The sequence below is a fragment of the Rhipicephalus microplus genome, chromosome 1 (assembly GCF_043290135.1).
Source record: "Rhipicephalus microplus isolate Deutch F79 chromosome 1, USDA_Rmic, whole genome shotgun sequence".
NCBI lineage: Eukaryota > Metazoa > Arthropoda > Arachnida > Ixodida > Ixodidae > Rhipicephalus > Rhipicephalus microplus.
In genome coordinates, this window is record NC_134700.1 from 189952117 (window position 1) to 190024205 (window position 72089).

Here is a 72089-nt window from a genome sequence, read left to right on the forward strand (position 1 = left end):
TTGTTCACGATTTATAGCAGTTGTTGTTCTACAATTGGAGAGCAAGAAGCTGTGTGAGGCCGTGTCGACAAAAAGAACGCCTAGCATGAATTGCGTTTAGAAAAAGTGGTGAACGATTCAGAATACATGGTAGTCTTCTATGAGAAAGCAAAGCGCCATCCCCTAGGCCTCGCACGCTTAGCACTGAATTGTGTGTTTATAAAAAATGGCAGCATATCCACGGAGTGAATGATGGAGAGTGGGGCGAAGCATTCGTCCGTCCATTCATTCTTGCTTCCATCCGTCCATATGTCCGTCTGTGTGACCATCCATGCTTCCATCCGCCCGTCCGTGCGTGCGTCTGTTCTTGCGTCCATCCATGCATCTGTCTGTGTCTCTGTTCGTCCATCTATTCAACACTCCAAGTACCACCATCTCGCATCTTTTCATCATATATTCCCCATATAGAAGCACCGCCATCCAGCGGACATTCCAAGGACTAAACGAGAGGTGGCACACGCACACTTTCCTACGGCTTGCGCTTCGGGTCAACTTCCCACCTTTAACCACCTCGAGTTCATGGTATATACTAGTTCACTGTATTCATGGCACTGCGGCCCAACGCTCGCTAAACCTCTCTAAAACCAAGGAGGTTACGCCCTGCGAGTATAACGTAGCAACCTTTTCCTGTCAGATAGTGCTCAATGTACATGCCAATGGCTGCTAATGGGAAATGAGAGACAGGAAAATTCGGCTTTTACTTTCTTACGGCTTGCGCTTTGTATCTATTTTTCACCTTTAACCACCTCGAGTTCATTCATGGTATATACTAGTTCATTGTATTCATGGCACTGCGGCTCAACGCTCACTAAACCTTTCTAAAACTAAGAAGGTTACACCCAGCGAGTATAACATAGCAGCCCTTATTGTCAGATAGTGCTCAATGTACATGCCAATGGCTGCTAATGGGGATCGCAGCCTGCGCGTTAACTAAAAGCCGAATGCTCCTGTCTTAATTCCCCATTAGCAGCTATTGGCATGTACATTAAGCATTATTTTTTATTTTGTTCAACAACGCACAGAAGAAATCTCTCACCGGCACTACCTTGGAGGACAAAATGTTATACTTGTTACACACTTCAACGGTTACGAGGGACGAACGGGTGCCGCTATAAGGAGCTTCACCCCTAAAAAGTGGTTAACGATTTAGAGTACTAGGCACTGAATTGTGTTTAATAATGTTGTTAACGATTTAGACTACTAAGTGCCCTACTATGGGGGAACTAAAAGCCGTCCCGTGGGTCTCCGGATGCCACTCCAGAAGCAACCGGCACTGAAGCCCGAATTGAGGGGGGGGGGGGGGGAATTAGAAAAAATTGGGTTACAACTTTGACTACAGGGTACTCTACTATGGGCATCAGATGTGTTTAGAAATAGTGGGTGTAACGATTTAGAGTACTAAGTACTCTACTATGGGAGAGCGTAAAGCCGTCCCGTGATAGCAAAAATAAACAGCAAGATATCCTGGCATCAGATTAGATACTTGACATTATGGGGAACTTTTCAATTATGTGAAAGTGAAGCGAACGCTAGCATGTCATGTCCTTCGCCCTGCATTTACAAACCGGTAGGTGACGTTGGTGTGTGCAGTGGTATTTTGTAGCACTATTTTGGTAGTGCGAGGTCTTTGAATTGCTGAAAGAATTTGAGAACGTGCATGTACCTATAATTTCAGATCGACAGTGCGTTATTTTTGTCATTAAATATGCTTTTTGTAGTCTAGTAAATATTAGCAACAGCCTCTCAGCTTGGTTTGAGGAGGATGAAATCAAGAAGTGCTTCTGTGCACAATCCACAATGTAAATTTTGTTATCAGAGGGCCACATCATTTCATGGCCTGGGAGTATCATGACAATCTTAGTATATCGGTAAAATATTATCCTACAACAGTCGTGTGGCAGCGATCCAATTCAGCTCTTACCGAATACAGCTACAGGTCCTGGTTGAGCGAGCTCAGACGGCTGCAAGTGCCAGTGCTCGGCAGCACTAGGAAGTCCAACAACTAGTGACTCAACATATCAATTATTTATGTGTTATTGCCTCTCTTCTTCTTGTCTCAAAAATAGTGCAAAACAACGCAATGGGGAACAATTTTCCCCCATTAAAGGCCAGAAGCGTAAACGACTTAGTGGCTCTAGAGCTAAATTTTCTAGGTGAGTGTCAATATGCGAACATTTTCAGTAACTAATTAAAGTGTAGTCTATTTGATTAAGTACTTGAATTTGATAGCGCACATTAAAAAAGCCGAATATTTTTTTATAGTTTCCGAATGATCAGCTACGATGAAAAGTGCACGAAGGAAAAAGATCTGGGGACAGTGACGGTACCTTTTCTTGATTACATCTTCGAATTACTCAGATCCATGCAGCCCACGCACTTAGAGCCCTCTCGAAGCCATATGGATCAAAAAATGAAAACGCTTTTGAAAACTTCCACTGTCTTCGAAGGAACAACTTCAGCGGTCTTCACTATGAAATTCATGACGATGTTTACTGGTGAAAACTGTTTTTGTATTTATGTGCCAAATTTATTAAAAACCTGTTGATAAAGTAGCATCTTGAACACTGTAGTACCTGCTGCATTCTCGGGCTAGCTGTTATTAAATGCTTGGGCTGGTATGAAAATTGTCACGTTGCTGATCTAGGCCGGCATTGAGAATTGTTGCCTTGCATTCGGAATATGTTCAGATAGAATCACAATACTGTTCATGATTTGGTTTCGTCCCTGTTCGATTCCTATTTGATTTGGTACTAAAGTTCACTATTCACGTACCCCTAGAAGTTCCGTTCATGCCCATGCAGCTTGAAAAAGGTGAACCTCATGGTTCACTGTAAAAGGCCCTCATGGAGCTTATTTCGTGCAATCCTGTTTTCATTATTTTTTAAATGCTTGTCTATTCACCTTTTCTGATCGCAATTTCCCGCTGGTTACGCTAAGACTCCCTTCCACTATTGTCAGCGAGAGACGCTGACTAAGTGGACTTTAAGTGCGCAGCACTTCAAAAGCTCAGGTTTTTGCCCGTCCATGTATATGATGTGGCATGATCACATAGTAAAGCGCTCACTGCAGGTCGTAGCAAGGCTAGTGGTGCTCAAGCGTGGGCTAAAATGAAAGAAAGATATCTAAAATAACACATTTATGAAAAATAACAAAGTACTCGCATTATTACGCTTAAAATTACTAAAACGTTTCGCAACCGTAGGGCTGACTCGAATTCAGCGGCATGCGCGAGAAGGCGCCACCACGATTGCCCCTTTCCCTGAGCACCCCTGCGTGACCACTGCGGTGCGTCGCTACGTGGCTACATGTGATGGCGGAAACAACCAGGCAAAAGTCGATAAAGCGTAACGAATTCTAAATCTGCTTATGAAGGTTCTACTCCAGCAGGGCAACCTTGCATGCTTAGTTCAAGCATTTGCGTTATTGACGCTTGGCTGACTCAATCAGCGGGAACTCTACGAATGAGGTACTCGTGTGACACGCTTACTCAGGTTTCACGTAGCGGAAGGCATGATGGAAGGTTTGTATGTTTTAGATGCGAAGCTTGTAATGGTCGAGCTCAATCCGGTTTATGGCGTGACCACACTTCAGCCATGGTGGAAGGAAAGAGGAGAGGCCAAGCTCAGCCGGCGCGCTATATACGTCAAAAGTGTGGAGGAAATGACATCGTGGCGGCCATACTCACTGGGCACAATGGCGGCGTTACTACGGTTACGTGTTGCGCAGTGTAGCTGGTCTAGCAGTGGGTGGCCGCGCATGGTGGCGGCATGTGTGCCTCCGCAAGTCTCGTGCTGAGCCGTGGCGGACAATATCCATGCTCTGCGCCGCGTTATTGGTTACGCATGTGTTCTCCTGACAGTTACTGTACCCTTAGCAACATCTACAAAACCTTTCATCCACCACGGGGCCTGAACAGTGAGTAGGACGAGCGCATATCCATGTGTCGTGTGGTGGATGACGTGGATGAAGCATGAATTGAAGTGTTCAGCGAAATTGCGCTGGCCACCATACCACGGGTCGCCACGGGTCGTAGGCCCGTGTGCTCAGATTTGGGTGCACGTTAAAGAACCCCAGATGGTCAAAATTTCCGGAGCCCTCCACTACGGCGTCTCTCATAATCATATGGTGGTTTTGGGACGTTAAACCCCACAAATCAATCAATCAATCAACCATGACGAAGTGGAACGACGACGCACGCTTTGCAGGTCAGTGATAGTTGGGCAGTGCTGGTGCTTGTGGAAATGAACTAAACTGTTGTGCCCAGCAAGACGCAATGAGGACCATGTGCACATACGTAGTTTCGTGTTCGGTATGTGTACAGTAACAATTTGCGTAATAAAACACCTTCTCTGTTGCGCTTGTACACTCGCCCCCAGCATTGTAATATCAACGTTAGAGCAACCACGTTCAAGTGTCACTTGCAGTGTGCTCCAAGTCACCATGGTCACAGATGCTGACACCGGTGTTTCACGTGGAACAGGGGCACCGTGGCCGGGCGCTGGACCGGCCTCGCGTCGGAATTCAACCGTAGAAGAAGGCGCAAGGCCGATTGTGTTGTCTGTACAGTTGCTGAATTAATGACGTGAAAACACTCGCCGTTGTCAGTGCATCTAGCGTGCCTTCTCTTGTACTTCCTTCGTTGTCGGCGAGCCGTTTCTCGCTGCTAATACTCGGACGAAATGATTTCACCGAAGGTGGTCCAGAGCATTGAGTCGCGTTCCATTAGTTTCGTATTGTCACGTCACACACGCTGCGCAGCCCACGTACTTTCCGATCCGGAGAGATTGCACCTGCTGCTTTACATTCGGATGTAAACAAGAGAGGAGAATTTGCCCAGTCGATATGACCAACTTCCGGCTTAACCACGGCTTCACAACAAGTGACGTCAGGGCCTCTTCTAAGTTTTTCCTTCTTCCATGGTTACAGTGCATCTCTCTTTATCCTTTCCCGCACTTCCCCCCTCTGTCGGCTCGTAACAGCGACGCAGGAAGCGCCTGCTAGTCTACACTCGCTCTGCCTCTCTCTCCTCTATAGGCATCCCTCCCTGCGGCGCTTACATACCCGTTGCGCATGCGCTCACGCTCCCCCTGCTCTCCTAGACTCATCTCTCTCGTCTCGCAACGCCTACGCATTCAGCACCTGCTAGCGAGTTTCTTGATTGAAAACGCCGACTGCTCGCGCTGAACAACCGTTCATTGGCCACACCGTATATATAGGAACTGGGTCTAGACCTCCAAGGTAGTGCCTATGGGAGATTTCTCCTGTGCGTTTCGAACCATAAAAATTCGCAGCATGCACAGCAACTAAAAGCGGTCTGCTGGCCCCTGTGTCTCATCGGAGTCCTCTATATCTCATTGCCTGTTAGCTGCGTTTGACATGTTTCACCAGAAAACACCTGTTCATCACTGCGTGCTATGCGCGCCCTCAGGTATCTCTCCGGCGCAACGCCCCGATGAGCGCTAGCGTCAACAACCAGTGTATGTGTTAGTGCCCGTTGCTTCGAGTGTACACGTGGTTCCTTTTAGCGACAGGATGTGTTTTTTTTGCTTCTATTTGGTCACCGAGATCCCGCATTTTTACCACCTTGGCTGCAGCGGGTTGTGGCAGTGTGTACGCATGAGATACCAGGGATACTAGGTTCGGATTACCGTACCTCCGGGCACCCCTGCTTGTTTTTTTTTCTAAAGGAAAGAATGTACACTATTCTGACGCTTCGCAGTCATTGTATCACTGGCTGTTCATCTCTTGATGGTGGAATGTTCTTTCCATTTCTCTCTTTCATTTATTTCGTTCATTTCTCTTTCATAGAGTCCCGCAGCGCTTCCTCACAGGTTGCAGAAATTGGCCTCTTTCCCAACCACTACGCCACCCAGCTCTTGCCGTTGCACACAGTAGCGGGGAGCCGTGATATCTCAAGACGTCTTCCCTTGTTCCTCAATACCTTTTTCTTTCTTCACGGCAATAAACACAAGGTGCCTTCTCCCAAAGGGTTGCCTCACTCGAGAGCTGCTGTCCAATAATGGTGGCACAGGAGCCACTTGGGCCGCCCTTTCAGGCAGGCTGGGTGGGACCTGTTTCGCCACAATGCGGCCACTAAGCCCCCATATTGCGATCAAGGCCCTCTGGCGGCCCTGTGCTTGACTGTACGTAAGAGCAGTCGATGTGACATCATGGCTTCCGCTTGTTTACCTGAGAGCCGCGGAGGCCGCGGTAATGAAAAGAAGCCGAAGCAGCGTTCACGCATCTATCGATCGTTCTTTGCCTCCGCACACTGTCTCACCCTCAATTTTATTACTGCTGCCTTCCACCCAGACTGCTTTTCTTTCTTTTTTACTATTATAGGGATTACTCCAAGATGTGCTGTTCTGCACGATTCAAAATTTTCGTTCACTGCATTGAAACCCGAGATAGCGTGTATAATGACAAGACCGGCGTACTCCCGTTGTTGTCTTTTGTATGCATATAAGGCGAATTCCCAAAAGAAGAAGCACAGCTATAATAAAAATCAAGAACCGCAGTTTAGGTTCCCTAAAAAAGCATCGACAGGCGCAGAAATTTCAAATGTTCGACCAGTGGCTTCATGATGTCTGTGGAAGAGTCCAACGGTCAGAAATTCAGTGTTGTAGGTCTTAAATTGGTATTTACAAGTCCGAGGCTTTCACCAATGAGCGAGTGATCACCCAAGAATCTCTCAACGATGCAGTGAATCACTTTCGCTACTAATTGCCTTAAGCTCTGTGAAAAAACAGTTGCTTGTTTTTTTGCCATGTGTATAACTTTCACATACATAACTCCCTTTGAAGGATCACGGTGATTCTCTTATTGAAAAAGTTTTGCTTCTCTGCTTTCTAGGGGAGAAATAAGATGTCTTCTAACACGAGAGCGTTTTATGCCGGGGTACACCACGGACCCGCTAACGTGTTTCCGTCACAGATATGACGTTGCAATTATGTATTTACATATTGCAAAAAAACAAAAACAAATAAGAATTAAAAGTACCGCAGCGAGTGTTGAACCAGCGAGCTCTTACTCTGCAACGCGCGAGACTAACCAGTATACTCTGTCCACAAGTTTCCTTTAGCACTGCGAAGGTTACAGAACACTTCAGCCGATAAGAAGGGCGATGAGCCCTTTCACTAATATTCTTCCGCACCGTGTCGTCGGCTCCCCGCCATCAGGGCGTCTGCCCACCGAATCATCTGTACATGCTCATTGCAGTTATTATGGCTGGGTTATTTACTGAAAAATACAATAAAACTGCGAAACAAGCAAGTACACCGTGAACTTGAGGAACTCATTATACATGGGGAACAAGGATGGTCGCTGTTTCTCTCCGACGCTGTTCGTGGCTCTCGTATGACTGCTTCTCCGTCGACGCGTTTATTCGCGTCTCCCACAGACGCACCGTATCTCTCTTGTTTCCACCGAGAAGGATCCGGCTCAAGCAGAACGCTGTACAAGGTTGCATGCCCGATAGTTCGATATGCAACGTTCTTGGCCTGGCAGCACAGGCCGAGCACTGGCTCGGTGCGTTAGGCTTAGTGCGGCTACGCAAGCAGCATACCTCGCTAATTATTAACAAAACGTACCTGATGCTACATCATCAAAGTATGATGAAACAAATCGATGGCTGATTTTACCATTTATTTATTGCTGTCAGTTCAGTGGGCGTGCAGCAAGAGCAAGTTGGGACGGAATGGACATGGCCGCTTTTGCACGGGTGCTGCCATGTTGATTTGTAACCACACTTACGGGTTGTAATCGACACGAGTAATTAATTGCGTATGAAATGTACGAAGAAGAAGAATAAAGTTATCACGTATCGAAGTGGCGTAACACACACCAAACCACGTCAATGCTTAGCCAACCCTGTCAATTTCAGGGCACTTATGTATGTGACCACGTTTCGCTGCTCAAGTGTGTGGCTTTCTTACACCACAGCGTGCAAGGCGCAGCGTACTAACGGTGAGCCATTGTACGGTTGGTGATTCTTAGAACTCAGTTACTTCAGCGCATTTTCGCCATCAGTAGCCAGCAGGCGCGATGAGTGCGGGAGGGACACGCGTGCTCTAAACGTAATTGCCCCCTCCCCCCAGGGCAGTTGTTATACGCGCGCATGCTTTCAAGATATGTGGTCAAAGTGCTTATTTTCGAAACACCCGAATCTCGAGATTCGGGTGTTTCGTACTTCTTGTGCGTTCAACTGGCTGAAATTCTCTGAACAATGATTACCTTGTCCTCGCAGATTGCGCGCTAACCTCTACGAATGAAGTACTTCATTGGTACAACAAAAGTCACAGCGCAAGTGTAATGTCAACCAAGGCTGCGAGAAAGTCTGCCCGAAAAAGAAGGCGTGCGACGTCGTGTTGCCAACATGCAGCATCACTTACAAAAAATTACTTCGTGCGTATCGCAAGCATGCTTGGATGCGGGCAGTCAAGTAAAAAAAAATGTTATCTATCACTGCGTCAGGGCTGTTTGACATGTAGAGCTTAACATAAATATCATTTCCATAGGCATGCAGTCACAAACATTGCCAGTAATAAATAATTGCTCAGCAAAGTAAGCAAATCTTCGGTATAATTATGAATACACAAAAAACATGCTGCGTATACCTCGCATCCCACGTTGTAAGCGATGCACCCTTGACTTGTGAAACGCTTATCGCTCCGACGAAGACTGTGACATCTACGCTTAACAAATATTCGTGACTAACGATGTTTTCTCCCATCGGGCGGGTCGTTGCAATGATGCGTTTTCAAAGACTAGTCCTATCAATGGCGTGATGAGAGGCCGTAGCTCCGAACAGCCACTGTACATTTCGTTTACTGTACTTTTCTGCGATTACTTTACATCACATTTACTTACTCCCTTCAAAAGCATCCGCATGGGGGGGGGGGGGGGGGAAGGAGTGTCATGATTTTTATATATGTGTACACAGTCTGCTGAAACTACCACCGGTAGTCGCGCAACAGAAAAAAGATGAGCCCCCCCCCCCCCCCACCCAAAAAAAAAATATTCTGGCTACGCCCCTGGCTCACGTGTTAAAAAAAAAAACACGTGAACTCGGCTTGTTAGGACTCGATTGATAGATATGTGGGGATTACCGTCCCAAAACCACGATATGATTATGAGAGACACTGTAGTAAAAGGCTCCGGAAATTTCGACCACCTGGGGTTCTTTAACGTGCACCCAAATCTGAGCACACAGGCCTACAACATTTCCGCCTCCATCGGAAATGCAGCCGCCGCAGCCGGGATTCAATACCGCGACCTGCGGTTCAGCAGCCGAGTACCTTAGCCACTTGACCACTGCGGCGAGGTGGCTCGTTAGGTCTCAAAACCTGAAGTAGGGGAGCTCTTTTAAGGCAAAAGCCTTGAATTTCTCACCAAGCGCGAAATTTGAACATCGGAGTCACCGGCGTCGGGGGTGAGTGATTAAAAAGAAAATCGCATAATCACGCCAGCCATAAAACGTCTTCATGTCGCAACAGATCGCCCAATTTTGTGATATTATGACGCCACTGTAATTTCACGTACTGCGAAACACCCCATTATGACATCATCATATCGTAACGTGGCTTGGTCGAAGGTGGTCCCTTCACGAAGGTGAAGGTAGGTGAGGTGCCTCCGATCTTGAAGGCAATGCAAGGTGATTGACGTTCGGTACAGAGAGCTTTTAAATGGTGGCAGGGCATCGAGTGAGGAAAAAACGACATCAATTCGTTCGGCTTCAAGTCATCCTAATTGAAGGCATTCGGGAAATTGGGCATTTTTCTTTTCTTTAGCATCTACTACTGGAGAATTCGGCCTCCTGTCTTGTGAGAGATCTAAGCACGATCCAGTGCACGCTGTTGCATGCACCACTGCCTAACAGGAGAATAGTGGCAGTCGGTATCGAGCAGACGTCGACACCGATTCTCGAGCAGCGCAGCCGTGTTGCACCCACGGGACTATCGATTGAGGGCTTAGAGAAAGAAGCCGGAAATGAAAGCGATGGCCCCTCACTGCGCTCAACTGTGCCCCTCCTCTGAAAACAGGTGCACTCACTGAAATGTTCGGAAATTGGGTACTTGCGGCTGATCGGTCAAGATGCTGCGACGCTCGGCGCAGATGTCTAAAACCAGCTGCGGCTGGCGAGTTGTTCCGACTTTACGATACGCTTTCAAAAATATGAGAACTATGGCCTACGTTACAACCATACATTGGAGGAAGTGAGTTAATGCGATGATATTATGTATATGATTGTCAGAGAAAGAACATCGCTTAGTACATGCTATATCTACGACGTTCGTAGGACTTATTTCAATAGGATATTGGCTGGGTGTTACATGCTGAATGCGCACCAGTCAGCCACTTTTAGCACCCTTATCGTCGTCTGGCGTAGGGTATGACACGAATGGGAATGCCCACATTATTGTCTCATGCCCTGCTTCGTTTCGTGTGCTGACAGCGTACTTTTCTGTGGTCGCTCATAGGAATGGCGAGTGATGTAACAGGTAACCTAAGCGAATCTAACCTGACCTGACAGTAATAATTTCGACATAGCTCATCAAACCGACAGTGACAGTAGAGCTTTTTGCAATTTTCGAGAGCGAGAATTAAGCAAATTCTACTGGCTGCCCCATTGTTTTATTCACATCAGAGCCGCTGTCCTCCGTTATAGTGGTTGCTGCCTTGCTTTCGATCATCATAGCTGCCACTCGAGTATTGCCACTGACAATATCAGGCGTCACAGATGCGTCAGCTGCCCGCAGACCAATGATGTTGCCTCGGGCCCTGGATGAACGCGTGGTGGCATAGAGAAGGAGACATGCGTAGACTTCAGGAAAATAGAACTTCTATAGTCGGCGACAACTTTCTGTGGCAGCACGGCCAAGGCTACGTGGGCGGAGCCTATGCACATGTGCTACTGCGCCAAGTAGTCCGACCGCTTCGACGGGTGTTTCGGTTTCGGTTTCACCAGCGCAGTCCGCGTCGGCTCGCGTTTGCTCGCGTTTCGCTGCAGGAAACGCGAGTCGCATCTTTGGGAACTCGAGAGCAATTTTTAATAATATTGTGACGTGATTTACTGACGCGTGGACCCAGGTTGCTGGGTGAATGATACCTTCAATTATTCATGTAATGGTTACACAACTCATCATGCACGTACCGTTTTCGGTGACTTCAGGGTTCCACTGTTAACGTCGAGCTTAATCCGGAAGACACTGCGCTCGCTAACACCAGTGAGCTCGCTGACTTTCCGACATGCGGCTCTCATAGACAGCTGCGGGTCGCTTTTCCTTACTTGCGCGTAAACGTTGTACGCCACCTTCTTGGCCTGTACGGACAGCTTTTGATTTGACAACGCCTGGTACGGCTGCGCAGCTGGTGGACTCGCGGCACGCGGCGGTGTTTCCTCCGTAAGTGACGTTGACGAGCCGTAACCGGCGGACGCTATCTTTGACAGTGAGGAATGCGGTGAGGTAAAAAGGCGACGGAAGCCAAAAAACCCCCAAAAAACCTGAGAGAGCGTGAAACAAAATTTTTTCTACTGCGCAACGTTTTTATTCACTAATTAAAAATAAATCCGCGAAAAATGTAAGTGACGAATGGTAAAATCTTAGTTACCCAGAACAGTATACAAACGTTTTCGTTGAGGGACTACATGCTGTGGCGCAGTAAGACAAGCGTGCTTCGGCTCCGTAGCCTTGGCTTTGCTGCCACAGAAAGTTGTCGCGGGGTATAGTAACTTCGTAGACTTTGTATACAAGCTGGTTTTGTATACAAGTGTACTTACGGTAACGTAGCACACGTAACTTGGAGAAACAAAACACCAAAAGTGCAAAATGAAATTCGAAATGTAGATTGCGTCACCTATAGTGTGATCTATAGTCTTTTTATTCTTTTTTTTCCGTTTCACCTTTTCTTTGCCTGCAGCAGATTTACTGTCAGTTTTGTTCTTCCTACGTGTTCGTTCTGCTGTCTCCTATAAACATGTAGAATATTTAGGCTGCTAATAGTGTGTAATTTAAAATACATAACGCATGACCAAGAGCTGTGCATGAACGCGGCTGAATAAGATATGAAACGTGCGGCCATCTTCGTCGCAGTGCAACACATCGGCCCGTGTGCGAAGCCTACCATCTAAGGCGCTTCAAGCAGAGACGAAACGCCCCACCCGTGGGGCTTTCTGCGAAGGGGCGTCAACACTCAGGGGGTCAGCGTTGCTTGATCATCAACGGTGGGCTTTGATGATAAGGGCATGGTGGCGAAAGTTCTCCTGCTCCTTACCTCGCCATACATAAATGGTCTCGTTGAGAGAACAGTGATCAGAAAATGGACTTCCAGAACTCTCTGCAGCGACCGTATTCGTTTTACACCAGCACTATGGAGTGTTACGCTCGTTCCGATGATAAATAGCTGCTAGAAGTACATTCCATAGCATTCCAGTGTCCTGCTATCGCAGTCATTGATTCGCCCTTGCAGCGAAACACCGACTTATTTTTAGTTACGTTGTGTGTTGTAGTCATGGCTCAAAAGGTGGTCACGTGGTAGCAGCACATGGCGGCGGTTCGGCTCACGGCTGTTCTGCTTCTATTCGTTGAGAATACATAGGTTCCACACTCACAGAGCACAAGACAATACTGTGGCCTGGAGAGAGCGTCAATATGCCGCAGTTGGCTATAATACCATTTTTACCTTCTGGCTCATGACATAAAAATAAAATGTATGCTCGTAAATTGAAACCGATACTGACCATGCAAATGCTGAAGTATTAAATTAATAAGTACGTGTGAGGCTTAAGGCTCCACAAAACGTTTTGAGGTGTCGTAGCTATACAACCTCGAAAGAGAACAGCGCTTCGATAAAGGTAGCAGCACACTTCAAGTTGCAAAAGTGTGCGTCTACCTAGGACAGGTAGTAACAGCGCAGCTGAACCACGACACTAAATCGAGGAAAAAAAATTGCCCGCAGCTTCCCTCGGGGGAACACTGAGGAGGATGCGGAGCATATAATTGGTTAACAGGGTGTTAAAGTGCGACTTACTTGGGTCGATGGCTAAATTGGTTAACGTGGTTGTGAAATGGGGTGTTAAATTGCGACTTACTTGGGTCGCTGGCTAAATTGGTTAACGTGGTTGTAGGAGGGGTGTTAAATGAGTGAACACGTACGACACGTATCCCGTTTTCGAAAGTCCGGGTCCTCTTGTCGACGCTTACGTTTCAAAGCGGCCGAATCCGGTGCTGCTGCTCGAGGCTGACGTCTCTCAGCGGCTTCACGTTCTCTAAGTTGAGCATCTTCCGCTCGACGCCGACGTTTACGTTCGGCGTCGCGAGCTCTTCTCCGCGCTGCCTTGTCTTCGGACGACGACTTGGTTGCGGTTCCGCCAACACTTTGGCCGGCGCTGGTCGAAGGGACGTCGATCATTGCGACCTCGGACGTCGACGTGCCGTACAAACCAACCGACGAGCGGCAACTGAGCGAGCGAGCACCGACCTTGAGTATATATACAGCGCGACGGCGCATGCACTGTCAGCTGTCGAATGTTCGAGAAGGGGGAGAAGCGCAACGGCGCATGCGCGCGCGTCAGCTGCCGATGTTCTCGAAGCGCGACGGCGCATGCGCGCGCGTCAGCTGCCGTTGTTCTCGAAGCGTGACGGCGCATGCGCGCTACATTATACAGCTAGCGAATGTTCGTGAAGAGGAGAAGCGCACGCGGTGTGTAGAGGAGGAAGGGTGCACAGATGGTGGAGGAGTGAAGCGCGCGCGGTGTGTAGTGGAGGAAGGGATGCACAGATGGTGGAAGAAGGAGGAGAAAGCTTGCGGACGGCGCCGCACTACAAGCCTCGAGAATTAGATGCTCCGCATCTAAAAGAATGGAGTGGTGCACATTCGGCAGGCATTATCAAATCATGACTGGTGGGTTGCCGTTATCCCTCAAGAGGAAGGAATATAACAGCTGCGCCTTGCCAGTACTTACCTACCGAGCAGAAACCTGGAGCGTTACAAAGACTTCAACTGAAATTCAGGATGATGCCGCGAGCGATGGTAAGGAAACTGATACGTGTAATCTTAACAGACAAGAAGAGAGCAGAGTAGGTCAGGAAGCAAACCGGGGTTAAGGATATCATATTTGAAGTAAAAAAGAAATGGACATGGGCGGGCCACGTAGCACGTAGGCAGAATAACCGCTGGTCATTAAGGGTAACTGACTCAGGTCTCAGAGAAGGCGAGCGGGGGAGGGGGAGGCAAAGTTACATGACCAGATGAGATTAGGAAGTTTGCAGAAATAAAGTGGCAGCAACAAGCACACGACCAAGTTGACTGGTGGAACGCAAGAGAGGCCTTTGTCCTGCAGTGGACGTAGTTAGGCTGATGACGACGATTACCTTTAACAATGACTGTTTCAATCAAACATGTTCGTACTAGGACTCTTTTTCTCAGAGATGTGTTTTTCCTAGGCTACTCTCTCTTTTGTGTGGCAGTAACGATCACATTTGATGATTCGATTAAATCGATTACTTTCTCGTGGTGCTCGGGACTCAGGGTACCGTCGCTCCACTGCGGCCTTCATGACAACAAACCAGCATAGTCGCGGGGAGGCTAAGCTGTTCCTATGGGGAAAACACGCTGCGGGGACGTTTTGTACCCCTGTGCAGGCATAACAGTATAACAGGCATGCGATGCGCCGGTAGCAGGAGCATGAGATCAGATATCACCTTCTGTTATGTTCATGCTGAAACATGGTTGTTTCCCCCTGTTGTCAGTGCAAGGCCTCTATAGATGACTGCGTCAAAAAAATAACAAGCACAAGATGTTCGGAACCATGTAACTTTTTTCGAGCATGTTCCTGGCACTTCGCATAATGTCTTCGGTCGTGGCCCACTTGTATTGATTGCACCACAGTCTAAAAAATATCGAGTAAAAAATGTGTCTTTTTGTCCCACAACAATAATCGTCATCAGGCTTACGTGCACTTCGTTTCTTGAAAACTCGGCGCTGGCCACTTTCCTATCGAGAATGCAATGTAACCCTGATAATGGGCATGTCAATCGTGACCGGAATGTACCGGGCGCAGGGCGATAGCGCAAGGATGGAACGCATTATATATGACGATTATTGTTGAGGGACAAAAAGACACCCTTTTATTCGCTCTTTTTTTAGAGTGCATGGCACCCGGAGTCACCCTGTTAACATTTCGGAGTTTGCATCGGCTTCATCAAGAACATCATGGGCATGCCTCAATCAATGATTTAAATATGATTTCTATATTTATTTCACTCGTATTTACTTGTGTGCTAGTCTGTAACGTTTCTTTTCGTTTACGTAAATTTGTCAATGCTAAATGTTCTTCCAAGATCTCGTGGTCAAATTATATATTTTAGAATATCGTTTAAGGCTGAACTTTCCCTAGCCTTTCGCTAAGGCGTGTTTTATGTTCTCTACATTTGATATTAGCATGTAAATCCCCAAAGAAATCTCTAATTAAACCTAGTTGTCTTTCCCTCTTTTTTTTACCATTGCGATTGGAAACGTAGCATTACCTGATGTTGCCAACGTGCAAAAGGCACAAGACCTGTGCTGAATTCTTCGCTTTTAGTTTTGTACCTTCCATTCTCCCTTTTAATGTTGGGGAATAACTATGATCAATGTAGTAGTTTCCTACGGAAGGTTGTAATAAATTTCACTTTTTTTTCCGTTTGCGTACCAAAGCCGTTTCAACTATTACTTGTTTTTCTCACGTAGGCGCACATGCGCCTCTACCTTGGTCAGATTCTCTGACTTTATTCAGATATCTGCAGCGCTGTTTAGAGTAAGTCTATATTGCGCTTTGAGATTTTTAGGCTACTTGGATCTTTCCTCTAAATGACGTTGCAAGACTGTAAAGACGGGGCATACGTGTCCTCTTTAACGTGGCCTTTGCAGCACTAAGACGTCATTCATATCGTGCCTTCAGTGTGCTATTCAATCTTTTAATGGGCACTCCATCTGTATAAGGTCGCATGATTCGGTGTTCTTCATCATTTCATTCCCTCGAGTGAATGAGGCGTATGAAGAACACCGCGTCTTGCACGACGGCTATGCCTAATGGCGCAGGCCACCTACACTATTGTACATGACACCTCGCCCGATGACGCTCTACATTGGCTCGCCTAAGTTGCAAAGCAAACGTCTTGCCACGTGAACTGTCCGAACTAACGAACTATTCCTGTGCGGTTCCAGCTTGTCTATTTGCATTCCTGGCGAAAGTAGATTTGGCATCCCTCCGGATTCCAATGTGTTGCCTCCTGCATGGTACTTCTCGTACGTACAAGTCATACACTTCGTGTAATGCATGTACAGACTCGGTCACTGTTAAAACACTCGAATCCTTTCTTATTGCTGGCCCCTACCTGCAAGTGGATGGGAAAGCGTTGAACTTGTGATTTACTATTTATCGGAAAGGTGAGCTGTCAAACACCAGTAGCCTTATGCGAATCTAAACCCTTGTTTTTATGCAAGAAAATGAAATCTACACATACTTTGCATGCAAGTGTTCTCTTTGAAAGAGTGGCCGCATCTGTACGAAACTGACGAATTCGAATGAGAACAGTTTTCAATACGACTGCTGTGCATATTTGCTGGAAATAACCATGTCAGGCCGGGTGAAATCTGTTCTCTTAAGATTGTGTTGGCTCTCATCAGAGGAAGAACTGTGAAAATTGCGTCATATGACGCAAATTCACACAGATGGTTCAAAATAGTAGACGCAAAAACGACGTACAAAAAGACACACGCAGGACGCCTCCCTATTCATATGTACATTTTAGTTTGACTTTTATTGCGCCTATTTCGAAACATTCTCGGTGCCACTTTCACACCGTGAAGTTTGATCAACCTACCTATTGGCGTGCGCAGTTCTCCCCTCCAGAGGGCGAAGGGTGGGGGTGCCTAATCCTAATAAATAAATGTCGAAAGCATGTGCGTTTTCAACGAGAAGGACATCCATGTGCTTGCATATCTGCGCCCGCTGTCCCATGTATGTCCACCCGCTGTGCCCTTGAGATAATGTGAGTCTGGTGAAATATTCCTCAACGTGATCGGCACGTAGGAATAAAAATGTCTAAATGGCTTCGTTAGGCAAGGGTACATGGTACTAGTGCGATTCCCTAGCAAAAAAAAAAAAGGCTCCTCGAGTCGGCTGCCGTAACTGATCGCAGAGTGAATGCCCACGAAATGGTGGGGACAAAATGGCAGCGTATCCACGGAGTGAATGATGGAAAGTGGGGCGAAGAATTCGTCCGTCCGTTCGTTCTTGCTTCCGTCCGTCCATGCGTCCGTCAGTGTGACCGTACATGCGTCCATCAGCCCGTCCGTGCGTGCGTCTGTTCGTGCATCCGTCCCTGCGTTCGTCCATGCAGCCGCCCCTGCGTCCGTTCATGCGTCCATCCATGCATCTATGTGTCCGCTCGTCCATCTATTCAACACTCCAAGTACCACCATCTCGCATCTTTTCATCATATATTCCCCATATAGAAGAACCGCCATCCAGCGGACATTCCAAGGACTAAACGAGAGGTGGCACACGCACACTTACTTACGGCTTGCGCTTCGGGTCCACTTCCCACCTTTAACCACCTCGAGTTCAAGGTATACACTAGTTCACTGTATTCATGGCACTGCGGCCGAACGCTCGCTAAACCTTTCGAAAACCAAGGAGGTTACGCCCAGCGAGTATGAAGTAGCAAACTTTTTCAGTCAGATAGTGCTCAATGTACATGCCAATGGCTGCTAATGGGAAATGAGAGGCGGGGAATTCGGCTTTTACTTTCTTACGGCTTGCGCTTCGTATCTTCTTCCCATTTTTAACCTTCTCGAGTTCATTCATGATATATACAAGTTCATTGTAATCATGGCACTGCGGCTCAACGCTCGCTAAACCTTTCTAAAGCTAAGGAGGTTACACCCAGCGAGTATAACGTAGCAGCCCCTTCTTGTGAGATAGTGCTCAATGTACATGCCAATGACTGCTAATGGTGATCGCAGCCTCCGCGTTAACTAAAAGCCGAATGCTCCTGTCCCTCGTTCCCCATTAGCAGCCATTGACATGTACATTGAGCAGTATTTTTTATTGTTCAACAACGCACATAAGAAGTCTCTCACCGGCACCACCTTGGAGGTCAAAGTAATATACTTATTACATACTACGGCGGATGAACGGGTGCCGTTATAGGAAGCTTCGCCCCTAAAATGGCCCCATATCTGCATGTAATCTGCAAATGTCGTCGAAAGACGATCTTGCGTGTGGAGAGAGTGAACAAGACATTTATTTGATGTTCTGCGCAAGAAAATTGGTGAATGGTATTCTGGAGGCGCTGCTTTAGAGTGCCTCGAGTTTGCAGCGAAGGCGAACGAACGCATCAAGTCACGTCACACGTGAGACATAAGCGCCATCTGGCAGTTGTCTTAGAAAACAAAGCGCGTGGCTTTGAGACGGGTGTGCGCGCCCATCTCAGAGGTGATAAGTTGTAAAACGCAAGGTAACGGGTAGGTGCCACCACCATTTCGTTTTAGCAAAGCGTTGGAAACACTTGCCTTTCCATGCTAGCGTTGCATGGTCAGCGCTGCGTGATAAGCGCTATGGTCCTTAAAATTAGTTATGTATGCCTTTTCTAGTAAGAGAAGCACATACAGAATATATACGTGTTGTTATGGTGTCCCAGACATGCGCAATGATTGCTTTTTAATTGACAATTACACAAGCATGACCGCTCAACCTTGAGCGACATAGGTGGGTGCTGCGGATGGGGTCGGCCGTTTCAAGTAGCCGATGCCGTTAAGAGTGGACAAACAGACAAATGTACATCCAGACCGAGGTCCACGGGATGACTATTAGCTTTCCCATAGTAGAGTACCCCATACTCTAAATCGTTAAAAACTTTTTCTAAACCCAGGCAGGCAGGCAGGCAGGCAGGCAGGCAGGCAGGCAGGCAGGCAGGCAGACCAAAATTCTTGCGTCGAAGATCCCCAAGAAAGACTATCGTCTTTAAAACATTGAAGCTGATGTTTCAGACAAGCTTTAGGAACAAGCTGACCAGGATCGCATAATAACTGATTAATCTCTGACGAATATGCCAGATTCAACGACACTCCCACCATTTATCATATGCAACACCTCCTTTCATTCACGTCACCTCACTTTCTCGGAGCCCTTGCAATGTGGTAATTGCGTTGACAGTGGCTAATCTATGCCCAAGAAACTATTTTGAAGAATTATATTATGTAGAGATGAGATCCAATGAATTCATTAGCAGACCAAGTCTCCACATTTTACTGACCGTTTTTCTACATTTGCACGAACTTGTCGTACTTTTCGCTGCTCCAGCAAATATACTGTGGTGTACATGTGATCAAGTCACACGCTAACTCATGCTTTTTGCCCGTAGATTAGATTCCAAAGACTGCATGCGCTCGCCACTATGATTGCACTTAGTGTTTCTTGGTTGCAATATCTCATGCGAAATTGGCAGTTTAACCACAGAACTATGTCGTCCAAGTTGAGCACACTGCTGCACCTGGAGACATGCTTATAGCACATGGACTCTGACGCAGAACTTAATTTAAACTGTGAAGTTGTGCAAGTTGAGAGAATTTCAAAAGGCTGAAAATAGTTACCCTTGCCAAAGACATAGCGCTTTCAGTAGTGTTCGCTGTGAGCTTGTTTTATATGTACCTTACTGAATGAATGAACAGACAACTAAACCAACGAAAGCATAGGCGAAGTTATTTGCTCTACCGCAGAATGAATTTTTAATTAAAAGGAAATAAAGTGGACGACATAGCACCCATTTCATTTGACCTCAGGACACTCAAAGTACACGTCTAACTCTCTACCATTCGAAGTTGCATGAGTGTCCCCGTCAACTTGGGTGCCTTTCCATGTAATTCCTAGAAGTGTTAGCCAGCGCCACTTGATGGCAAGGTGACGTGTGGAACATTTTCACAGAGGATGGCACGCGACTTTGGCTCAAGATTGCTGATTACTACTAAAACCCCGTATGCTTACCTAGGCTGATAACTCTACCATGTGGCGAGCTTCCCGCTTCGAATGAACAAAAGGGGAATTGTTTTCATAGGTTCATTTTTTTGTTACAGGCAACAAAATAACTTGAACAATCAGCCCGAGGAAAGCATAGAAGACATTGTAGTCTTTATCTTTAGTTGAAAATATCAAATGAATAGCGGTAGCCGTCGCCGAGTAACAGTGACAACTGCTCGTTTATTTTCTACTTCATTAAGAAAGATGAGAATCACAGTACGCATAATGTTCCTTTTTGTCTGTGGTGTTCGAACCCGCAAGTTCCGCATATAACGTCCGCGTCTCTACCACTTGAAAAAAAAAAGGCCCTTTCACCCATTCCTGGGAATCTGGAACTCTAGGCAACCAAAAACTCGACATTGTCTCAAATATTGCGTTCCCCGTGATCTTGCTTTACCATTCGAGCATTGTGCATCCAGAACACCTCAACAAGAATTCTTGGCGTCCTTACGGCTTTTCGGCCTTCGCTTCATCTGGTTGATTATCGGTGAAAACCTATAGCCATGCCATCAATTCGTCTACAACGATCGTCTTCGGGTTCCTGCCTCTTCCTTGCCTTCCTAGGAATACGTCATGCAGCACAGCCCATCTATGTGGCCTGCCCGTCTGCCTTCATTCCGTTTAGGGACTCCCTTCTGTGTTGGCGCTCATCACTGCGCTGTGAGCAATGGCGGATTAAAACTGGGCGACAGACCTTGCCCCCACTGGTCATGCCAGCATTTTCCGGATCCACCCCAGGGTCCGTGAAATGGTGTGAAACATCCTCACGTCGGTGTACATCAGTGTTATTGTACGGTGATGTTCTAATGACAATCTCAAAGCTTCCAGATAATGTCGCATCTCCAAATTTTACGCTTTTTGGCTGCCATACAGAAAATATGGTGTTTCTAGCGACTTACATACTGTTAAAGACCCATATTGTTAAGTTGCACAAGCGTAATGTTTGGTGCATTGTTTTGCCATTCTTGTATTTCGCTACCATATACGACTGCAGTGGAATCAATCGACCCATTTACATCTTTTTCTTATACGTGACAGACGAATCATTTCATATTGGGCCATGTAGTGGCGTATTGATGCTCTTTTGCTTTGAACTGCATGGAAAGCAGGGCAACTTGGCTAAATCCATCTAATCAGTGTTACCGAGAGGCTCCCTTCTTGCGTCATGTGTTCGCACGTGTTCGTTGCGCATCCTATGCTCTTCCATTTCGCACATTCACTCGGTGCTCCTTTACCTTGGTCTTGGACGTGCTCGGCAGGTTCTCGTTTCTTCAATGAAGAGTGACAGCTGAAGCATCGTCACGTGTGGGTAATAGACTCCATTTCTTTGGAATCTGTTTTCTTCTTTTATCCTGCTTAGAGAGGATTTGGCAACACTGTGGAGATTTTTTTCAAGAAAGGGCAGTTGTTTGCTTTTAGTAAGACATGCTCTTCCTGTACAATAGAAAAAGAGAGTGTTTAAATACTGGTGCTCGCTGGCACGTGCCTCGGACATTATTCTAGCTGAGAAAGTCTGTGAGCACGTTAAGGCCGCCTCGGTGCTTTTTTTTTGCTACCCCTGAACGCTGCTGAAATGCAGCACAAAGGCCACGCGTGTCGTAAAGGTCTTCTTTTCCAAAGGCTGCAATGGTCCCCGCTGTTCTTGCTCTTGCAGTGAATACGTTTGATTATTTTCATTAACTGTTCTGCGAGCTCATTGGTCTACACCATGAGTAAACGTGTGTTTTATTATCGTATCTAACATATCATACGAATAAATAAATATTGATAACAAATATTTTGGCCCGAAACCATGTAGTACAGATTAAATAATTTTAGCAATTTATTTTGAAATAAAAACTAACCGGATGTTCGGCGGCGAACCGGAGGTCCCTGCTTAAGAAACAGATGAGGCAATCACCGCACATGGCTCTAACAATAGGCGGACCAGAGCTTCTGTGCTAACGGTAATAGTCGTAGCCGTTCTTTCGCCTAGTCTCTGCAGGTACCTAATTGTTTTTAGTGTTTAACAACTAATAACAAAACACGTCATAAAAAACACGCAGTATGGCTATTCATCAAACCTCCCGAGTTGTGCTGTATGGATATATTTTTCACTGAAATGGAGCAAGCTGTGACCCACAAACAAGAGGCATCGAACGACAGCGCTAGTGCCAGGCGCACGTAGAAGTGGAGGGGAATGAACGGGCGGGCCATTTGGCCCGAGGCATGACAAGACGAGCCGTGGACCCCACGCCATGAGAGGACACTTCGACACCTGTCGTGCCAAGCAAAATCCATGACTGTCAAAGATTGCAACCTACGCACAGCCACAACATGTTTGTTTAATTTATATGAAGTGCTCTTTTCTAGCGTAGCGAGCTGAGTGTAGGCCCCGGAACATTTCAACACTACCCATTATATTCATGTTCTGGTAGTTCACACCGGTAGTAGCATGATAAAAAAGAACGGATACGCATTTGCCAAAATTGATGTCGGCTCGTTAATCTAGAGGTATGATTCTCGCTTCGGGTGCGAGAGGTCCCGGGTTCAAATCCCGGACGAGCCCATTTTTTTTACCTTTGTACTTTGACGAGCTCCTGTCTACTTAGCCTTCCACGAACGTCAAACAATCTCGCAAATTATTTCGAGATTGCGCACCATTACTTCAAAAAATCTAACACTACCTGTAAGCTTTTTTCGGTGTTGTAAAACGACATGACATGACAACTTTACTGGAGTCCTGTGGGACTGATATTTAGGGAATGCTGACCTGCAGATTGATATGCTATTCTTTACCCTCTCCCCCCACTTTGATTTATTTCTCGACTTTGCTTCCCTGCCTCGCCCCTTTAAAAGAGCATACTTACGCAGCTCTATCTTTTGGTTGTCTAGTATGGTTATGGTGCTATACGTGCTGACCCGCAGGTCGCGGGATCGAATGGCGGCCGCGATGGAGACGAAAATGCTTGAGGCCCGTGTGCTTAGATTTAGGTGCACGTTAAAGAACACCAGATGGTCAAAGTTTTCGGAGCCCTCCACTGCGGTGTCTCTCAGGAATAAATCGCAGTTTTGGGACGTTAAACTCCAATATTTATTCTTATCTCTCCGCCTTTTATGCATAATGACATGCAAGGCTGTGCTGTGCTTATGCTATACCTTCCTGGTTTTCTTTCTTTTCACCCTCACTTCCCTGTCCAGTCACCAATGCTGTACAATACTCTATATGACGCCTCGTCTAGAAAGATGCCTGCTACTTTACTCGCTAAACCATTGCAGCCGTCCTGCGTTGAGTTGTGGTCCCTTGTCGAGAGATGGCGCCAACTTTTACCCTGTTATGCGCCATTTTGGCGCTCCGCTCTACGCCGCCCAACGATCAAGCGGTGTCAACACAAGCAAGAAATAAATACCGAGGGTAAACGATTACAAGTACGTCTTTGTATAGATAAATGAGGGTGATAGATGTGTAGAGGTATAGGAAAGAACATCGGCAGACAAAGCAAAGAGGAATGCTGCAATAGTGAAGTACAGAGCGTTGGGGCGATACAATAGGTACGAGGGGCTTCGAGGATTGTGCAAATGTGTAATGGTTCCGTGCTTACTTTTGGGAGTTCAGTGGTGTGCATGAGGTCAGAAGTGCAATCAGGAATAGATTTAGATCAAAAGACAGCGGGACGCTTTTGCGTTGGGCGCTCACGGAAAGACGGCAATTGAAGATGTAAAGGGCGATAAGGGATGGACAAGTTTTGAGGCGAAATTCGGGGCAAAATAAGGTTCCAAACGGGGCTACGAATATGATAGAGAATGGAAAGGCAGAGAAAGTGTTCCGTTATTTGTATAGGGAAAGCGCTGACACACAGTGGACAAAGAGAACTGGGAGGATATATTGAATATACGGCTGGCAGTGTGAGGGGTATGGCAACAAAAAGCGTTAAAGGAAAAGTCAGGGGAGTGAAGGGAATTTACTGGATGATCCCGATGATAAAAAAAACACTGAATAACTATCAAAAGGGCAAAAATGAGATGAGCAAGGAGGCAATTCTTAATAATTCACGGGGAAGCGTTTTATTGTTTGCAGCGAGATGGGGTTGCCTTATATAACACGCGGTTATAAAGCAAGATTTAGCAAAGAAGGACAATGCATAAGTAAGATAAGAAAACGACAGAGCATATTGTGGTTGAATGTGGAGATATACATCAAGGTGTACGCTTGGGTGCGAGTTTGAGTTTTACGGATGACAATGTAAAGCAGAAAGCGCCCCTTATGGGAATAAGTAACAGATTATTAGAGTATTGCTGGTAGAAAACTAGGATAAATGTACCCAAATAAGTTTTGAGAAAAATAAGAACATTCTTACGTAAAGGGCACAGAGTTGGGCAGTCAATTTGCGTTTCTTTTATAGAGTAAGATAGATTTTATGGAAGTATATAGTGCGTTAGAGCAATTTCACAATTAGGAAAACGTTGTTTTTTATTTGTCGAGCCTGGTGGCCCACTTGTCTCCACCCGTTATAAAGGGGACGCTATAGCATCCATCTATCCATCAACGCCTTGAAAGGGGCGGGGGTGTTGCGGTGTCGGGGATGGTGGAGCGCGCATGCGTGCATGTAGTTTGCAAGTGGCTACCTCAAGGAGCGCTACTTTCATTGGAAACTATTTAAAAGGGAAACGGAAAAGCAGGAGTTGTGTGACTGACGCGCCAAGCATCTTTGTAGCAGAGGCGTTGGCTATATATCCTTTTGTCTGCATGAAGATAAGCGCCATGGGACGATGACGGCAGCATATGATAACATCATAGGATAGCTGAAGACAATCAAGTGCTCCACACATGATGAGTACTTGCTCTCTTCCTTGTACTGACAAGTTTCAGGGACTCCTTGCTTTGTTTTGGCGGCGTGTTGCCAACCACAACTGTAACACTGATTGACATGTGGGGTTTATTGTCCCAAAACCACCATATAATTGACACTGTAACACTATCTTGGTGTTCAAAGTATACATGGTACCAGTAGGTGAATAGCGACTAGGAGCGAAGCGGATAAAGTGGATCCGAACTATCGGCCTCATACACATCGCACGCTGCCGTAAGTGCAAGGAACGTATTAGAAGGAAAGCTCTCTAGGCGAGGGGTTGAGTGGGGGTTTTTTCATCCGTGCATGTGCTTAAGGATGCAATTAGGAAAACTTGGGTCTTGCACTATAGCTTACTTATTTATGACGAGCCTTACCAGGTACAGGAAGAGCGAGCTGAAAGCACTCCCAGCATACACTTGCTGTACAGTTGCAAACGTCCGTCTCTCGTGTTTATTTTGTGCTAAAATCAACCATAAGAGGCCGCCCGTTTTGGCAAAAGGGGAAGTGGTTCAGTATACTGCATCACTTCTAGCAGATGGATCTTTCCCGTACGACAGCGCCATTCATCAGACCGTTTTATTGAAGACGTCATATATCCAGACATTTGCCCCGCCACGTGCCCTACATGTTTTTTTCATGTCTCGCCCACATATCATGTAGTTTCATACGGAACCTTTGAGGATATAATAAATAAATAAAAACGACGCAATGCTCAAACACGTGAGTGGGGCGAGGTGCACGAGCATGAACTGCCTTAACCAGATGGGTGGATGCAGTTGGCAGTTCACATAGGCGTGCGCAGGGTTCCTTATCGGGGGGGGGGGGGGGGGGGGATATAGTTCATCGCTGCACCCGCTCTCTCTATAATATTCACTGCATGTATGTATGGGGCAGATTTTGCGCCTCATGCTTGGCCTCCTGGAGCTCCCACGCAGTCACCATGCTCGGCTTCCTGGTGCCAGCGTGGTAGTTGAAGATGTGCCTCCTTGCAGGGTGTGTCGTCCAAAGCCATTGATTTATCGAGAGAAGCAATCGCACACTCGGCAAATGAGATAGGCAGGTCTCCATGCAGCTGGTCACTGAGGGGGATCTCGTTGCTGGACGCCTGTGACTGCGGTTGTTCAACTAGGGATTTCAAATACGAGAGAATGCTCGGTGTCAAGCAGCGGAGCTTCACTCGGCCACCATCTATATATGGTGAGCTAAGGTTCACCCTACAAGAGGTAATCAGCTCCCACTTCTATGTCCACGTGCAAGTCCTCGAGGACAGGAATAGCGACGAGAAACTTGCTCCCGGCTTCGGTGTGTATCTGAAGATCCAGTGCACCGACAGGCAACACGCCCCCGCCGAGGCCACACAAGGGTGCATCGGACCAAGGCTGGAGGGTGACCGGGGCATGACCTCTATGTAGAGCAGTACGTGGAGCTCCTGTTTGTACAACTGCCGTGAGCTCAGTGATTCCATCGACGCGGACTTGTACCATAAGAAGAGGTCGCGTTGGGTATTGGGCGGCTCGATGTCGTGCATGTGCAGGTGCTCTGGCACTTCTGAGAGAGCGTTATATGGTGACAGGGCAGACAGAATCCGGAGCTCAACGGCGCCAAGTGGACGAGCTGGTAGGACAATTGTGTGAGGGCACCGCAGAACTCAGCACTGCTGTCAGTTGAGGTGCCCCATGCACCATGGGTGGGGTTCGCCCAGTACGTGGTTGTTCCAGTGCTCACGGCAGGAACCATGGCGTAGGACCCGTGGACCATGTTCCTCGTAAGTTGTGTACTGGAGCTGCCAAGGATCTTTGACGCCGTACCCGAATGGTGGGGACAGTGGCGGCATGTGAACAGCTGCCAAGGAGGCGTGCACGCCGTCCTCAAGATGCGCTTATGATGGTCGCGCGTTGGTGGGTGTCCTGGACGACGAAGCCAGGACGTAAGACTTTTTCTTCGTTTACTACGCCATTGTAATGAATGGGACTCGGAGAACAGCCGTTGCTCTAGGCCGGTTGTTCTTTATCTCCCTTCGTTCTTCTCGTCTACTAAGTCCCACAGGCACTCATGCCCGAGCTTCACTATATCCCTATCTTTCATTTCACGAGCTGAAACCCGAAATGACGGAGAGGCACGCCGTACTTACTGCTCCAGAAATTCAGTTTTTACCGTACTCAGGCATCTCAATGCAACCGTCACTGCCCGGATAAAACCCGTTACCTTTGGGCATCAGCAGAACGCGGTAGCCATGTACCAAAACGGTGAACTTGAGCTATGAGTAAAAGAAACTGAACGTATACGTGGTATCTTATTGTAACAGAAAGAAAAAAAAGATTAAATGATGGCACGGTAAAAGGTAAAGGAATGATTACAAATATAGTTAGCTTCATTATTTGCTCACGGTCTCAACATAACTGCAAGCCATATCAGTTATAGGGCTGAATTTTAAGAGCCCAGGGTGTACGTGAAAAGGCGACCGCACGCAAGCGATCCAACTGCTTTAGCTCTGCTGTTTAGGCGCTTCGATTTTTTTTTTCAGCCCGAAGATCATGCGCCGTGAGGGCCTTATTCGGCAATTTCTTTTAAATGCGAAGCATTTGTTAGGGATTTTCGGTGACTTTGAGCGTATCTATCTATCTATCCATCTATCAATCTATCTATCTATCTATCTATCTATCTATCTATCTATCTATCTATCTATCTATCTATCTATCTATCTATCTATCTAGCCGCCTACGACTTTTAGCTCTCCTGGCCGCATTTATAGTGGTATCGATACCAAACTTGGTATGGCGTAACATGAGTGTATGAAGAACATATTTGACTAGTCATGACATGAAAATCATGATATGTAAGTCATGAATGTCATGATTTACATTTCATGGTCCTGCAGCTCTCGCGATGGCTTCGTTCACATGACATGTTGCAAAACTGGTATGGCATGGCATGGTATTGTATGGTATGACAACACAATTCACAGACCCTAACATGAAAATCACGACATGCGTGTCATGTAACAACATCACTACATGCTTCACTCATGATGCGCTCGCGGCCGTTTCGCTAGCGTCCCATATACCGAATTTGGTATTACGGTACCTGAATGGATGACTAAGGTATGTGACTGGTGCAAACATGATAATAATTACATGCGTGTCATGTAACAACATTCCTACATGCCACGCTCATGATTCCCTGGCAACCGTTTCGCTAAACTCTCTTATATCAAATTTAGCATTACGGGACGTGAATGGGTGACGAAGGTATGATACTGGCGCAAACATGATAAACATGAGATGCATGTCATGTAACAACATGACGACATGCTACGCTCATGATGCGCTCGCGGCCGTTTCGGTAGCTTCACATTTTACAAACGCGGTATTACGCGGCGCGAAAGGACGACATAGATAAATGACACATCCAGACATAATCACGACATGCGTGTCATGTAACAACATGACTACATGCTACACTCATGATGCGCTCGCGGCCGTCTCGCTAGCTTCGCATATGCCAAATTTAGTATTACGTGACGTCAATGGATGACGAATGTATGTGACTGGTACAAACATGACAATCGTGGAGTGCGTGTCATGTGAGAACATGATTAGATGCCACAGTCAAGGCGGCAATACATTTCGACGTGACGCGGTGCGCGTGCTCACCGGCTTTCATTTCGTCGCGTCATGCCGGCGTTGCCACGCCAAGCTACAGTCCTGCCATATACTCGCAGGCGCGGGCCGCATTGCGTTGCTTCGACGCATGCGGTGTTTCAGCGCGTCCGGCATTCCTCGGTCACGTAAGAGGGAGACGCAGTGTTGTCTGGGTAACGCATCGGCATGAATTTCGCGTCGGTTGCCGTCGGGCCGCGCTTGCCGACGCTGGTCGCGGCTGGCGTCAGACTATAGAGTACTCGCGTTTTGCTAACGTGGCGTCACTGTGCCCCGCGTGCGCGCGCGTCAGCGCTACATAGGAGTATATTTGGCCTTTCACGATGCGGTCGTGGCCGTTTGGCTAGCTCCACATATACCAATATTGGTGTTACGTGACGTCAATGGATGACGAAATATATGACTGGTGCAAACATGATAATCCAGACACGCTTGTCATGTAAGGAAATGGCAACATACCACGCTCTTGGCGTGCTCGTGGCCGTTTTGCTAGCTCCACATATACTAAATTTGGTATCACGTGACGTGAGTAGATGACGAAGGCAGACGAAACATCCAAACATGAGAATCATAACACGGAAGTCATGTACGGCATCATTTACCTCCACCTCGTAACGTTGTGCTTAGTTTAAAGTGTCATATCAACCTTTCATATTCGTGCTTCTCATACCTTTGATTCCCACTGTACGTGGTATCTGCCGATTTTTGTACATTTTTTTCTTTGATTTCTTTTCTCCGCAGTAGGCCGCGCGCAGCTCATCACCGATACGACGGCAAAGAACGATTCCATGACGTAATGGCGCCACGAGATTCGGCTGCAGCAGTGCATGCGCGAATATCAGAGAATATCCGTTAAAAAATGTTACACGGGGGCTGCCCCCCTTTGTTCTTCATTCGCTGCTTGTCGCGCTGCGTATTCTGTGGACTGCAGTTCGTCGGCGCCATGTGGGATGGCTTGCTTTAGGCACGGAGCGTGCGATAGTCGTAACACCTACGAGTCGTGTTTCAACCTTTTAGTTTTTTTGCGCGTGTGTGTGGACTTTACCTGTTGACTTTACCGGGACTTATGAATTTGCGCACCACTAACAACGTCGCCTGACGATGGAGGACCACTGGGAGCTTCGTCTTCGGCATCAAACTGGTGAGCCCCCAAGCATGACAAGCGGCTAGGTGATCGGGCGTTGTTCGCCACACATCACGCGCTATAGATTCACAGTACAACCGAAGTTTAAGGTTTCGTGCAACTTTAGCGACCAGGTTCTTTCAAAAGTGCCACCACGGGTCTATCTCCCTGAAGCACAAAGCAGGCTTTAGCGGTTAGCAAAAGTAGCTTAGTTAGGCCGGTGTCAACGGGAGGTGGACCCGACCCTGAATGCCCGTGGTTCAACTGCAGCCATCAATTCGTGCCAGTATCGTTGCCGGCGCGTAACGTGGTTTTCGCTGTTCGTAAAGCGGCGTCCAGGTGCTTGAAGTTTACTCGCGTTCGTTCACTCACCCATTCTAGCTAGGATTTTTTCCACGGTTTACGTGATTCCTTGGTAGTAATGACCGCTTGCCCTCTTCAATTTGCAGCTGGCACTTGGCTGCTAGATAAGTGCGCAAATCAACTGTCGCTTCGCGCTCAGGCGTTATTCGTGAGGCTGAATTTATATTTTTTACGCGTACTGATCTCCTAACAAGTTTTGCTTTCGTTCCAGGAGCGCTGACGCAGTACAAATACGTGCTGATACATCCCATGCCACTCCTGAGTATTTTCCGCATTATCGCCGACGGAGTCTTCAAGGTGGTCGTGCTCTTGGCATTGCATTGAGTAAGCATGACTCTTGTATTTCCGTGAGTGCAACAGTGAGCAAAGGCCCGCCTTACTTCAAGCTTTGTTAGTGGCAGCCGTCGTTCTGTGAATTGTTATATTGTCCAAAGGTGTCGAGGTGCTCACTATGCACCGTATAGTGACTTGACGTCTTACTCGTTGCTCTGATAATCCCGTAGTCGTAAACTTGGGCTTTTCGGTTGCCGCGGACATGTTGGGCGCGTGCATTTTGTTGATAGCATTTCGGTTTGTGGGTGCCGCTCGTTGTCTTGCATCCGCGTGCGCCACGCGGTAGCTAGTTTGTCACTGAAGTGTGCGTGGTACTTCTTAAAATACGTTAATTTGCCTGTTTGCTTTGTACTGGTCTCTTACCATACTTCAAAATTGACTGTTACTTTCAGCCTGTTTACTGACGCAGCTGCACAGCGGAGGTAACATACTGTGGTCGTAGTCGATTATGCTGTAAACTGTATATTCTCGTGCAGTGTCTACATTCAACGCGTTTTTCTTATGTCGGAATGAGATTTTCTACAGGGTTGTGTACATACGCTAACAGCAATCTCCGAACCTAGATATGAAATCTTTCTCTAAATTTGCGGCTCTTACGTGTAGCTGTTAGTGCGAGTCTAATTTTGTTCTACTCCACGTTGTGCTTAACGTAGAAAAACGAACCCAGATATTTCTACTTTCGTTCGTAGCAAGAGTCTCGTTTTGTAGACCTATGCTAGTATACGAGGGATTATTGGCCTGCTTCCAGTTCGTAAACATCACGCGTGCTTCGTTTTGCCAGCCGGCAAGAAGTTTTCCACAGCTGCGTCGTAGCTATCAGTGATGCTGACTAACGCTCCCAGGTTTGTATGCATATATCTATTGCATAAAGTGAATGAGAGCATGATTTCCGCTGTATTTCGTTTGATAGTACATCGGACGCATTTTTTGAAGGCCGCGCGTTCGATTCCTCCCAGGTGCAAGTTCTTTTCGTCCAGTTTTTCAAGATTTACATAATAGTCAATAGAAATAACATCCCCTATGATTTCCATGTCTCTAGTGAAATAGTTCTGATGTTGTGACTAACGAAAAGGAGCCTTTAAGGTTGGCCTTTTTCATTTTTGACGAATTTTTATTTAGCACTTTTTCCGCACAAATTATGACAAACTGTCTGGGAAGGGGAAGATTGCCTAGCAGTTTTCATGATATTGAATATTATATTCCAGGAAAGAGATTGACTTTGTTTATTGGGGTATAGTGATGAATCCTTATGAGTAATTGTTTAATTACTGGGCAACCGTCATCATTCCTTCTTACATAAATCATATATTCAAGATTTGTGTGAGATTTGTTGCGGTTGTATGCATTTAAAGCAAGCAAGTCATACCTTTGCCATTGTAGTTAGAATGTGGCTCGCTTGTGGAGCCATAAAATAAAGCCGTGCATTCACTGATGTGGCTGGCTGCAGTCTTAAGCAGCAAATAAGAGATAAGTAAAGACGGGGACGTACAAAAGTTTTTCGTTGGGCAGTATTGCATTCGGCCTTGGTGTCTTGACTCCTCTCATGTCAGTGTTTGTGTGCGTAGTTTTTAACATATATACAAGCTCTTTTATCATGCTCCTTTATCATGCTTTATCGTGTTTCTTTATCATGCTCTCTTTTGGCCACTAGACCCATCAACCAGCAAAACACCACTTGCGTCTGAGTGTGTACGTTGTGATTCGAGGGATTATTAAGTTCATTCAGGACCTTTTCCCCAGGAGCTTTTCCTTCACAACACACCATGTGCCACTTCAGCAGAAGATCGCCTGGTGGGCGTCCTCGCGGAAGTTTCTCGAGTAAGCACTTTCTCATATCCCCACGAATCATTTTGAACACACACACACAAAAAAATGCTTCTAGCTTATTTAATCTCTGCCATAGTCCTCTCAAAAGGTTGCCATAGCCATGCCGAAATATGACCGTATACCCAACACTCACCATAGTGACTTCGCAACTGCGGCGTTGCGCTGATACGAGCTAATAGTGGCGGTGTTGTAGTTATAATGACAGCAATGGCAAGTGAACTTATTTTGTTATGGAAAAACTCGTGTGTTCCAATGTAGACGGCACTATAAGAAACCCCTAGCTCTTCAAAAATTTTAGGTACTCGTTAAGTGCATCAGCGCATCTAACTAAGCTGTTGGTTAATAGTGGAACAGAAATTATTCGAGTGTCAATAATAGATTGACAGACAAAGCAGTGACTGTCTATAGTTTTGCCTTGTGTCTAGCGCTACTTGCTTCTGTTCTCAGCAAATACACTTGATTGACTTAATCGCACCCAAGTGTCACGCTAGTGCTTTTTCTTGGATAAAGGCTAGTACAGAAATAGTGTGGTTGCTAACCAAGAAGGCTTCCATAGTGTTAAAGTGTACTAAGGCTTAGCATTGGGCTAATTGGTGTAGAATGATTTCAACGTTTCACAGCGTGTGGAACGAAGACGAGCATAGAGTGGACGTAGAGATCTCTGAACATGCTACTGTTTATTTTTCTGCCACAGGAATATATATGAGCGAATCTCAAGAAAGAGAAGACGACCTACATAGAATTAGTCAAGGTAACAGCAACCAATTATCGGTATCGCAAGTTTTGCGAAAAAAATATTGTTAATTTTGTTAAACTTTGTTAGAGAGAATAATAATGAGAACTTACCGACAATTATGCCAAGGAAGGTATCAGGGATGTTATTAGAAGTAATTGTAATCTAGTTGCGAGGAAAGAAAAGTGGACCAATAGATAACTTGCCGTGGGCAGGGACCAAACCTGCGAAATTTGTCTAACTCATCCGATGCTTTGAGCAACCATGGCGGCTATCTCCCCGCCCACTTTATGAAGTATGTCATCAGCATCATAGTCGTCATCGTTGCCATCGACTACGTCCACTACAGGACAAACGCCTGCAGAGGGGTATGTCTGTGCATTTAAACATGGGAGCTTGTAAGTACGATCTGTTGTCATTGAGGTGAATGTGGAACACTCATTTGCCTGTTGGCGTCACGTAGTGTGCAATCTTACGGGCTGGCTGCTGACCAATGATCCCTCACATACTTCCTGAAGGCTAAGTCTGCCAGAACAAGATCCCGGCTATGAATGAAACAAGGGTAAATTTAAGGACGCGTTATCTTCGTTAGACAATAATGCAAACTGACAATTATATGACGAAAAATATAAGGGATATTGTTAGGTTCCTTAAGGAACGTCTTTAGGAACAGAGGTACAACGTACGTAAGGTTATTGGTAGGTATTTAGGAATTGTCAGGATTTTGGGTGCTGGCCATCTTCCAACCAAACACGTGGGCTTACAAGAAACAAAAATAGGACAGTGTGCAGAGTCATAGCCCAAGAAATCTTGAAACGTTATAAAAATTACATAAGTGTAGCTTCACTTGCTCGCTCTTTCGAGCCAGCCTGAGGTGCAACTCACTCGGCAAGACCTGGGAAGCCAGCGGGCAACCTTCGACAAGGTTAAGCAAGCCGCTAGGGCCAGTGGGGCCCTGGAATAAGGGCTCCACCCACAGAAATCTCAGTTGGCCGCTGAAATAAAATGTTTATTCCTCCTCCTTCGATAAACGCTCTGCTTTTCGCAACTTTTGCCAGAAATTGTTACGGTAGACTCTATCGGCTATAATTTGAAGTTTAACTTTATTCACGTCTTGAAGATTAACCCTTGGGATGAAGCAGGCGGCTTCCACGTTGGAACAGCAAGGTTCAACGTGGGAGCCGCATCGTAGGTCTTCTGGACAGCAGGCGCTTGATGTGAAAGCGCTCCGCTGTGAAGAACTCCTTGCCACCGGTATCTTTCATTGTCACGGTTCATGAAATCCACAAATCCCTGCCAAAGCATATGGTCGACAGTCTTAATGCAAACTCTGTCAACTATGCCAGGGCTTGTTACCCATCAGAATTATTGTCCTCGATGATCATAGCTGCCGCCTTGCTTCCGATCATCATAGCTGCTGCTTGAGTCGTGCCGCTGACAATGTCCGGCATCACGGAGGCATCTGCCACCCGAAGACCAGCGATGCCTTTGACCCTGAAAGGACGGGTGGTTATATGGAGGATACATTGCACACTACAAAACTTCTAGAAGTTTCATGGACTGTGTGTACGTCGTTTTGTATATTAGTGGCCAAACGATAACGCTGCCCACGTAATTTGAAGAAGGTAAGTACAAAAACACAAGAAATAGTTGACATAATATAGAATAGCATGTACTTTTCTGTTGTCTACAGTCTTTATTATGTATGCATCCAACTTTTTCTGCAATGTTCACGGGACCTTCATTGTCACAGGTTTTTTCGTTCGGCTGCTGCATATTATTTCGAGCAATTTTTACGCTGCTATAAATGCCCAATTTTACAGACACAATGCAGCATGAATTTTCCTTCTCTCTTGACACGGTCACCTAATTGTGAGTCGTGCGTATTTCGGCAACGAAATGTACCCATTAAATCTATTTTCAACACTAGCTCCTTTTTTTACTCATTTCCTGTCAACCCGAATGGTGAAACTTTCAGGCCATAGAACTGTGCAACTTTCGTGTAAAATGACGTTGATGACATTTTACTTGATTGCTTGGGCTGTTTTTTATGCTCACCATATCGAATGTAAGAGCTATGCGCAGTTATTTAAGCTAAACGAGCTTGCTTTTTCGGGCTTTCTTTTGCAAGTTCTCGTGTGCTTTTTTCAACACCAGAAGAAGTAATAATGTCAAATCTCAAGCACCGTGAATTACTTGAGACAGCAGTTCTTTTCCGCCAACAGGTCCAGTTTTTTTTGCTATATGAACACTTTTAGCTGACTTTGGCTGTCACCATCATATCCTGCATAAAGTTCAAATCAATAACCTCGCCAAGTCTATTGTATGTTCTACGTGGAAGTAAAAACAGGACCGTACTGGGGATGAACACAGCCAAAGCAGATATGAAAAAAATCTCCGCTGCTCTGCAAAACATCGCCCCCCCGTGCGAGGCCTTCCGTCTACAGATCCTCAAGCAGAAGCTAACTTTGATCATAAGTTTAATCATGCGAACTTTGATAATAAGGGTGTGGAAGTGAAAGCTGACGCGCGTGCGCTATTTTGACAGACATCAGGGTTCTCTTCGAGACGACAGCCGCGAGGAATTGAGCTGCACTCCCTGGAGTGGCCATAATTGTTTAATCTGCGGCGTCATGTAAAGTTATGCGCCCTCAGATCCAAAATAGTGGCCGGCCTTACCTCGTGTAACATTCACATTTGTCGCTACCGTGCTGAATGTGTTGACCTTGTGGCGAAACTTTTTCTGAGTTATGCTGTAACTATACTCATCATGGCTGAAAGAGTGAACACTTGGTAGCAGCTAATGTTGAGTGGTCTGGGCGCCCGGCTGCTCGAGGAGCCTGATGTCGTAAGCTGGCAACGCAGAACACAACTCAGTGTGCTTGAGTAAGCGCCAATATGCTGCAGCATGGTGCAACACTACGAGAATCTTCAAGGTCATGAGGTACAGACACAGGCGCTTCGAAAACAATACTGATACTGTCAATGCAAAGGTTGCCGCTTGAAATTCTTATATGCGTGTGAGGCTACAGCTTGTAGCTTTTCGGGCATGGTCTGGAGATTCGGGACCTACACTTGACGCGCAATGTGAACATCTGAAAAAAAAAAAGATGATGCTCCTTTAAGACTGTTTGTCTCAGGATAATGTTTACTACACCACTTTTTTTATTGAGCGAGTAACCGTTATATTTCATTTTGTCGATCCTATCAATGCCTTGAACAAGACATCTCAGACGCGGGCTCTTAAAGTACTGGTACTCCGATGACGGCTATGATGACGTCACGCCGGCCCGACGTGGGGGGCTAAGCTGTTTCAATGACATAGCGATGTCCAAGCAAAGGCTTTGTCCCACCCGCCACGGTGGTCTATTGGCTGAGGCGCTCGGCTGCTGACCCGGAAGTCGTGGATTCGAATCCCGGTCATGGCGGCCGCATCTTCGATGTAGGCGAAAATGCTTGAGGCCCGTGTGTTCAGATTTGGGTGCAGGTTAAAGGACCCCAGGTGGTCCAAATTACCGGAGCCCTCCGCTACAGCGTCTCTCATAATCAAATGCTGGTTTCGGGATGTTAAACTTCACCAATTATTATTATTACTAAAGTAGTAGGCCCCTGTGCATGCGTAACAAAATATCCGGCAGACGATGTACCGAAAACATTATTGAGCACGAGATCACAAAAACTGGGTCGCGGCGTGTTTGTGCTGTGACATAGCTGTAAGACACCTATAGATTACTGCTTCTCGACAAGATAAGCAAAAGCTGCTGAGATCCGCATGACTTCTTCCGAGCTTAATGCTGGCGTATTTCACGCGTTGTCTTCAGTCGGTCACTGCGCTTAAATGAAATCGAATGCCCTTCTCTACTTGCGTATTTATCTGATATTCATACTTAAGGCGTTTGTCCACGACTGCGTTCGAGTGCGAGCCCATGGGTGCAGAACAGCAAACGTGCCACCCAGGATTCGCCATGTGTCGGAAGAGGCACTCGATGTATTCCAAGCTCCACCGCGGTCCCGCATCGGCGCAAGGAGGGAAGGTAACCTCCCATGGCTTCGCGCCAATTTCCCTCATGGCATGTGTGCTTAGTATCTTGTCTATGAAGATCCTTGTGCCTGCGATGAAGAGCAGGTAAGTTTCTTTTAGCTATACGTGAGCCACGTTCTCTAGGAAGACTTTTCGATTGAACTGTCTTGTCTACTCAACACCCATGTGCCACGTAGCCAATAGTATGAGCCACTTCATATTCGCAGTGTGTGGCAGTCTGACCAAGTAAGTCGTCGTTAGAATCTCCTTCCGCTGGACTTCAAATAAAGTGAATGTTATTGAAACCACACGTGATGCCAGGATATATGTAACAATGCTTATAAGCCTTTTTTTTTGTAACTTTCACTACGATGCCAGCGATTCAACTGGATATTATTGCAGTTCTGACTCGTGACAACCATTTGTGAGATTATATCAGTTGTTTTTATTTCTTCATTCTTTAGCCATCCTTCCCCCTTCACAGCTACATCACAGCTAGGGTAGCAAATCACATTCAACCTGGCTAACCACGCTGCCTTTCACCTGTCATGCTGTTTCTCTCTCCTTCAAAAAGCGTATGTATAGTTGACCAACTAGAGTGACGTTTTTCTGCTGGTCTTTCACACCTCGTAAAAAGGACGACAAATTTATCGCGAGACTCAGCTAAGTACAACAGGTCATTTTAAGCGACAGAATAATTGCTCTTTCGAGATCTTTTTAATCTATTAATTTATGAATGTTCCTAATTGATTTACCTATTTCTCTTCACCACTTGAAGCTATGATTGAGATTCTGCAGCTATAGTACGGAATATGCTGTCCGTGAGATACTTTTTGACATGGAGTGCAGTTATGAGATTTCATTGGCTCATTAGAACACATTTCTTACGATACGATGTTACTGCTTCCGACAAAGACAGAAACACTTCATTTACCCTTCAACAGGCAAGTCACACAAAAAGTTTGTTACTGGCGTCCTGCATGTGTAATGAGAATCTACGCATAGATTGGAACTAGAGCAATACAGTTTCTTCGCATGAAATTTTGAAGCAAATCAAGTAGTTTTCATTTAAGGCAGCTTCGAAATGAGTTCAGATACGCTATATCACAGACAGCTCGGACCAACTTGCCTTGAGCGGCCACTCTGACGTCTTGAGGATGCTCCATCAAGCGCAAGTCGATGTCTGGGTACTCGTTTGGATCCGATAAACGTAACGTGATGCGACCCCTTGATTCGGGCCGGACATTGATTACCGCCAACCTGAAGCCGGGAACATTATCTCGGGGAGCCAAATAGCTGTCGTAAGCCTGCGCATGAGCCATGCGAAGATCTAGCTCTTGCGTAAGCGAAGCACGTGGGCTCTTGCAACATAGAAACAGGGTTCACTGTAAGATGTGTTAATTCATGGTAATCTATGACTGCTCGTTTCCAACTCGAAAAAAAGATAGCTCACCGGACTAATACCAATATCCTGCACACATTCATTCTTCACGGAATAACGCATTTAACAAAAAAAAGTATTCATATCCTATATTTGGGAACGTAGTCTACAAGGGAAAGACGTCAAGAGCCCCCCCCCCCTCCTTCCCCACACACAAAGTGTGTGTTATGTCTCCTAATAACAGATTCGTATAGAATAGGATATCGCCCATTAACAAAGCAGTGGAGCATGTAATTGCAACTTCCTTTTTTTATCAAATGATCGAACGTATTTTTCTTTGTTAGCACAATTGAAGTACTGATTATATGTTCACCACTTCCTGGTATTCCGGGTAACTTCTTGTGCCTTAACATTGTCCAACTAACATAGGTACCGTTGTTTAAAAAAGTACCGCAGTTAATCAACAGATGGGCGCAGCTGCATGTTCTTGCAATAGAACTGGAAGACGCGTCTAATATCTGTCCTAATGACGTTGGAATCAGGTTCCCATTCTTCTGGTGTCCGCTCAGCCCTGGAGGCACTAATAGTAAATAACAGATCTAGTTCTGCTTTACGGGCTGACAGAAAACCGCTACTCACCTCTGGTAGCATGCCTATGTTGAGCAGCTCAGCTCTCGCTAGTTGGCTGGCAGGTTGACTCGAAAGTAGGCAGAGTATGATGTTGGGAGGCTCAGGGGTCGTGGTATTTTGAGTGTTGAGGAAGTGCAGTACCTCCACAGCCGCCGGTATCGATATCGTTCCTGTCATCCACGAAATATTATAAGTATGCGTTTCCTCGACTCTCTCTCTCCTTTCACTCCTCCGGGGTCACCACTGTTTCTTTCAATGTCCGGAGAGGCGAGAACTGTGCTAACACCAGAACAATGCTCTGTAGCCGACAAATGTGTTCCACAGACAGGTTTATGCCACCGAGGTTGGGAACTCGGAAAAGAGGGTGCGTGAGTGGGCTCCCCTTTGGGCCGTTAACAGGATCGCGAGAAACAACCTGACGTGAGTTGCAATCAGAGGACCAAAACGAAAGACTGGGTTTTGTTTTGTTACGCTTTCTAGCCTCTTTGTGCCACTTAACGAAGCAGTTTTGGAGCGTCTTGCGTTTTATAACGTAGCTGTTTAACTTTATTGAATGGTAAGACTATCTAAGGCGTCAAACGACCAAACCAAGATTATTGTGACCAAATAAAATAAACATGATTGATAAACAATATCCCCGCACCGCATTAGGTGGTCCATTCCCGATTGACAAACAGAAGTTGCCATGTGTATTCCTGGTTGCTCAATGCGGTACACACTTAAAAATACACTGAAGAAAGAAGAAAGTTTTTCCCAGATCAGCAAATTATTCTTCCGAAAGTCTAAAAGTCCCACTACTGCTGCGATTAAACACTTCGTAAGCAAAAAAAAGCACAACAAAGAAAATGCTATGGGCGACGCCATCTTAAAATATCCTCAGCAATCGCTGTGATTTCGTACACTTTGATGGTGTCTAATAGGTCTTACGTATACGTCATAGTTCGTAATCAGTAAAAATTAGATGTATTGTCCAATGTCGGCCAGATACGAAAGATACGCTTCGCTCGAATATGGGATCACGGTAAAGAACTCGAGGTGATAAAATTTCCAGAGCTCTCTATTACGGTGTCTCTCATAATCATACGGTAGTTTTGGGATGTTAAACCCTACATAGCAACGAAAGATACACGTCGACATCCGCAATGTCAGAAGTGACGCTTTCGGCGAGAAATATAAAAAGAAACCTTGACCATAATTTTCTTCTATTATTTAAGTGGTAATGGTGGCAAATTTGACAATATACGGGAACAAACAGTGCTGGAGACGGGATGGTGATAGAATGAGAGACAAGGGCTCTCAATTCACAACCTCTGGTTTGTTGCTGAGATATATGCAATATATGCAAAAGCCTGGCACATAAACACAAAAAACACTGTATATGTGCAGAGAGACAGGAATTCATCATGTCAGATGATTGATTGATATGTGGGGTTGAACGTCCCAAAACAACCCCATGATTATGTAAAACGCTGTAGTGGAAGACTACGGAAATTTCGACCACCTGTTGTTCTTTACGTGCACCCAAATATGAGCACACGGACCTATAGCATTTTAGCCTCCATCTAAAATGCAGCCGCCCCATCCGGGAATCGATCCCGCAACCTGCGGGTCAGCAACTGAGTACCTTAGCCACTAGACCACGCATCATGTCAGATGCGTCAACAAAAAAGCTGTCATTTTTTTACAAGTTTTTACTTCATAGTTATGAAAATAAGTCGACGGTGCACTAACGCAAGCGTTTCCACGTGAACTGATATGGCAAGCTCCACTAATATCACGTGTTCTGCGCTCTCTATACGTTTCCAAAAGCGGTGCGCCGCTCAAGAAAAGGGTGATAGTCACATTCTTCGCAGTGTTCAGCTAAGTCTCTAGATGTCGGGCATGATGAGTTGTATTTCTCTACGCACACACCGAGTATTTGTTGTTCTCCTGCGCCAAGCTTTTGCATATGTTGCAGATCCTAGTAATAAACCAGTAGTTGTTATTTCAGCGCCCTTATCTGTCTTCCTTTCACATTCCCGTATCCAGCGCTGTTTCTTGTCGTTTCAATTCTGTACAGACTTAGCCCAGTTAGGCGCACTACTGCAATGACGTTAGAGTTCCCAGTGTAAACTTTGTCAATCTTAATCAATCTATTGTTTCACTTAGCGTCACTCCAACTTTAGTTGATACCTGTATTAATGTGGACTCACCTGTTCTGTTACGCTCGTACTGTGCAATATCACCTAGGCTAAATAACGGTATGCCGACTGGCTTATTCGTGATTACGGGCACTGCCGTAAAAAGGAGAACGTGGTCTTGTATGCTTCGTCCCACTGGAAGATCAGAGACCACTGCTATCTGCACGGCATTCAATAAATATGAGAGTCAATGTGCAAATACTTCAATCTAGAATAATTTTACTGCTCCTGCGTGATAGCTTCTATTCAAAAAAGCTTCTTTGGCTTCTGCATTTACTTTTCATTTGTATGTGTTCTCAGGACAGTTTTAAAAACAGCCTTATTGCAGAAAGATGGCTAATAGACATCTTTCTGCATTATACTGAGAAGGTCAGTATAAATATTTGCAAGTGCAATTGTTGCAGTAGTTATACCTACATGCATCAGGCCTCAGTAGTTCGAGGTTTATTTTCGTCAGTGAGAAAAGGCCTGCAAAAATGTAACCTTTTCCTGTGCCACACTTCATTTGCTCCGTTCAAGTTATTGTCTTGAAAAGCAGCTAACAACAGCAGCAGCAAAAGATTCAATCCGGGGTGGTAGACATACAACAAAAACAGGCGAAATGACCATGAAATTATCATATTTAGCCGTTGCTCACACGTGACACGCATGCGTCAGCTTTATGCTCCAACCAAACTTCGATGAAATGGAATGAAAAAATTGGCCCCGTATCTACACGTTTCTGCAAATTTCATCGAAAGACGATAGTCTTGCGTGTGGAGAGAGTGAAGAAGACATTTATTTGATGCTCTGCGCAAGAAAATTGGTGCGTGGTATCCTGGAGGCGCTGCGTTAGAGTGCTTCGAGCGTGCAGTGGAGGCGAACGAGCGCATCAAGTAACGTCCCACGGGTGACATGAGCGCCATCTGGCAGCTTTTTTTTAGAAAACAAAACGCGTGGCTTTGAGTGTGTGCGCGCCCGTCTCAGAGGTGATAAGGTGTACAACGCTAGGAGATGGCTAGGTGCCACCACTGTCTCATCTTAGCAAAGCGTTCGAAACACTCCCAGTTCCGTGCAAGTGTTGCATGGTCATCGAACCGTGATAAGCGCTGCGGTCCTTAAAATTACTTATGTATGCCTTTTCTAGTAAACGACGCACATGTAGAATATATACGTGTTGCTATGTTGCCCCAGACATGCGCAATAATTGTTTTTTTTTGACAATCGCACAAGTATGAACGCTCAACCTTGAGCAGCCTTGGTGGGCGCTGCGGATGGGGTGTACCGTTTCAAGTACCCGATGCTGTTAAGCGTGGACAAACAGACAAATGTATATACAGACAGACAGACCAAAAATTTAGCGTGGAAGGTCCCCAAGAAAGACTGTCGTCTTAAAAAACTCTATTTCAGTCCTGCAGGAGGCGCTTAGCTTGTAGGGGGCGTCTCCCACTTGGGGACCAACAGGGAGTACCTGGCGGCCGCTTCCTTGGCCTGCTGGACGGCCCATAGCTGGTCGACGACTTTCACCCTTTTGACGAAGAGAAGGAATCGACACAAGCCATGTGCCCTCCCTCTCCCCTCACTACCATCTCTACGTTCGCCTTCTCTTACTACTGTGTTTCCGCTGAACTCCCTCAATAAGGCTCGTCAGCTTATGTCAGTATAGGCCACTCTTTGTTTCTGCCACCCCATTAGCGCACTTGCCCTGTCTTGCGGCACAATTTTGAATGAGAGAGAGTATACAAAGTATGCACACAAGCGCAATTACATACCCAGTAGCTTTGTTGAAGAAGAAAATACCACATACAGACACTTCAAGTTCCTGAAAAATAACTAAAGTAGCAAAGTGAGGTATTGAGCTAGTTGGTTTTTAATCACTGAAAAAATTGCGCTACAGTTGCTGCTGTAACCATTTGCGCTTGTACTATGTACTTCATTTCTTGTCTTCTCCCTAACTTCCTTGTCCGCAGCAAATGTATCGCAATTTTTTCAGTCAACTAAAGTAGTGCCATTTGTGTCAATGTTCAGGCACCTCCTGCGCTTTGTGAATTACAGTTAATTCCTCATTCTATATAAATAGTTATCAGTTAAATTCCAGTTGGTTAGCTAGTTATTCCCGAAAGTTACTTAAGCTGCTTGTGCAAATCTTCCGGTAGAGCGCATGATGGTGCTGCGGTCGTAAGTGTCGCATACATGGAGGGCGGGGTGTGTGAGCTTTTGAAATAAAAAGGTATATAAGGTATCAACAAATAAGACATTGTATTGGATAAAGAAAGCAATTGCAACATTTTCATGCATGGTGTCTCACAGTACTTTACTATATGGTACATAATTTTATGGAGAGGAACTCCTCACTCCAGATGTCAGCGCCAACGCAAACTTGCCGGCGCTAACAAATCGCTAATCCTTAATAAGAGTGCCGCACTACCTTTTCAGAAGATCGTGTGCGAGCACCATTTTATTCGTGTGTGCCTGAGTTCTTCACTTGATCAGTGCACGGTACGAGGCTCAAAGCGCTTGAGGCTGTTAGAATGGTGGGTCGGGATGCTTTGGTTCGCCGACCTGCTGTGTCAGTGGCAGCATACACAGCTACAATATTCTCCTGACAGAAGTTATTTTCACTACAATGGGGGAAAATTCGTAGTTTCCTTCAGGGCATGCCAAGGGCGCTGCTGGAGCTGCTGGGTGAGGAGGCAGAAGTGAAGGGATGCAGTTGGCGCTACGTTATATTTTTCAAGGATTACTACAAGCGTTCCACACCGCCGCGGATCTAACTTACTCGGCGACTGGGGATCGAATCCCGGCTGCGGTGGCAGCGTTTTCGATAGAGGCAAAAATGCTGTAGGCCCATGTGTTCAGATTTGGGTGCACTTCAAAGAACCCCAGGGGGATGAAATTTGCGGAGTCCTCCACTACGGCGTCTCTTATAATCATGTGGTGGTTTTGGGACGTTCAACCCCACACATATATATATATTACTTAGTGGAAACGTTGCCTCCAGTGACAGCACTTGCTCAAGAAGGGCCGGGTTGAAACAGCATTCAAAGTTTAAAGCAAACTCGGAGCACAGTGAGCGTCTGTGCAAGCGTCTGCACTGCCTCCTGCCTCCTCGCGCTGCGTATGACAGCGCAACACAAGCATCTCGTGCGTGCTTGCGAGGATTTGGAGAATTAAATGGCGTGCATTCGTTGAAGGAGCACTTCGTGTGCGAAACACTTCTGCGGTATCTTGGATTTTACGACTAGTTTTCCGGAAACAAGTTTGAGATGCAACTTCCAGGCGCCCGTTCCAGCGGTAAGTGGCATCGGTGTCGTCATAACAAGCAAACCAAACGAGGGCGAAAGAGAGCTGAATCCGGTGATGGTGCGAACGAAAGACGGTGACAGCGAGGAGAGAGTAAGGAGGGGATGACAATGGTGAGACGACAGGTTCCGCCCCGGCCACGCGCTGCGCCAAAGTAGTAGCCACCATAACAGTATTGTGCGCCTTCGTGCGGTCGCCGATCACGTCCTTATATTGCGGTATGTGGCGAGGGAGTCCCCTGATATCATACATAAAAATGAAGCGCTGTATGAACGAAGGCCAGCCTGTGGCGGCTGTTGTGTGACGTGTTCATGCGCTGCCTAACTGGACAGTTGATTGACTGGCTAGCTAGACGTTTGCACCTCAGCTTATCTCAGAATCAAATACCTAAGCACATACGCTCAGACCTCGCGTTAAACCGTATGAAAATCGTCAGTGAACCTTTTTTTTTCTTCATTTTCGATTTAAGGTTTCTTTTACAGCCATTGACGAAAATTACCACCTGTGCTGAGGGTTTGCCTTCGTGGCTCTCGAAGACTCGTGGTGAGACTACCTTTTATTGAGTGCAGGTGCGCGTGTGCTAGCGTATAGCTTGTTATCCCACTTTTCTCTAAGTTACCTATACTCCCCTTTGCACACCCCTCGCCTCCCCTCGGTCTAGGCTAGCTATCAAACCAGCCACAGCATTGTGTATTGTTCCCTACTGTTTTTCATGTATTTTTCTCCGCGAGAGAGTTCGTGTCCTTCGCCGCCGACAACCAACTTTTCTTGCTAAATGACGGCAGTCCAACGTTCCTGCGTGGTTCAAGGTATAGCAGCTGCCTTGACCTGGCCTTTGTCTCGCGAGGTCTCGTCAGGCATGCTGAGTGGTTTCCAGACATAGAAACGCATGGAAGTGACCACATTCCCACTTACGTCAAAATCTAAGGATTGGCCCATGCTAAGATACGCGGTAGTGTTCAGAGAGTGGACTGGTTGAAATTTCAGTCTCGCATGGAAGAGCAGTGTGAAGCAAACAGATGTCTCAACATAAAGGAGATAATTAAAAGCACAAGAGTTGACACTACGTGTACCCTCACCTGCTCTCCCAAAGTAATGGAATTTGACATCGAGCTAAAACGACTTCGAGCAAATCGACGACGTGCTGAACGAAGTTACCGACGCACGGAGGCAATAGAAGACTTACGAATTGCTCGACGTATACAAATGAAGATTCAGCGCCGGATAAATAAACTCGAGTCACAAAGTTGGGCTGCTTTTTGTGAGTCGCTTGACCCACGAAAAAATCATCCCTATTGAGGAAGACGGTACGAAGTCTCCGCACAAAACCCACTCAGTGGTCACCATTCAGGGCTCTCACACTTTCTGAACAGAAACGCGGCATTGACGTAGCAGAAGACTTCTGTGCCAGAGTATCTGGGCCACTCTCAGTGCCCAATAGCCTATTGCCCTTGACCAACTGTCCACAAACACTGGATTCCCGCAAGGATAAGCCTTTTTCCTTCGTTGAGCTCAGAGCAGCACTAGCTTTGTGTGGACGCACGTCGGCACCAGGGCCCGATAGAATTTCTTATAGGGCCCTGTGTCATCTGGGTGAACGCGCGATATTCCTCCTTCTGGAGTTGTACAGCAAATCCTTGCATGATGGAACGGTCCCGACAAGCTGGAAGACAAGTCGCTAGTTCCACTTCTGGAGCCAGGCAAGTCACCGTTGGAGCTCTCATCTTATCGCCCGATAACATTGGCCAGTTGCGTAGGCAAAGTTATCGAGAGGATGATCTTGCGACGCCTGGAGTGGTGCTTGGAGTGTAACAACGTCTACCCAGATGCCATGGCAGGATTTCAGCGTGGTCGATCATCGATTGACAACGTAGTCGACCTGGTCACTTACGTCCAACACGAGAAAGGCCGTAAGCGTCTCTGCGCAACTTTGTTCCTAGACGTCAAAGGGGCGTATGACAACGTTACGCATGAATTTGTTCTCACCGCTTTCGAAGATGTAGGAGCAGGTGGTCGTATGTACCGCTGGATACGTAGTTATTTATCAATGCGATACTTCTTCGTGAGCACTGAAGATGACCAAACCTCTCCACAATACAGCCACCATGGCGTCCCTCAGGGTGGCGTTTTCAGCCCTGTGCTGTTCAATCTTACGTTATTTGCTCTCACTGAGCATCCGCTCTCACTGAGGGAAAATTCAAAAAGCTGCCACTGAAACATTACGTCACCTCCGCAATCGAGGCTTGGAAATTTTTTCCGAGAAATATGCCCTCGTAGCTTTCACACGAAAGCCTATGCATCAGTACACTATAAGCATCAATGGTCTAACTGTACCATACGTTCGATCACACAAGTTTTTGGGCGTCATAATTACCAGGAATCTATCATGGAGCGATCATGTTCGTTACACGAAGAAAGGGTTAATTGACATCTGTAATACATTGAAGTTCTTTGCAGGGACGACTTGGGGAATGTCTCCCAGTGCAATGCTACAGCTGTACAGGGTATTTTCTCTCGGTTTCCTGTGGTACAGCTTACCGGCATTGACCATTGCAAGCAAAACAAGCCTTCGAACGCTACAGAGTGTTCAGTCTCAGGCACTGCGGATTTGCCTTGGCTTGCCTCGTAGTGCGTCGACAATGGCTACTATAGCAATCGCCAGTGACCACATCATCACGACAGATATCGACGTTGAGGCACTTAGGACACATATAAGGCATATTGCTCGGACACTCTGCTACCACCTAGCCTTTTTACCAACAGACAGACAACGTTCGTCATTTTACCAAACGGTAACCACATATCGCGATTCTTTGCCAACATGCTTCACACCCGCCGCCAGGCTTTCGACTCCTCCTTGGTGCCTGACTGAGGCTAACATCAGGCTAACTATACCTGGCATCCAGAAAAAAGCAGATATGTCATCGCCTGCTCTTAGGCAGCTTGCTTTTGGTATACGAGACGTATGAAGGCTGTATACACGTATACACCGACGGCTCTGTTTTACAGAAGAGTTCAACGGCTTCATTTGTTATACCGATAAAAGACACGACAAGAAAATTCAAAACATCCCACCTTACTACATCAACGAGAGCAGAGCTCACAGCTCTTTGTGCCGCATTGCAATTCATCAGCGATCAACAGCCACAAAAATGGACAATTTTAAGTGACTCAATGGTGGCACTGCAATTCCTTCTATCACCTTTACGCCACGGCCCGTACGAACAGCTGGTATTCGAGATTGCAGAAAAGACTCACGTCATTGAGAAAGGACATGAAATAGCCTTGAAATGGTTTCCAGGTCATTGTGGAATGATTGGCAATGAACGGGCCGATCGAGCTGCCCGTTCTGCCCATACTGAAAGCGATCAAATATCAATTCCGCTTTCCAGAACTGACGCAGCGCGGAAACTCCACATGCTTGCTCGCAAGCGCACCACGCCACAATAGAACGAGCCACATTTCATACATGCACAGTTAGGTACCTTAGACCCAACTCTGTCTTCGAATTCCTCCGGAATTACGCCGACGAGACGCTACTATGCTGTGCAGATTATGGTTGGTGGTCGCATTTACCAACGCATACACGTTCCGCATAGGAATGGCTGACACTGCTGCATGCGACCATTGTGGCAGTGACGAAATATCCTGGCACATTCTGTGTGAATGCTCACAATACTGCTCGCAGAGACGGTCACTCTGCAATGCACTAGATGAACTGAACAACCAGCCTCTTTCGGAAGAACAAATGCTGCACTACCGACAGGACTTTATGTCGCAGAAGAAGGCTGTGAAGGCGCTCCTGCACTTCTTGCGTTCAACCGGCTTGTCCAAATGACTGTGATCGGAACTCCCTGAATGTGTGCGCATGGGATTTTTTCTTTTATAATTTTATAACTCTCTATCTCTATCCTCTTTCCGTCCCTTTTCCCCACCCCCATACAGGGTAGCAAACCAGTTCTTCTAGGTTAACCTCCCTGTCTCTTCCTTTAATTTCTTTCTCTCTCTCTCTTTCTCCGTAAAGGAGGGTCTAATACACCGCACGAACCAAAGAGTACTTAGGTGCTGGAGGTGATTGGTTTACATAATATTTTTTGGACTACACAATGAATGATTATGGCATAGCGAGTACCACAATATATCACACACTCTTTATATAAAATAAATTTATCCTTCACAGTTACTTAGAAAATCAAGCTAGATAAGCGTCGAAAATACGCAATCTCAATGGTAGCAAATATGTCAGCAGTCTAATATAAGTGGCTACCAGTTATTCCTCCATCAATTCGTCCTGGTACCTCTGCGACTGTTTAAAATGCACAGGCGAAGATAAAATTTCAGACTTTACAAATTCTTTCTCTTACAAAAGTTCGCATAGCACCAGTTCTCGAAGTGGGGCAGCATTTACGTCATCATCAGCGTTCGCCTGCGTTGACCGGTGTGGGAAGGATCGAGTCGTCTAAAAAGATTGCTTATTCAAAAAGTTTTGGTGCAGCTCTGCATTACCTTACCTTGAGCTTTTCGAGATCCTCCTTTGGACCCACTCCGGACAAAAGCAGGATCTGGGCACTTCCAATCGTTCCCGCCGAAAGGATCACCTCTCGTCCAGCAGACACGTTCTGCGACTGTCCGAATCTTGTGACCGTCACTCCAAGAGCGCGACTTCTCTGGAAGTTCACCTTTGGCAAAAGAGACGAGGCGTCAGCAGCTTGTTGCTTCGATGTTGCACATCGTGATCCAGTTAAAATATTCTCCGTTGATACGAAATAGTAAGCTTTTTCTTTTTTTTCTTTTTTCACGGTATATGTTTGGGCTGGTTGACTTGGACGTTCGAGAATAAGAACAGTGGGAAAAAGAGAGGACGAAGAAAGGACGCAGGCCGCAATGCCTTGGTCTGTGTCCTTTCATCGAACTGTCGTTTTACAGCTGTGTCTCTACTCGCAAGATTTCTCTTTAACGGGAGGACTGCTACACCCAGCGTCTGTCTGGCTTGCGACGTAAACAAGAAAGAATTATCGGCATGCTGGTGCGGCCACGTGCAGCCAAGCTTATACGAGCCAGCTTCAACCCTATCGGTGCCAAGCCTGAACGAAGTGCGGAACTCGGCAGCCTTCTTTGTTTATGTCTTAAACTTTCTCTTGTTTTCCTCATCTCTTTCTTCTTGCCTCTTCGATTTTTTTTGTTCCTTTTCTCTCTATTTCTCTTTTTTTCTTTCTTCAAATTTGTTTCTTTACTTCTTTCTCCCCCTTCCTATTTCTTGCTTACTTTCTCTTTAAATTTTTATGTGTCGTTCGCGTTGTATTTTTGTCCACGTTGCAGTAATGTCGTCAAGCCCGTAAAGTGGGTAATTCATATTATTTAAAATTTTCTTGTGGTAAGGCGTACGTCATTCAGTTAACAAAAGGCGTGAATGATCAGCTTAAGAAACACCACGCATCTTGAAAGGTGTCAAGCAGCCCTCATTTTAATTGTTGCTTACTGTAAAATATGCGGATCATCTGTTAAAAAAACAAAATAGTTTTTTTTGTGACATCAGCATCAGGTAGTATGGTGCGAAATAGTAGAATCGTACCACAACCCGAAGGCGGAACGTGGCTGTGCTTATCAAGCCGCAGTAGTGCTGCGCGATAAGGAGCACGTGTATACAGGTGCGTGGTCCCTGTAATATTTATTAAAAGGCATGTAACGTGGCAAATTATTGGAGTAATCCCGATATGATTGCTTTTATTTTGTGCTCTGCTCTGTAACACATGCACGAGGAATCATTCGCCCGCTCATTACACTTCTGTTTAGTAATCAACCAAGCTTCACTTTTCAATGTAAGCGCTGTCCTCATAATATTATCTGGTATTTTACGCCCCAAAACCATGATTTAATTATGACAGATGCCGTAGTTGAAGACTGGAAATTTCGACCACCTGGTGTTCCTTAATGTGCACTTACATCACACAGCACATGGTCCTCTACAATTTCGCCTTTATTGAAATGTGACTACCGCGGAAAGGATCAAACCCGCGACCTTCGAGTCAGCAGCCCAGCACCGTATCTACTGCTCCACCACGGCTTACGTAAGCGTTGTCCTGTATACTTCTTTTTGTCGCTCTGCTGCGGTGCGCTTCAATTAAATTTTCAAAGATGAACGTCAACCAACTGGCCCCACTAGTGAGTCTTGTTACTTCTCAGTGGTGGCCAAATCGTTATATGTGACGCTTCATTGAATCAAGTACGGAAGTGTAACCCCCAAATGAGTATTCCAAACTAAAAAGGGAAAGCGCTAAAGCTTTCCCTTCTCTTCCTGCCACGCTGTGTTGCATTCCTGCACAACCTCGCTTGAATTATGCAGAACTTCAGGGGAAGGTTGAAAGTTGAAAAATGAAAAATCCTTGAACACGGAATTTCACACGAGTCGACGCTCGAGAAGTGGCCTTATCTCCTCCACGCACAGAAGTTCAATACGTCTCCTTAGGGCATTGCTTCCTTAAAGTATTGTCTCTCTCAAGCAATATGACTCCGTCAGGCTTTGCGGAAAGGGGGTGCTATACTATGCGCGTAGATAATTTCGGCTCCCTCTTGCATGTGAGACGTACTTTTGTTACCTGGCTGATGAGAGCCACGTCAAGGTTTTTTCTTGCCCTAATTACGGAATGTAGGAACGCCTTGCTTGAGCTGAATCGTTCGCCATTCTTTGTGTTTGTCTGCACGCGTGAGCAGCCTGCATGAAGAAGCGTTTGTGTAAGTCAAAAACAGGTGAACAAAAGCCGTCGAACCGTCGTGTCGGCCTTCGATGTGAAATGAAGCAGGCTGTAATACCAATGCTTGCAGCGTACATCTTTTGTCACTTTACATCAAAGCTGTGCATTTTGGCTCTGCAGTGGTTTCACATCAAAGGGCATAGCGAAAGATTGCAAAGGCCCTATGAGCTACTGCATCAGCCGTTCACAATTAGTTAAAAAATATTGCGTAGGAATGCCTCTCCCAAAATATTTAAAAAAAATCAAGCGGCAATATGACTTCAAAGAATTCAAATGTACCGCCAGCTCGGCTTAGCGTTAGTGGCTTTCCTGTTTCCATAACTGTGGCTATCACTGAAAACAAAATGCTCCATAACATGTGTTCGTGAAGCGAAAAAGGGAGAACCTGAAAAACAGCTGTAACAACCCGGGTTTATCCCCTACATCAGCAAAATATGGCATAGATCGAAGGAGATCGCCAACAAGCGCGACGGCCCAGCTTTTCATTTTCGGAACCAAAAAATTTGCAGCGGTTGTGTAAAAGTAGGTAGTACCACACAAGAAACGCAAGAAAAAAATACATGTAAATTAGGCCAGACACCAAGCTTCGTTCTGTGTGATGTAGCAGTTGTGTACAGTTTGTCATGAACGTGAGGAAGGAAACATATCGGGAAGACCTCAAGATGTGGTAACATTACGTTTAAGGAACACAGGTGTAATTGTCAACAGATTACCGTCCACGGGATCCCAGCTACCCACTGTAATCAATGCTTATACGTACCCCAGTTCAGAAAAGCAACAATTATGAAGCTTATAAAAGACAACAGAGAGAGAATGGTTTACGATGTGGCGTTCTTTGCATCTCTGGGTGCCGAAACATGCGTCAGTGGGCCATCAATAGATCTATATCCTGCTTAAATCGATTTGTTATTGACGTCACATAGGCAGGGTCAAGTGCACTATCTCTTTCACGTGCTTTTTCAACTCTTATATATATATATTGGCTTATATTGACTACGCATAAATGACAAAAGCAAACGGCATTGTCGCTCCTTTTGTTACAACTGTGTCCCATGTTCTTTTTTGTCTGTCCTTCGTTGCGTCTGCCTACCGTGATCACATTGCCAAGCCTACTGAACTTGCCGATTACGAGCTGTTAGCTATGGAACATTCGGCATGTATATTTTGCACTTGTATTTAATTCCACTGAAACTAATGTGCAGGGTATCCTTGTCCTTACAGCATGCTGCCCGAGAACCCACCGAACTGTGAAGGTCCGTTGTAATCGACGTAGCCGTAACCAGACTGGTTGCATGCTTCCAGATAAACGTTGCTCAGTGGTGTGCTTGTGTTGGCGTAGTCGACGGGGACCTCCCCGCCAATTCCGTGGTAATCTGCACCAATCGCAAAACGTAAGCACGTTTGTTTCTGTACAGTCATGCATAGTTATCGTTGTTTTCACGTAGACAATCTGCTCTTTATTCTTTATTGAGCTAACGTGTGAGGCATTTTCATACTGTTTTGTCTTCACAAAAACCTGCAGGATCTGCTCGGAAAGCGTCCTAGCTGAGAATAATATCTACGGGCACTCGATCTTTCGTAGCTTTTCTATGAAAGAACACCTTAGAACACTGTGCTCACCATACTAAATAAGAAACTGCATCAACCAAACTCTGGCTCCCAACCTTACGAGCTGCACCTTTAGATCAAGTGTGTAACAATTTTCAGTACTTGGTACTTGGCCATAGGAGAGCAGTGAGCTCTCCCTGTGTGTTTAGAAAAATTTATTGTCAGAAACGTCGATAATATTCATCAGAACATTTTCTTCTTAGACATACAATAACATTGACGACAAAACAGACATCATTTACATGAACATGGATATGAGATGACGTTGAAAGAACATGTACATTCAGTGGTTTACACAAATATAGCCTCATAAAATAAAAAAGTCCGTCTTTAGAAAAAAATTATTGTCACAAACGTCAATAACACTCAAAAGAACATTTCCTTCTCGGACATACTCCAACAATGATGACAAAACAGACGTTATTTACATGAACAAGGATATGAGATGACATTGAAAGAATATGTACAGTCGATGGTTCACACAAACACAAACACAAAAAATATTTCAAGGTAAACAAGAGACGCAAATAAAACAAGAATATGTACATTTTGCATATTTACATGTTGGCATGCCATTTATGCTGGCGCATCGACACATCATCCTACCAATACCAGGCCGGGCGAAAGACAAGTTTAACTCGTCCGTCACAGACCAAAACAAGAGGGCAAGACCAGTGCCGAAGAAATTCTTTTTCACCGAGGAAGAAGAGCTCCTCCGACAAAACGGACAGCTGCTCCGAGTACAATCGTTCTAGGATCGGGTAGAGCGTGCGGCGGCGGCGGCCCGCCGCAACCACCTTGCTGCGGTTGCGCCAGAGGCAGAAAGAGCCGGCAACAATGAGAAGACAAGCGAAGCGGCCTCGCGAATAACGCCCAGAAGAAACGAAGCGATTTACTTTGAGGCAGCGAAATCCGGCATGTACGGCTCTCCAAAAAACGCGAGCAATGACACAATGCTTCAGAAAATGCTGATTTGTTTCCTCAAGGGAGTAGTTCGAACTTGTTGCTGACTGGGCGATTCTCCACCTTTCGAGGTGGTCGAGAGTGGGAAGCACACCCCGTTCCAGGCGCCACACGAAGTCCCAGAGGTGTTCAGGCAGAAAAGAAGCTGTTAACGTGCTCCAAGACACCCGTCTAGAGCGAGCATGGCGGACTGGGGGGACCAACGGAAGCAACAAAGCAGCAGTTGTATCGACTATTTGGTTGTTCAAAGCACCTATGCCAGGTCAGCTCGACTTGACATGGCGCAAAAATGCAACAGTTGTTGCATAAAACGCGGGAAGTGTTATTGACTGCGGCCTCTGTTAAGTTGCACATTAGGCATCAAATGCCGAAAGTAAGTACCCAGGAAGTAATATGCAAGCGTTCGGGCTGGAGATTCCTCCCCTTGCCCTATAGGCGCAAAAGGAAGCGCAGTGCCAGCAGTCGACAGCGTATGGACACTGAAGGGAAAGCAAAGCCTCCCTGAGAACGCTGATGTCCCAGTGCTACACGAGAGAACAACTCAGTGCCGCCTGACCGAAAAAAAAAAACGCAAAGCAGACTGTAGTGATCGCACGATACGTAAAGATTGTTGCACGACGTGAGAAAAGTGCCAAATGCGACCGCAAAATACAGTCTGCGCAAAGTACCTCCACTGAAGAAGCAGAAAGTCAAAATCCCGTGAATCCTGACTTTTCAGTCTTACTTCTTCGAAAGCTTTTAGCCAAACGCATTTGCAAATGCCGTTGTGGTTGTATGAAATACCTTAAATACGAAGGGACGCTGCCGGCTGAATAGGAAATCCGGCTCTAAGCCTGGAGTTTGGAGAGCGAATGAAGAAATACCAGGATTTGGAGATGTTCAACGCTGCACCTGAAATGTCGCCATACTGGGAAAGTACACGCAGGCTGCGTGAAAGGCCGAACGCCACGCTTTGGGTATAAACGGCGAGCATTTAACACATACTATGCATAGTGTTTACATTCTCCCATAAAAAGTACTTACGTCAACCAGCTAGCTTACTGTCTTTCGAAAGAATGCTGTTCGAAAGGCAATCCCGCCGCGGTTTTCTGGAAGTGATTCTTAGAAGAGTGAAAAGAAGAAAAAGTGAGCCTCGTAACTGTCTGCATCACAGTGTGACATCTCAACAGTAGCTCACGAAAGATGGGGGTAAGGTGAGAATAAAGGGATAGGGAAAAAAGGTATAGGGATAGAGAGAGGTTCAGGAGCAGAGAGACCACATATGGAAGTAAAGAGTAGATAGGAAAGAAGAACACGGTCGCAGGCGTCCGACGATGGGGCACCACTCGGCGAGAGCTCTTGTTGGCGTCAGGAGGTGGCGTAGGGTGAGCCAGTCAGCCAGAGCTGCGCTGTCGTCGGAGATCGCGGGGCACCACCAGTCGGCACGAAATCCAGTGATCGAGTCTCGGTTTTCTGAGAAAAGCATGCATGTTAAGTGTCAGCAGTTGATTGGCCCGGGCTGTCGCATGCCGTAGTCACCTGCGTTCATCGTCTCATGTCGTTGCTTGTGACGCTTGAAAAACCATGTATAGCAAGAAATCTATACTAAGGTATCGAAAAGGGAGAGGGGGATGAAAGGGAACTGAATAATAGTATATGAAGTTTTACGTTCCAAATCTACGACATGATTATGATAGATGCCACATAGAAAGGCTCGGAAAATCCTGACCATCTGGTGTTCTCTGACATGCACTGGAAAGGGAAGTGAAACTAATGAAGATTGAAAGGAGGAAGGGAAGAAAAAAATCATCGCATGAATCCAAGTATAACTTGATGCGGGCAAAAACCAAGTATACACTTATATGTATAGCACACCGAAGCGAGGTGGTTGGACAAGAAAATGAGGGTGAAGATTGATTGAGGGTGAGGAGAAAAAAAGGAGAGAGAGTGTATTGTATAAGCATTTGTAGTGTATCATAGCCATGTGAAGTGCAGTACTTCAACAAGTTGAAGAGAAGTGTGAGGGGTATGGATTGTGATAGTTACAGTGAGGAATACATATAGTATAGCATAACCATGCACAGTGCAGCACAACAAAGGGCTGGTAAAGAAGTCAAGGTGAGGAGGATAAAAATGAGAGTGAAAAGAGGGTGGGCAGCACATGAAAATGTCGCGTATCGCATATATGTAGCAAGATATGAAAAAAAATCACAGTCTATCCACGGAGTGAATGATGATGAGTGGGGCGAAGCGTCCGTCAGTCTGATCGTGCTTCCGTCCGTCCTTTCGTTCTTGCTTCCATCCGTCCGTGCGCTCGTCCGTCCATCCGTGCTTTCCTCCATGCTTTCGTCCGTGCGTCCATACATCCATCCATCCGTCCTTCTATCCGAGCATTCGTGTATGCGTGCGTCTATACATCCGTCCATCCGTCATTCTCATCGTCCGTGCGTCCGTATACCTGTCTGTTCATCCTTCCGCCTGCCCATTCATCTGTCTGTCCGTCTGTCTGTATGTCTGTACATTCGTCCGTTCATCTAGCAAGCACTCCAAGTTCCGCCATCTCGCATCTTGTCATCATATATTTATCATATACAAGTACCGCCATCCAGCGGACATTCCAAGAACTAAAGAGGTGGCTACCTACTACTACTGCCACCACCACCACCACTACTACTACATAGATCGACGTCGCACCACTCACGGCTCAAGGAACTTTGCCCCTAATGTGAGTCTAAGGAGGTGAGTAATGGGGAGTGGAAAAGTAAAGCATGGCATAGAAGAGAAGTAGGAAGAAGTTGGATAGTGTTGTTATGGAAGTAAGAAAAGAGAATACGCAGGAATGGAGGACAGGAGAGGGTGCCCCAGCATCTCAAATGACGGTTGAACGTTTTGGGACGCTAAAGTGTGCCACTCTGGAACGCTAGCGTCGCCGAAGAACAAGCGGCTGGCTGCTTTGCAGTTCTACAGCTTTTACGATGAGTGCCACTCCATATTTTTTTTTCTTCTGACAATAGCCTATTGCAGAAATTGAAGTAAGAAAGCTTGAATTTGGTACATCTCCAAAAACATTATGGGGACCAGTAGGGTGACCTGTTATGATTATTAACTTCTTAGCGCGTGCGAATGAAAGAAACGTATTTTGAACTGCATGCTTTTGCGCACTTGATCAAGGACATTTTATTCAAACTTTCATGCCCACCACCTTTGATGTGTAAGGCTTACGCAGGGCGGAAAACGGTCTACACCATACCCACGACGGTGAACGCTACTACACCACAGAGGTGCTTAGAGTTCATATATTTCCTTATACTTTTTTGCTAAAATTACTAGGTTAATTACCTCCGAGTGGTCCCACGCGATAGTCCTCAATATCTTTGAAGTGTGGCAGCACGTCCTCGTATGCCCAGCCCTTGGCTCCGTATTTCCGAGCCCAGCGGCTGTAGTCGAGCCTGTTGCCTCGCACGTACAACATGTAGTTCAGCACGCCGGAGCCGCCCAGCACTTTGCCTCTTGGTAAGGGGCATCGCTGTGCGTGTATGGGGTGAACAAAGTTCATTGTAAATCCAGATTATATTGCAAAGAATATTCTATTCCAAGCAGAATCGGGAAATAGGACGAAACCAACGAACATATTATGATAATTAAATAGGCAAGTCATTTTCAAAAAACTTGATATAATCAATACAATCATCTCGCGACATAGTGGCATATTACCTCACGACGAACAAGAAATGAAATGTAGTATTATTAAACGCGTAGATCAAACAGAGTTCTGACACCTAAATTAGTCGAGTCTTGTTCCAATTAAATGATATAGCAGCGATAGGAATAGTTTTTACATGGAACGAGGGCAGCCTTACCGTCCTATATGGACAGGTTACGAAGACGGGTGACAAGCGCATTATGATTGTTTGAAATAAAAGCTTCGTGTGAAGGACATACACTCGCAATTATGTCATATACTGAAATTAATCTTAGCTTTCTTTTCGCCTTGTAACAAACTGACGAACACTAGTTCTGGGGAATTGGCCAATGGGAAAGAACACCCAGTTGCTGAAACGCAGTTCCCAGACAGGCAAAAAAATTAACCATAAGATTGCACAGCTCTTGGGCTCTTGAGAAGGTGGTCTCAACAGAACAAGAAAGCAGTGGCCTAGCAGGCCCTCAGGTTAAGGTGTTATGTGGTACCAGAGCTAAACAGCACAGTTTTTTCATCCGAGTTGAGCTTTTATGAGGTTGCGTAAGCCTTACTATACGAAGGAGAGCTTTTCACATTCGTTAGATAGTGCATGTTTGTAAAGTGCACTGCATTGTGTATAGTGTTGCACATGCTCAAACATAGATACTGCGCAACTACCTCTGACATAGCAGCGTTGCGTAATGGTTGTATTGTATATTTCGTGCAGTATGAATTTCGTAGAATAATTATGTATATGTCAATGTAGTACGATCTAAACGAAATCATTGCGGTGAATAAATCCACTGAGCTTTCCTAACATGTTCATGGAAGGAGAGACACGCGTTTTTCTGCGGCACAGTCGAGTACGCCCAATCGTCGTGGCCTCCCACGTTGTATGCAGCGATGACTGGTATCTGCCTAGAAGCCGTCTCTAGTCCGCCCGCTTCCAGGAGAAGCACAGTGACGTCAGGGTTTGCAGACAGCCGGTTGGCGATCACGAAGCCCGCAAACCCACCACCCACTGCATGGAAGAAAACACTTTGATTGCCCCAGTGAGGTCCTTACATTAAGACATTACGATTTTAAGCGAATTCAGAGTGAATACATGAGTATGAGGACAAAAAAAAGCGTGAGGAGGCATAAAAATTTCAGTTCGCACTTTACCCAGGCCTTCCCCATGGTTAACAAACAGAACGTCTCATTTCACAGAAATGCAAGGCCTTCAGTAAATGAGTCTCATTTCACAGAAATGCAAGGCCTTCAGTAAATGAAAAAGTGAGAAGGTGATCTTGATTGACACATGCCTTTAGAGCAATAACTCACCTCTTCCAACTACAAGCCTAGAAAATGCCTCATTGCATGATTGTGACTTTCAAGGCCACGCAAGGTCAATGCTAGCAACGATACCTTCAGCGAGACGCATGTACGACGTCATAACATGGGATTGATTGATTGATAGATATGTGGAGTTTAACGCAGCAAGACCACCAAATTATTGTCTGAGGACACGGGCCTACAGCAATTTCGCCACCATCGAAAATGCAGCCGTCGCAGCCGGGATTCAGTGCCGTAACCTGCGGGTGAGCAGCTGAGCACCTTAGCAACTAGACCACCACGACGGCGCGACACCACAAAGTTCCATATTACAGTATGGAGCTCCTTAAGACGCACCTCGAGCACAGTGCGCGGATGCTTTTCAATTTCACTCTAAACGTAAAGCTTCCGTGAAGTTGAAAGACGCATGATTTAGCTAGATTAGCATTGTAGCGCCCTAGCCAGTATACGCGGTATCACGAAGGGTGACTGTTATACTTCACCAATTATGTAGTCATATTGCTCCTTTAATGTGCCCAGCTCGTAGTCCTGGAGCAACGGAAGGTCCGAGAAAGGTACGTGGATAATCAGGTTCATCATTGCCAGAAGTAGGCCCACGAAGTTCTGGGGCGCAGCTCCGCGGCCCCACAGGGCAAACGTCATTGCGTCCAGAGCACCGCTCATGTTTAACAGCTTGGAATCTGCCGCGATACTGTCTGGATTCCACTGTGCTATGGGTCCTTAAACCAGTCCGGTGGCCTTATCTGATTAAAAGGATGAAATAGTTTAGTCTGCAACAAAAAAATAGGTACCGAGGTCAGAGTAGCAGGCATAACTCCACAGATGTCGCACTGTCAGCCTCCCAAGTGGCAGGTTACCTGACCTGCCACTTATCCCAGCTGGCTAGCTTAGCTAACGTTGTGCGCGCAAATATATATATATATATATATATATATATATATATATATATATATATATATATATATATATATATATATATATATATATATATATATATATATATATTATATATATTGCAGAAGTTTTTCTATTGGGCGAAATGTACTTGGGAAGAGAAGAGACAGAATTTAGCAGTTGTCTTAATTTTATTTTATTTTTAACGGTTTCGACCAGTGGAATGGCCTTCGTAGAATGTATATATATATATATATATATATACATTCCACGAATACCATTCCACCGGTCAAAACCGTTGGAAATAAAATAAAATTAAGACAACTGCTAAATTTTGTCTCTTCTCTTCCCAAGTACATTAGGCCCAATCGAAAAACTTCTTCAGTATATATAAATAAATATATATATATATATATATATATATATATATATATATATATATATATATATATATATATATAGTGGAAGTAATAATTCAATGGGCCAGTTAGTCTTCGTGAAGGTATGGGATATGGCACAACGGGAGCGTTGTCAACAAGGATAAATATATTCATATAACTCATCACCTGATGAAGGGAGGTCCCCTCCCGAAACTGTTGGGAAATAAATATATTTATCCTTGTTGACAACGCTCCCGTTGTGCCATATCCCTTACCTATATATATATATATATATATATATATATATATATATATATATATATATATATATATATGCAAAACATTCTATTAGACAGTTTTGAAATATATAACTGCTAGGTATTTGTGTTATTGTGCTGATTACAAACACCTGCAAAATACAAAAAGTACCACGTGACATACCTGCTCGCGCACCAGTGCGCACAGTGATTCTAGTGCTCCCTAACGTTTAGTGTACGACAACCACAGCATTTGCCCCATTTTGCTGTCTTGACAGGGCCGAAATGATGATGGTAGTGGCTTCGCAATGAACACGTTTCGCTATCAACCACAAAAACGATAACCGCTGTGACTGCCTATCGCATCGCTGTCATGAACCGGTGCGCGGAACGTTAAGGAGCACTAGAATCATCGTGCGCACTGGCACGTGAGCGGGTTCGCAGCACCACAAAACTTAATTTGACATAAAAACCACCCCCGTAGTCAAAAACGCTCCTTCACTCAAGGGCTCCCCTCGACTTGACGAAGTCAAGGTGCAGCGTGCTCATCTACTCAAGGATTGATTGATTGATATGTGGGGTTTAACGTCCCAAAACCACTATATGATTATGAGAGACGCCGTAGTGGAGGGCTCCGGAAATTTGGACCACCTGGGGTTCTTTAACGTGCACCTAAATCTGAGCACACGGGCCTACAACATTTCCGCCTCCATCGGAAATGCAGCCGCCGCAGCCGGGATTCGAACCCGCGCCCTGCGGGTCAGCAGCCGAGTACCTTAGCCACTAGACCACCGCGGCGGGGCTCATCTACTCAAGGAGCCGCTGCGTTTCATGAACGCTCCTCCACACTTCGGAACGGAGGCCTTGGAAGTGCTCCCTTCACTTGAGTGAACAGCATGGGCTGAGAAAAGCGCCTGAACACGAGAGTATTCGTAATTGTGGTTAAGAAATGCCTATCTCTGTACAATAAATGAACGCTTTCCTTAATTACTCTTCTTTTATATATTTACATTACAGCGAAATGCATGCATTTAGAGAGGTAGCGTAATTTCCATAAGCCTTGAGTCGGTAGAGTTAGCAAAACTCCTGCTTCAAGTCTGAAAACAGCTACACCAGACAGTGCAACGAACAGCTGATGACGTTTCGTCTGATGCTGAGCGTTTCTACGTGCTTCGTTTATTTCGTCTTGTATGCATCTGCTGATAGCAGTTTATATTTACGGTAGTGACTGCGTTTGTGCTGTATCAGATCCTACTTTCGTTGGTGTGTTAACGAACTACGCGAGTGATGACAGTGAGCACAACAGACGGTTTGTTGCTCTGTTTACTTTCGCTTTGCCGAGAGCCTTCTGAACACGACTGTAGCCACCGAACAGATAGCGCGGTGGAGTGAGTAATCTTTATTATATATCGCATTACATTGGCGTTTTGGTTTTTATTTGCAGAATATGATTGCAGAAAATACCTCTTGGAAATGATCGTGGTGTCTGTGCTGCAGTCCAAAGCCTCGGCAGTACATAATTTATAGAAGTTGTTTTACTCTTCTGTAAATGATAAAATTGAAGCCGCTTCTGACTTTTAGTGCTGTTCCGCCTTAAAAACGGCCGTGTGGGTTCTCTGAACCTTGGAGAAAGGGTCAAGAATCTGCTGAATTAACAAATACTAGTGCAACAAAGTGTTAAAATGCTCAAGAGTATTGCAGTCATCGCGGATACCACTGGGCAGATCCCTGTAAATAAAATATCGGCTGTTGTTGCAACATTAGCATGCATGCACGTTGGAACCACGCCATCTCATTTTCGCGGAAGGGAGGTGGTGCGGCCGTATATAAAACAAGTTTGATTTTTGTAGAATTGCTTTCCTATAGAATTGGAGAAGTGAATTTTGTGGTCCTGTCTCATTCTGAAACGACAAACATGATGGTAATTATGTAATAATAAAGGAACAAAGCATAAATTGTGAAAGGCAAAATGAGCCTTTATTACATGTGGCTGATGAAGAGCAATGTGGAAAACACAATAGTGCAACTGCAAAGTGTCCATCAATCAATCATAAGGAGCTGACAGACTGTCAAGATAAAGTTCTACCTCGTAGGACATGAAATAAATTTGATTGAGGCAGTAGACACCACAGCGTGTCTAATCCAGTGCAGCTGCAAGCATTCACTGCCGATTTTGTCCTTTGTATACAGTCGGGCAAAATCTGCAATGCATCGCTAATACGGCAAGTTTTAGGAGACCCTTCCTCTGTGTTCTGTTTGAAGCCTGGCCCCTATACAAAATAGGCGAGAAAGACTATTAGAAAAACGTAAAAGCTAGGATATTAAAGCCACATTTTTTTTTACTTCTCGTGGCGCCCACATTCATTAATATTTCTTGCGTTAAAGAACAGACATGGTTGCGTTATTGAGCACTGATTGTTATGACACATGTTTGGATCAGGTACTTGGGCAGCTGACCAGGCATGTGGTTATGTGATTTCATTATCTAATAGCACGAATCAGTGGCGTAGCCAGCAATATCTCTTCGGGGGGAGGGGTTCAACCATAAAAAACAACCTCATATTGCATGTGCTGTATTTCTATACCATGCTTGCAATTTTATACAACACTCCATACATTCTTGCCTACATGCTCGTTTCACAGAGCACAAACCTCTGCTTCATTCCCTAAAGCTGAGTTTGGTTGTTCATTTGTATTGTGAGCTGCATAGACACTCTATATCGAAGTTATATTTCACGCGTAGTAGCAACATCATACTCCTTAGGCCCAATCGCATTGTGTTTTGTTTTTCTTGAACTGTCTCCAATAGTGATCTGAGCTAAGCAGGAGAAAAATTAAAAAAAAAGAAGACAACCGGACTTACCTTCTCTTTTCTACAGACGATCATCTGACGAAGGTATGCTGCACCGCAACTTTGTGCGCGGCAATGGTGACGTTAGACGGCCCGATTCTCGAGGCGGGTATTTTGAAGTGCGCTAAATGGACATGGACCACTAAAACATGTTATAATTTCAAAATAAGCACTTCTGTGGCACAAAAGTAACACTACGAGGTTTTGGACCGCTATTTCAACAATCAAAGTCGACTTCATATTTGCCTTTAGTGTCCCTTCAAAGCACAGCTCTTATGAGAGCTACGCTTTAAAAATGGATATCAAATAGGAGCAGTGTGAGACTGTACGCCACATTTCTTGTTTTTTAAATACGAATCATTTTTGCGAACTTCGGCGACTTTGAGCGTATCTATCTATCTATCTATCTATCTATCTATCTATCTATCTATCTATCTATCTATCTATCTATCTATCTATCTATCTATCTATCTATCCGCCTACAACTTTTAGCTCTCCTGGCCATCTCGACAATAGTATCGATACCAAAATTGCTATGGCATAACATGACAGTATCAGGAGCATAATTGACTAGTAGATAAAAATCATGATATGTATGTTATAATTGTCATGACTTACATTTCATGGTCTTGCTGCTGTTGTGGTGGTTTCGTTCACATGACATTTTGCAGAACTAGCATGATGTGACATGACTGCATAAAGAACACAAGTGACAGACCCCTACATGAAAATCATGACATGCATGTCATGGTTTTAATGTTATGACTAGTGAGGACCACACGCCATGCTCAAGGAGCGCTCGCGGTCATTTCACTAACTTCACGTATGCAAAATTTAGTATTGCGTGACGTGAATGGACGACGAAGATAAATGACTCGTCACCATAGCTCCACATACACAAAATTTGATATTAGTTGACGTTAACAGACGACGATTGCAAATGACGCACCCAAACATGATAATCATGGCATGGAAGCCATGTACGGCATAATGTACGTCCACCTCGCAACGTTGTGCTCATTTTAAAGTGACATATCAGCCTTCCTCATTTGTCCTTCGCATATAATTGATCCCCGCAGTACCTGGGATCTGCCAATTTTTAAGCAGGAGCTTCGAAACTCTTAATGTGATAAGTTCATTTTTTATGCAAAAAAGTTTTCACGCAGCTACAAATGTTACTTTTGTGAGGTCCCATCAAAACTTCTTTTTCACACTCCCCGCTAAAACTGCTTCTGGCTCAGAATTTGCTTTGTTACGGTCCAATTTGTTTGACGAGGGTAATTTATTTTTTGCGACATCAAGATTGCAGTGCTTGTCCTGGGAGCTTGGACAGCAAAATATATCTATTCCAGCGATCTTAAAGGGAGTGTGCTGACTTGCACCTGCAGTTTTAACAAAACATAGCTTCTGCATTGTTTAATTTTTCCTGATTAGAGTGCTGATAGTTTCTCTTGAGCTGACGAGAAAACTTTTCCTTCCCTTTCTCCCATTTTTTTGTTGTTTTGTTGATAGCATAATATTTGTGCAAGTAGACCCACCAATGTGCCATTTTTGATCTTGGTGTTTCAAGGTTTAACCAAAGTTACGTCCTAAATACGGCTTATCTATGCACAACCATCTAGCGTCGATCGAAAAATCTTTAGACAGACGAAAACTAAGCCCCTCGACTTGCAGAATTTGAGCCCATTATCACCCTGTCGGGTGCCGTACAAACATCGACAGCGCCATCTTATGTATTTACTAAAGCATTCAGAACCTGAAACATCTTAACGGGCAAAAACAGTGATACTACCGGAACAAACAGTGGATGAAGTAAAGCAAGAGTGAATGACGTAGTTCAGTGAGCAAGCTTGTGGTAAACATTTACTGTGCTTGCGTGGACGAAATTTAACGGGATAAAAAACAGCTTGAACACAGATTGGTTTTCTCTTTTTTTGTTTTATTTTTAAAAATGAAACGAGCACAGCTTTTCGTAGGTAAGCTGCCGGGAAGTTTTTTTTTTCAGCTCAGCTGACTGTTGGGATTTCCACCAGTCGTTTGTGTGCCTGGTGCGAATTTTCGTAGAAGAAACGGTTCATAAAAATTGGTGTTGAGGCGGAAATGTTGTAGGCCCGTGTGCTCAGATTTGGGTGCACGTTAAAGAACCCCAGGTGGTCGAAATTTGCGGAGCCCGCCTCTACGGCGCCTCTCATAATCATATGGTGGTTTTGGTACGTTAAACCCCACATATCAATCAATCGAAATTGGTGAAGTTTATTCAATTTTGCTGGTGATGTTTTAGTTTCCTGTTATACCACTTTCTTACGGTTGACTGCGTTAACTTTTCATTGGACTTGTACTGTGATCCTAATAGTTTTGATATAGGGCATAGGCTTCTGTGTAAGCCAGCCAAATTGACAGTATAGGGAGGGGGGTGAGAGGGAGGTGCCATGTCAGCCCGATGCATTGACATGACAGAGAGTGGGGTGCTGCTATGAATCTTCGCCCCCTCCTCCTGAAAAGGAACCCTGCACACGCTTATGCCTAAGCCTCCTTGCACAGTGGCTGGCTTCCGTTAAACCATGTCTTCAACGATCTCGTCAACTAACTAATGAACCAGGCCAGCTACTCTATCAGCGTTCACCAGCAGCAAGCCTACGACCTAGACCGACCCAACTACCACAGACCCAACCAGCAACGCAAAATCGCACAGGGTCCTTGTGGTGCGCTCTGGCCGGCAGTAGCCGAAAACCACCCATTTCCTCTCTTCTACAGTGGCACACGAAAAAGCACACACCTCTTCAATCACGATGCGTTCTGACAAAGTAAATTGAGGATGTAAAATTAAAATGAAGCGAATTGCACATGTTGATCCCGATATAAGAACTTACATTGCGATCGAATAAAGAATGAAGAATGGGGAATCACATGTTCGAGTGTCCATAGGTAATCTGTGTTTCAGCAGCCAGTAGATGTCCGGGCCGTCGGTCGGTCGGTCGGTCGGTCGGTCGGTCGGTCGGTCGGTCGGTCGGTCGGTCGGTCGGTCGGTCGGTCGGTCGGTCGGTCGGTCGGTCGGTCGGTCGGTCGGTCGGTCGGTCGGTCGGTCGGTCGGTCGGTCGGTCGGTCGGTCGGTCGGTCGGTCGGTCGGTCGGTCGGTCGGTCGGTCGGTCGGTCGGTCGGTCGGTCGGTCGGTCGGTCGGTCGGTCGGTCGGTCGGTCGGTCGGTCGGTCGGTCGGTCGGTCGGTCGGTCGGTCGGTCGGTCGGTCGGTCGGTCGGTCGGTCGGTCGGTCGGTCGGTCGGTCGGTCGGTCGGTCGGTCGGTCGGTCGGTCGGTCGGTCGGTCGGTCGGTCGGTCGGTCGGTCGGTCGGTCGGTCGGTCGGTCGGTCGGTCGGTCGGTCGGTCGGTCGGTCGGTCGGTCGGTCGGTCGGTCGGTCGGTCGGTCGGTCGGTCGGTCGGTCGGTCGGTCGGTCGGTCGGTCGGTCGGTCGGTCGGTCGGTCGGTCGGTCGGTCGGTCGGTCGGTCGGTCGGTCGGTCGGTCGGTCGGTCGGTCGGTCGGTCGGTCGGTCGGTCGGTCGGTCGGTCGGTCGGTCGGTCGGTCGGTCGGTCGGTCGGTCGGTCGGTCGGTCGGTCGGTCGGTCGGTCGGTCGGTCGGTCGGTCGGTCGGTCGGTCGGTCGGTCGGTCGGTCGGTCGGTCGGTCGGTCGGTCGGTCGGTCGGTCGGTCGGTCGGTCGGTCGGTCGGTCGGTCGGTCGGTCGGTCGGTCGGTGTCGGAAGAGGAATGGCTCAACCCACCACGGGAGATTGGCCATGAGTCGCGCGGCGGTGGTATTTCGGGGGAAAGAAAAAAAGGGTATGCCTAAATCTTTTTATATGAATGAACAACTTAGTTGTGCCAACAGCCAGTTATGAATAAAGAAAATAAAGCAAATAAAAAACAAAAATAATGAAACACACATGGTCAGGGAAAGGTCAATCCGAAATTTAAACTTGACATTTCGTTTTCTTTGTGTAATGTTGCTGCCAACGTCACTGTTCAATATAAATAATGGCGCATTATTTACCTCCCATGCACAAAAAAGTTTTCTCTCTTTTTTTTCGTTCAAGGTATAAACGATATTTCTACAAGCACCTCTTTCATTTGTTATGTTTCTGAGCAACAATTCAGTGTACAGAGCAGTACATGAAGAAATGCACATCACTTTTTCTTCATGAATTCAGTGACGAAAAAAACGTTCCCCGCTGCGCGGGTGCGATCGGCGGCACGCCCGCCCACTTCCGCGAGAAAGAAGAAGTATCTCGAGGAGTAAGAAGCATCAGGCTGCTATGCAAGCAAGAGGTTCCTGGCCTCCGCCATTCGCACATTTGCGTAACTATCTATGGAACAAAAGCGACAGCGACGCCAGGGAGAAGTGCCAGCGCGCGAGAGAGTCCGAGCTGCGGTCGAAGGAGACCGAGTTGCACCGTCGCCAAAGCTCGGACGGTGCCCGGGTGTGCGTTCCCTTTGGCGACGGCGTGTTCCAAGTGAGGCTGCTTCTGGTCACAGCGATCGCAGCCAGCATCGCGCTCACCCAGGCAAGCCTCTTCAGGAACTCGTTGCGAGAATTGGACCACTGGTGTGCGAGACCACCCAAATTCTCCAACATGAGCGCCGCCGCGTGGAAAGCGCGGGCCATTCCGCGGGACGTCGCTGGGAACTTCAGTCGCTGCACGGTGCGGGAACCACCCGACGGAGGCGTGTCGGCTCGAATAGTGCCGTGTACTGCCTGGGAGTTCAACCTGAGCGACCACGGCAACACCGTCGTCAGCGAGTGGAACCTGGTGTGCCGGCGTGGCTGGCTGAGCGACGTCGCGCACGTGGTCGTCTTCTCCACGAACATCCTTGTGCTACCACTGCTGGGCGTGGCGGCGGATCGAGCTGGGCGCAAGACCGTCGCCTTCGTCTCCAACACGGGCCTTCTGGTCACGCTCGTGGGGAGCAGCATGGCGAGCGACTTTCACACCTTCGTGATGACGCAAGCTACGGTCTCGGTGTTGTCGAGGAGCATGGCGGTGCTGTACGTACTTCTGTACGAGGTCACGACGGCATCCCGCAGGTTACTCTACTGCTTCATCGCACCGGTGCTCCCGAGCGTCTTTGTACCACTGTTGCTGTTTTGCGTGGACCTGTTCAAGCTCGACTGGTCTCGGTCGCAGCTCGTGGTCGCCACGCTTTCCCTGCTGCTTCTGACCACCTTCTACGTGGTCGAAGAGTCGCCCACCTGGCTCTTGGCCACACACAATGTCGAGGCAGCCGAGAAGGTAGTCCGCAGAGCAGGTAGTGTCAATTGCGTGTCACAGGTTGAGTGTCGCAGGCAGTTCCGCAGCGAAGTGGAGAGCTACCGACGAGAACAAGCTGACCTGCCCTCCGATAACACCATGGGGATCTTGCGTTCGGAATGGCTGCGAGAACGCTCGCTTATCCTCGCCTTCATCTGGCTCGTTATTAGCTGGGCCTACAGCCACCACGTAGAAGAACGAGGCACGACCAGCGACTCCTACGTGCGTAGTGCCACCCTACTCTGCTTGGGTCCCATGTTCGTCATCGTCTGGCCAGTCCTGGAGCATGACCAGGGAGTCAAGCGAGCCATCGCCATCTCCACCCTGGTGTTTGCCGCTTCGTCTGCTGTCGCCTTCGCCACGCCTACGGAGGGATTGTCACCATGGCAAACCTTCTTACCCGTTTTGATGCGACTCTCGCTGACCCTTCCCGTCGCGTTCTTGTTTTTTCTCACCATAAGCCTGTACCCGGCTATTCTGCGGTGCGAGGCTGCCCTCCTTTGCTACACCTGCGCCATCATGGGTGACAACGCTGGGTACGTGGCCTTCACGCGCCTCTTGGGACGACGGAAGGACGTGACACTCGCAGTCCAGTCCGTACTTACTGCACTGGCAGCTGTGGCCGTTGCTCACTTACCTCCGGATGATCGACACGATCTTTCTTCTCGCCGGCGTTCGTTCGGGGCGCTGTGTAGAAGGCCGAGCATCACCAGCACGAAACATATAAGCGCAGGTGCTGTGTGTGAACGCAGAACGCTGCCGGATCAAATGCCTGAGCAGTTCTCAATTCGTTCTGGCATGTTGAACGGCGGCCGCTATAAATAGCTAGGGCGAAGGCCGCAACTACATCCTCTGGACCTATGTTTTGCTGCTCTTTATACCATACACCATATGTATCAATGAAATGTTTGTGTACTCACACGTATACAATGTATTACCCTGCGTATTATGGAACACAATTGGGTGCTTCTTTAAATCTTATTCACGCCATTAAGACGGCATTCTCAGCATCTGCAGATAAGAGCTGCTTTCATTGTCTCATTTGTTAATGGGTTTTTCCTGACGCGTCTTGTAATAGGGAACGGCCTCTTGTAATCCGGAACGATATAGTCAGGTTTAGCGCATTTAGAGAAGGGGACGTGAAAGTGGTAGGAGGAAGAGATGATAGAACTAAAAAATAAGGCGCATGGCAAGAGAGAGAGAGAGTTACCCGCACAGCCGTTAGTACGAAAAACAAAGCGCACGTCTATAAGGTGGAGATTTTCGCACGAACCGCACACTTGAGAAAGGCTGTCAGGGCTGGTATCCTGGACTGTGCCGGAAAGGGGAAGTCCTCCGCATCGTTCGCTAGAAGAGCAAGCAGGTGATAGCATGAAGTGCCGTTGATTGGACGTATTTGACACTCGCCTCTTCCTACTGAAAGCTTCTGCTTCTATTTTTTTAACGCGAAAGTGTCCAATGCCGGGGTCCACCAAGACTTCAGTGACCTATTTCCGTCAAAGATATGACTTTGTAAAATTAACGCTACCTATTTAGAAAGAAAACATTTAAGAAACGTTCCCTCGCTGGGAATTCAGCCTCTGATTCCTTGGAAAACAACCGAAAGCGCCAGGTGCTCTATGAACTGAGCTATTCAAAAAGTTGCTGGGTTGCGTACAAACGCGGTTTATCATATTTCACACATCCTTTCTCCCTCCCTGGGCTTTCTCTGTTGGCGAAGCGGTGGTGCCACCATCTGTTTGTGCTCATGAGAAGTAATGCGGCATGACGCAGTTAAATTGTGGCGTCTAAGACTGTGGGCCGGTGGGCAGTATTGGAGGCCTTGGCTAAAGCTTCTCGATAGCAAGGAAAAACACTGACTGAGCCAGCAACGGAGAGTCGCCGACGCGGTTATGTTCTTAGCCGTTCGCTTCGTGTAAGCACGTGACAGCTCGTTAAAGTCGTGGAGCTACACGTCATCAACGATGTGTTACCGCCGTCTACTTCTAGTATGATAGCACCAGCTTCTTTGATAAAACTGCTGCAGTAAGCACTGCAGTAAGGCAACGAGTTCTATGGGTGGATGTCCCGCTTTGGTGGAGTGAAACTGAGGGCAACATGGCGTGGAACACCAGCGCGCTTTCGCGGCTGGGGGTACGATACTCTCAGTCGTGCGTAGCGGAAGCGCAGTATATGTGAGCGCTGGCGTAGTTGTTAGGAGCCCGCACCATGCTGCTCTTCTCTATATCTCATGATCTTTGAAGCTGCGCATATCGAGTAGCAGTGTTTAGTGTGGGCTTGTTGATGTCATTGTGTGTGATTGACGATACGCTGTGTTCAAGTTTGTGTTAATAACTTCAGTTGTCACAACGGTTAAATGAGTATCACAGGTGGTAGTCGTAGTGATAGACAAGTGTCGCTAGGCGTTAACATGGCTGTGTCCACGCCAAACAGAGCTATAGCTTCGAAACACCTATAGAAATTGTAGTTGTCACATATCACTACACAATAAGTACTACTTCTACGAAAACACGTTTGGCTTTCGTGTTATACCGATTCCCATGATGGAGGGATCGGCCATGATTTTTTTGTATACGATTGAGGCTCGTAATTGCATGTTGGACGCCACATTTCATTCAACAAAAGAAACCAAGTTTTTTAACGGATGAAGACAGACATCACGCATCACATTCTCCCATCCATCTTCCATTAAGTCATACTAGTACTATGCCCCTCTTTTTTGTTAGTTCCACTTGTCAGATACTACATAGCCGTATCTCCGCTCTGCTTCTTTCTCATGATCTCCAAGTGTCGGTTCAAATATGGCAATATCGCTATGGTGCATCAAGCTTTTCAAGCCGTTGTTCACGTTTGTTTATTTTGAATGACTACTAGGAGTGTGCTTAAGTGAGCAACATGAAATACACGCTCTAAATGCTTGCTTGTCATGCTACGAAAGAACACTGAAATGTTGGTTGGTTCCCCAACAGCTTGGCACAACCCACTTAGGGGGATAGGCCATGAATCGGACGTTGCCTTGCTTGATAAACTAATTCACTTCTTGAAAGAAAGTGTTGAATTCATTAGGCATTACAGCGAATAATTTAAAACTTGTAGTATATAAAAACATATAACTTTGAAAATAATGACATAATAAGCACGCAAAGAAAACAGCTGTAACTAAAACAGCTGAATTTAACTAGGTTTAGCATTCCCTCCTCTTAGGCTTTGCAATGTGGTACTGATACAACTGTCTCCTTCCTTCTTTTTCTTAATATGGCTGTTATATTTTCTCTCCCTCTCTCTGATACCGTTTAGCGGCCGCTTGTTTGGACTTTATTAATGTGTTTGTCTCTAAACGGACATGCCCCGACAAAAATATAGGGGATCCTTCAGTTGCTGTGAAACGCGATAGCGATAGCCTTTTTCTAGTGCGTACTTCAAACACTAACCTCCGTATTCTCAAACGCTCCTCTACTCTACTTCCACCCTTCACTTGACAGAGTGTAGTACTGCGCCACCACTCGGCTGAAAATGACGCTGCGCTACTCGAAAATTGCAGCAGATTATCGCTGATATGCAGTGGCATGCCGTGCCTAGAGACTGCGCTCCCATCGGCTTTCTCAAGTGAAGGTGAAGCATTGAGTGAAGGG

General features: G+C 46.2%; 1 protein-coding gene and 1 non-coding gene across 2 annotated transcripts; one reads left to right on the forward strand and one right to left on the reverse strand.

The window, feature by feature from the left end:
* The first annotated feature begins 22577 nt into the window (after window positions 1-22577).
* Window positions 22578-22649, forward strand: TRNAP-CGG (transfer RNA proline (anticodon CGG)). Its single transcript has one exon. It is a non-coding gene; the product is annotated as a tRNA-Pro (tRNA).
* Window positions 22650-34055: 11406 nt separating this feature from the next.
* On the reverse strand, window positions 34056-59581 carry LOC142766420 (glucose dehydrogenase [FAD, quinone]-like). The gene is made up of 11 exons (XM_075867994.1): window positions 59264-59581; window positions 58265-58467; window positions 57107-57293; window positions 52459-52590; window positions 51062-51177; window positions 48977-49144; window positions 41196-41343; window positions 39013-39173; window positions 38122-38299; window positions 36859-37081; window positions 34056-34465 (listed from the first exon to the last, which is right to left on the reverse strand). The coding sequence occupies exons 1-11, from the start codon at window positions 59442-59444 to the stop codon at window positions 34324-34326; spliced, it is 1839 nt and encodes a 612-aa protein (XP_075724109.1). The 5' UTR covers window positions 59445-59581; the 3' UTR covers window positions 34056-34323.
* Between the last annotated feature and the right edge of the window lie 12508 nt (window positions 59582-72089).

Coding starts and splice junctions, on each gene's coding strand:
- LOC142766420 (XM_075867994.1), bottom strand. CDS start 59,444: ATGAGCGGTGCTCTGGACGCAATGACGTTTGCCCTGTGGGGCCGCGGA. Junction 58,468..59,263: donor GCAATATGACTACATAATTG/GTGAAGTATAAC, acceptor TCTTCCATGCAG/TGGGTGGTGGGTTTGCGGGC. Junction 49,145..51,061: donor ACGTGGCTCTCATCAGCCAG/GTAACAAAAGTA, acceptor CTTTTGCCAAAG/GTGAACTTCCAGAGAAGTCG.